General features: G+C 34.4%; 2 pseudogenes across 1 annotated transcript; one reads left to right on the plus strand and one right to left on the minus strand.

Moving 5' to 3' along the window:
• Positions 1-5715: 5715 nt before the first annotated feature.
• On the minus strand, positions 5716-33612 carry LOC113915884 (annotated as a pseudogene).
• A 35023-nt stretch (positions 33613-68635) lies between these two features.
• Positions 68636-70220, plus strand: LOC113918104 (annotated as a pseudogene). Its single transcript, XR_003518444.1, has one exon. The product of XR_003518444.1 is annotated as an SNW domain-containing protein 1-like (transcript).
• Positions 70221-72089: the final 1869 nt, after the last annotated feature.

Here is a 72089-nt window from a genome sequence, read left to right on the forward strand (position 1 = left end):
ACTGCTATCAATGAGATCCAATCTAATCTAGATAATCTAACAGCCAGGGTAAATGAGGCAGAAGAACGAATTAGTGATCTAGAAGACAAATTATTAGAAAAGAAGGAAAAAGAGGAGGCCTGGGTGAAATAGCTTAAAATCCATGATAACAGAATTAGAGAAACAAGTGTTGCCATGAAACGCTCCAATGTCAGAATTATTGGGAACTCTGAGGGATGGACAGAGAGACAAAGAGAGGACTAGAAGATATATTTGAGCAAATCATACCCGAGAACTTCCCTAATTTGGGGAATGAAACAAACATTCGTGTCCTAGAGGCAGAAAGGACCCTTCCCAAGATCAAGGATAAGAGACCAATGCCCCGGCATGGAATAGTAAAACTCACAAATCTTAGAACCAAGGAAACCATGTTAAGGGCAGTTAGGGGGAAGAGATTCCTTATGTACAGAGGGAGGAACATCAGAATAATGTCAGAACTATCCACAGAGACCTGGCAAGCCAAAGGCTGGCAAGACATATTCAGGGTACTAAATGAGAAGAACACATAGCCAAGAATACTTTATCCAGCAAGGTTGTCATTTACAATGGATGGAGAGATGCAGAGCTCCCAAGACTGGCAGAAAATGAAAGAATATATGACCATTAAGCCAACCGTGCAAGAAATATTAAGGGGGTTCTATAAAAGGAGAAAGACTCCAAGAGTGATATAGAACAGAAATTTACAGAGACAATCTATAGAAACAAGGACTTCACAGGCAACATGATGACAATAACTTCATATTTTCAATAACCACTCTCAATGTGAACAGCCTAAATGCTTCCGTAAAATGGCACAGGGTTGCAGAATGGATAAAAAGACAGGACCTATCCATATGCTATCTACAAGAGACTCATTTTGAACCTAAAGACACATCCAGACTGAAACTGAAGGGATGGAAATCCATTTTCCATGCCAATGGACTTTAAAAGAAAGCTGGGGTAGCAATTCTTACATCAGACAAATTAGATTTTAAGCTAAAAACTATAGTTAGAGACACAGAAGGACACTATGTCATTCTTAAAGGGTCTACCCAACAAGAAGATCTAACAATTTTAAATATCTATGCTCCCAACACGGGAGCAGCCAACTACATAAGCCAACTGTTAACCAAAATAAAGAGACATAGTGATAATAATACATTAATTGTAGGAGACCTCAGTACTCCACTCTCAGCAATAGACAGACCATCTAAGTGGAAAATCAACAAAGAAACGAGCTTTGAATGACACACTGGACCAGATGGACCTCATACATATATATAGAACATTCCACCCTAAAACAACAGAATACTCATTCTTCTCAAGCGCACATGGTACTTTCTCTAGAATAGACCACATACTGGATCACAAATCAGGTCTCAACCAATATCAAAAGATTGAGATTATTCCCTGCATATTCTCAGACCATAATGTTTTAAAACTGGAACTCAATCACAAGAAAAAATTTGGAAGAAATTAAAACACTTAGAAGCTAAAGATCACTCTGCTCAAGAATGTTCGGGTCAACCAGGAAATCAAAGAAGAACTTAAACAATTCATGGAAACCAATGAGAATGAAAACACATCGGTCCAAAACCTATGGGATACTGCAAAGGTGGTCCTAAGGGGGAAATACATAGCCATCCAAGCCTCATTAAAAAAAAAAAAAAGAAAAATCCCAAATTTACCAACTAAATTTACACCTTAAAGAACTGGAGAAAAAGCAACAAACAATGCCTAAGCCATGCATTAGAAGAGAAATAATTAAGATTAGAGCAGATATCAATGAATTAGAAACCAAAAACACAGTAGATCAGATCAACGAATCTAGAAGTTGGTTCTTTGAAAGAATTAATAAGATCTATAAACCACTGGCCAGACTTATCCAAAGGCAAAGAGAAAGGACCCAAATTAATAAAATTATGAATGAAAGGGGAGAGACCACGACTAACACCAAGAATATAGAAACAATTATTAGAAATTATTATCAACAACAATATGCCAGTAAATTAAGCAACCTGGAAGAAATGTACGCCTTCTTGGAAACCTATAAACTACCAAGACTGAAACAGGACAAAATTGCCCACCTGAATAGGCCAATAACCAATAACAAGATTGAAGCAGTGATCAAAAACCTCCCAAAAAACAAGAGTCCAGGGCCTGATGGATTCCCTGGGGAATTCTACCAAACATTCAAAGAAGAAATAATACCTATTTTCCTGAAGCTGTTTCAAAAAAATAGAAACAGAAGATTTCATTCTATGAGGTCAGTATTACCTTAATCCCCAAGCCAGGCAAAGACCCCATCAAAAAGGAGAATTTCAGACCAATATCCCTGATGAATACAGATTCCAAAATTCTCAACAAAATCCTAGCTAATAGGATCCAATCATACATTAAAAGTATCCACCATGACCAAGTGGCATTTTCCCTGGGATGCCAGGGTGGTTCAACATTCACAAATCAATCAATGTGATAAAACACATTAATAAGAGGAGAGAGCAGAACCATATGATCCTCTCAGTTAATGCAGAAAAAGCATTTGACAAAATATAGTATCCCTTCCTGATCAAAACTCTTCAGAGTAAAGGGATAGAGGGAATATTCCTCAAGTTCATAAAATCTATCTATGAAAAACCCACAGTGAATATCATCCTTAGTGGGGAAAAATGAGAGACTTTCACTTAAGATCAGGTACACGTCAAGGATGCTCACTCTTGCCACTATTGTTCACGATAGTACTAGAAGTCCTAGCCACAGCAATCAGACAACAAAAAGAAATAAAAGGTATTCAAATTGGCAAAGAAGAAGTCAAAGTCTCTCTCTTTGCAGATGACATGTTACTTTATGTGGAAAATCCAAAGGGCTCCACCCCTAAATTACTAGAACTCATACAGGAATTCAGTAATGTGGCAGGATACAAAATCAATGCACAGAAATCAGTTGCTTTCTTATATACTAACAATGCAACTGCAGAAAGAGAAATTAGAGAATCGATTCCATTTACAATAGCACCAAAAACCATAAGATACCTTGGAATAAATCTAACCAAAGAGGTAAAGGATCTATACTCTAGGAACTACAGAACATTCATGAAAGAAATTGAAGAAGACACAAAAAGATGGAAAACATTCCATGCTCATGGACTGGAAGAATAAACATTGTTAAAATGTCTATGCTGCCCAGAGCAATCTATACCTTCAATGCTATCCCGATTAAAATTCCAATGACGTTTTTCAAAGTGCTGGAACAAACAATCCTAAAATTTGTATGGAATCAGAAAAGACCCCGAATTGCCAAGGAAATGTTGAAAATGAAAAACAAATCTGGGGGCATCGTGTTGCCTTATTTCAAGCTATATTACAAAGCCATGATCACCAAGACAGCATGGTACTGGCACAAAAACAGACATATAGATCAATGGAACAGAATAGCGAGCCCAGATATGGACCCTCAACTCTATGGTCAAATAATCTTTGACAAAGCAGGAAAAAAGACAGTCTCTTCAATAAATGGTGCTGGGAAAATTGGACAGTTATATACAGAAGAATGAAACTCAACCATTCTCTAACACCATACACAAAGATAAACTCAAAATGGATGAAAGACCTCAATGTGAGACAGAAGCCCATCAAAATCCTAGAGGAGAACATAGGCAGTAACCTCTTCGACATCAGCCACAGGAACTTCTTTCAAGATTCGTCATGAAAGGCAAGGGAAACAAAAGCAAAAATGAATTTTGGGGACTTCATCAAGATAAAAAGCTGCTGCACGGCAAAGGAAACAGTCAAAAAAACAGACAACTCACGAATTGGGAGAAGATATTTGCAAATGACACTACAGACAAATGGCTGTTATCCAAGATCTATAAAGAACTTCTCAAACTCAACACCCAAAAAATAAATAATCAGGTCAAAAAATGGGCAGAAGACATGAACAGACACTTCTCAAAAAGAGACTTACAAATGGCTAACAGACACAGGAAAAAATGTTCATCTTCATTAGCCATCAGGGAAATTCAAATCAAAACCACATTGTGATACCACCTTACACCAGTTAGAATGGCAAAAATTGACAAGACAAGAAACAACAAATGTTGGAGAGGTTGTGGAGAAAGGGGAACCCTCTTACACTGTTGGTAGGAATGCAAGTTGGTACAGCCACTTTGGAAAACAGTGTGGATGTTCCTCAAAAAATTAAAAATAGAGCTACCCTATGACCCATCAATTGCACTACAGGACATTTACCCCAAAGACACAGATGTAGTGAAAAGAAGGGCTGTATGCACCCCAATGTTCATAGCAGCAATGTCCGCAATAGCCAAACTGTGCAAAGAGCCGAGATGCCCTTCAAGAGATGAATGGACAAAGAAGATGTGGTCCATACATACAATGGAATATTACTCAGCCATCAGAAAGGATGAATATCCAACTTTTACATCAACATGGTTGGTACTGGAGGAGTTTATGCTAAGTCAAATAAGTCAAGCCAAGAATATCATGTGGTTTCATTTATTGGTGGAACATAGGGAATAGCATGGAGGACATTAGAAGGAAGGGAAAAATGAAGGGGGGGGATTGGAGGGAGAAGCGAACCATGAGAGACTATGGACTCTGGGAAACAAAATGAGGGTTTTAGAGGGGAGGAGACTCAGGGGATGGGTTTTCCCGGGGATGGGTATTAAGGAGGGCATGTATTGCCTGGAGCACCGGGTGTTATAAGAAAACAATGACTCATGGAAAACTATATCAAAAACTAACGATGTATTGTATGGTGACTAACATAACATAATAAAATAAAATTTAAAAAAATCAAGTTTGAGCTTATTTTCTTCCTAGATTCTGTATCATCTGTCCCCCTCATGAATACTCATCTTGTCTTCAAATAAATGTATATGCTTTCCCTGTGCCTTTGTAAAAATTATCCTCACAAACCCCAGAGATGACTCACAAACCAGATTTACCTTTCTTGTTCTTATTTTCTTTAAAATGTAGATCAAAACTCATCCATTTGAAAGTATTTCTTAACAGAATAGTGGTCTCACAAAATCTGTATTCACTCGGTTAATTAATGTTAGAGGACGGCATTGTGTGGTGGTTAAGAATTGGTTCTGAAAAAAATGCTCAGATTTAAATTTTGACGCTACTACTGACTACCAGAATCAAATGCTTAGAAAAACTTATAACGTATAATAAGTGCTCAATAAATGTTAACAGTAACTTGTGCTTATACATGGTAATTCATCCAGCCATGCACAGAAATCTGGGCTATAGACAAGACTCATATGGGTCTATTTGTTTCCAATCAATACAGTATTTATGAAGCAGTTACCATTTATTAAACACTGTGTCTATTGCTGGGGGTAAAACATACACACACACACACACAACACACACACACACACACACACACACACACACACACACACACACACACACACACACCCCACTACCACCACCACCACCAAGAATAAGTGAATTCAGCAAATCTTTGTCATAGACTTTTTGGGTTTTGTTTACATGCCCATAGGTGTATTGCATGGATGGAGGTTTCTGTGATTTGTCCTGCATAACTGACCACCAGACCAGCACATACACAGGCAAGTTAGAGAATGTTGTTTGTGAGACCTGTGCTGCATAAGTGATTTCGGGAGCCTGGTTAGTTGACGTTAGTTGGCCTCCAGGTCAGAACTGGCCCTTATGGTCTAGACACCAAGAGCTGTAAATTTTGCTTTGCATCCCCTCCTGCTCCAGGCTGGCCGGGCCCGCCGCCCCCCCACATTGGAATCCAGGAGGGGAGGCAAGCACGCCTAGCCCAGGCTCCTTGAAGATGTAAAGACATGTTAACATAGAAAGGCAGCTTCCTCCAAACTGCATAAAGGCAAACAAATGTTTAACTTCAGACCCCATCAATTTGCCCTCTAAATATGGCTTTTATGGGGATGGTCAGTTGGAAGTCTCCCTGAGAGGAGGCGTTTCACCCAGACCTCTCAATCAGGACTCCAGCCTGGCAGTCTCCACCTGGCTTCCCCAGCTAATGAGGTTGGATCTTTTAAGTACCCGATTTGATGTAACTCTGTCTTATTCTCCTTTAGTGCTTACTTTTGTCCTCATCTCTGTGTAGATTTCCCTTTTCTTCTCTCTGTTTCTATTAGATATTTTATAATATCAATAAAGTGTTTTTTCCCCCTTTGAAACCGAGACTATGGCTTCCGAGAATCTTTTCTTCAGAACAAAAGGGGAAAAATTATTTGTTTCCTTTTAATAACCCACATCAGGCTTTCTTTACAATGTCTAAAAGAAAGAAACAGACAAATATCCCAGCATTCATACAAAGATAAGTTAACTGTATAGGTAGATAAAATTTAGGACAATAAGAGAATATCAGAGACAGAATGAAAGGAAAACATACAAAAAATACACTGTTACATTATTAAATAATAATAGACATTCACATGGTATTTCATAACATATATAGTATGTTCTTAATTCTCAGCTGGTCTTCTCACAGTTAAAAATATAATATATAATTATAATATTAATATATTAATATTTTCTTTGAAAGCAAATGGAGGATAAAAATTATATATTAATATTATGCATACATATATCAAATTTGTGGGTGATAGGACTTGGACTAAAACCCAGGACCATAACATAATGGTCTTTCCAGCAAATATCTGGAGAATTTTGAATAAACAAAGAAATCCAAGGCTCATTTTTGTCATTTTTTACATTTAGCTAAATGACTGTAGTAAAGAAGTAATATGATAACAGTGTGCTGGTTAAGTTTACTTTAAAGTAATTATTATAGTTATTAATGTTTGTAACTGAAATTTGCCTGACTCCTTAATAGAACAATATGTCAAATAACTAAATAAATGAAATTTTTAAATTGTCGAAAAATATGCATTTAAAATATTATGTTAAATACCTTCCATATCTATTGGTGATAATAATTTTTTTTTATTTTTCCATAACATATAATGACTGGCAGCATAGTGATTCACAACATGTGTAAATGTCTTATAATAAGTGAAGAACATATATTTACATAAATGTATTATTTCTTAATCTAAATTTATAGGGGAGGACAGAGATATACTTATATTTAGCATAACTAGTATCAAAGCATAAATGAAGCTCCCTAATTGGTGATTATGTTTAGAGTAAGGTTTAGTTGCTTAATGCTCATTGAAAATGTCAATAGAAAGCAACTGTGGGTAGGAGGCCATCCAAAATGGTAGCATAAGAAAACCCTGAACTCACACCCTCCACAGACACACCAAATATATACACACATATAGAGGAATTTCTTCTGAAGAGCTGAGGCTGACTGAACAGCTTTTGCATAACCAACAACAGAGGGTACACATAGAAAAGGATAGTAGAGATGAAGACATGGTAGTGTTGGCACACCTACCCCCAATGCTATGACCTGCAGTAGGGAGAGAGATCACTGTGCACAGACTTGCCCACACTCAGGATGAGCAAAAAATAAGTGGTTTAAAGGGCATCTGGACCATAAATAAAGGAAATCATTTTACTAATCCTAGCGGTCACTCAAACAGGTAGGGAACAGCTGGAACTCTCTTCAGGGTCAGAGGCTCCAGCAAGCATCATTTTGTATGTTTCCCTTCCACTTTAATAGTGTAAACAGGAGCAGGGTCCAGGTACTCTAGCCAGGCTTTTAGGGCTCCCCCAGCAAGCCCTGGACTCCTGGTCCACACTAGGTAGAGCCATCTTGCCAATGTGACCTTGGCACAGCATACTCTGGAGACCTCTCAACAGCAGATTGGATGATAAAAATATGATCATCTCATTAGGTGCAGGAAAAACATTTGACAAGATTCATCATGCTTTTATGATAAAAACCATCAACAAAGGGGGTAGAGAAGGAACACACCTCAATATAATAAAGGCCATAAATGAGAAACCCAGAAAGCATCATATTTAATGGTAAAAAGCTAAAAGCTTTTCCTCTAAGATCATGAAGAGGCCAAGGATGCCCAGTCTTGCCACTTGTATTCAACACAAGATGGGAAGTCCTAGCCACAGCAAACAGACAGGAAAAATGTAAAAGACACCCAAATTAGAAAGGAGGAAATAAAACTGTCACTATGTGGAGATAACCTTGTATTATATATATAAAACCCTAAAGATTCTATCAAAAAACTATTAGAACTAATAATTGAATTTATTAAAATTGCAGCATACAAAATTAACATGTAGAAATTGGTTGCATTTCTATATACTATTAATGAACTATCAGCAAGAAAAATTATGAAAACAATCCCATTTATAATTGTATCAAAAAGAATTCAATACCTTGGGATAAATGTAACCAAGGAGGTGGGACACCTGTACAGATATACCTCAGAGACACTGAGGGTTTGATTCCAGACCACTGCAATAAAGTGAATATTGCAATAAAGTGAATCAAATTAATTGTTTGGTTTCCCACTGCATGAAAAAGTTACACTATGCTGTAATCTATGAAGTGTGCAATAACATTATGTCTAAAAAAACAATGTATATACCTTAATTAAAAATACCTTATTGCTCAAAAATGCTAACCATCATTTGACCTTCCAGGGAGTGGTAATTACTGATCACAGATCACCATAACAAATATAATAATATTTAAAAATTTTGATAAATTGTGAGAATTACCAAAATATGACAGAGACACAAAGTGAGCAAATACTGCTGGAAAAATGGCACCAATGGGCCTGCTCAATGCAGGATTGCCACAAACCTTCAATTGTACTAAAGACAGCATCTCTGAAGTGCAATAAAGAAAAGTGCAATAATATGAGGTAAGCCTGTATGCCGAAAACTGGATGATCTTGATGGGAGATATTGATTACACAAATAAATGAAAAGATACACTGTGCTCATGCATTGGAAGAAATAATATTATTAAAATGTGTATACTACCAAAAACAATCTACAGACTCAATACAGTTCTCATCAAAATATCAATGGTATTTTTCACAGAACAAAGAAAAAGAATCCTGAAATATGTATGGAACCAGAAAAGATCCCAGATAGCTAAGCAATTTTGAGAAGAAAACAAAGCTAAAAATATAGTGCTCTCTAATTTGAAGCTGTATTTCAAAGCTACAGTAATCAAAGCAGTGGGGGACTGGCACAAAAACAGACACATAGACCAATGGAAAAGAATAAAGAGCCTGGAAATAAACCCACACATACATGACCAATTAATCTATGACAAAGGATGAAAGAATATTTAGTAGGGTAAAGATAGTCTCTTCTATAAATGGTACTGGGAAAACTGGATAGCTATGTGCAAAAGAATCAAACTGGACCACTATTTTATAACTTTAAAAAATAAATTCAAAATGGATTAAAGACTTGAATGTAAGATCTGAAACCATAAAACTCCTAGAAGAAAACATAGGCAGGAAACTTTTTAACATCTGTGTGAGCACTACTTTTTGGACCTACTCAGGCAAGGGCAGCAAAAGTTAAAATAAAAAAAAAAATGGTATTACATCAAACTAAAAAGCTTTTGCACAGAGAAGGAAACGATAAAATTAAAAGGCAAACTACTGAATGGGAGAAGATATTTGCAAATCATACATCCAATAAAGGGTTAATATCCAAACTACATAAAGAACTTGCACAACTTAATACCAAAAAACAAACAACCTGATTAAAAAATGGGGGGAGGACTTGAATAGATACTTTTTCAAAGAAACCATACAGATGGCCAATAAGCACATGAAAAAATTCTCAACAGCACTAATAATCAAGGAAATGCAAATCAAAATCAGAGTGAGATACCACCTCTTCCCTCTTGGATTGACTATTATCAAAAAGACAAAAAGTAACAAGTGCTGGCAAGAATGTGGGGAAAAGAAAAACCTCATATGCCATTTGTAGCAATGTACATTGATTCATCTACTATGGAAAACAGTATGGAAGTTCCTCAAAAAATTAAAAATCAATCCAGCAATTCTGCTTCTGAGCATTTATACAAAGGAAATAAAAACACCAATCCAAAAATCTGTGTATGCACCCTTGTGTTTATGGCAGTATTATTTACAATAGCTAAGACATGGAAGCAACCTAAATGTACATCAATAGACCAATGAATAGGGAAGATGTGTGTGTGTGTGTGTGTGTGTGTGTGTGTGTGTGTGTGTAGAATAGAATATTAGCTATAAGAAAAAGGAAGAGATTCCGCCATTTGAGAAAACATGGATAGACCTAGAAGGTATTTATGCTAAGTGAAATAAGATAGATAGAGAAAGACAAATACTGTATGATTTCAGTTGTATTGGGTAAAGAGGATTGAGAGGTACAAACGTCCAGTTTTAAAATAAATAAATCATGGGGATATAATATGTAGCATAGGGAATATAGTCAATGATAGTGTAATAACTGGGGGGTGATAGGTGGTAACTAGACTTACGGAGATCATTTCATCATGGATAAAAATACTGACTTACGATGATGTACTATTGATATAAACTAATAGGATATTATATGTCATTCTACTTCAGTAAAATATAGAAAGTGACTGTAAATGATGATCTCTATCCCTCATTCTGGGCAGATGAAAACTGATGTGGTTTTCTTTTTAAAATACATTTTGTAGGGGCACCTGGGTGGTACAGTTGGTGAAAATTCTGACTCTTGGTTTTGGCTCAGGTCATGATCTCAGTGTTGTGAGATGAAACCCCACATGGGGCTCCATGCTCAGCACAAAGTCTGTTTAGGATTCTCTCTCCCTCTCCCTCTGCCCCTCCTGCTCATGCTCACTCGTTCTCAGTCTCTCCCTCTCTCAAAGAGATAAATAAATCTTTAAAAAAATAAAATAGATTTTGCAAACACACACTCATGAAAATGAAAAGAAAGAAAAGGACCAAAATCCATCAGGTTGTTCTAAGATTATTTATAATGCATGCAATAGATAAACTTCAACCAATACTGTTTTTTGATGCCAAACATGTTGTTTTCTTTTAATTTATAAAATGTATTAAAAAGTTTTCTGTTTATATTGATAAGTATAGCCTATGTAATGAAATAAACATAATTCTTTTTTTTTTTTGCCTCAAAAAGTGACTCTTTGAATGAGTATTCAAAGAAAAAGAAAAAAAAATGAGAAGAGTCCATCCCTTGGCTCTCTTCCCTCCCCTTTCCTACTCCTCTTCAGCCCTCCACAGACTGAACCCTGGGTAGGGCTAGGTACCAAGACAGCCCCAAATGAGGTCAGTAACTTCAGAGGCATCTCCTCGATGAAGGTGTTGTAGAAGGTTTCAACATCTTGAAGAATCCTCTTTTCTTCTTCTGTCACCATGTTAACAGCCACACCCTTATAGCCATACCTGTCCACCAAAACATGGATATAGTTTTCCTGTTGGTGGGAAGGTCATAGTTGATGACTAAAAACACCTGCTGTCCATCAGTGACTCTGGCCAGCCAGTCTGTGGTAATCAATATTCTGCCAGAGCCAGAGCAGAACTCCCTCATGATTACATCTTGTTCCGTTTGGTCCATATCTCTGTGCATGGTGGACATGGTGAAGTCTCAGGTGTGCATCTTCTCGGTGAGCCAATGAACTTTCCCTCAAGTGTTGATAAATATGACTGCCTAAGTGATGGTCAGGGTTTCATACAAGTCACAATCTCCAGGTTCTATTCTTCTCATTCCACATTGATGTAGAACTGGCAGATACCCTCCCCAGGGTCAGCTCCTCTTTTTTGACCAGAATCTGAATGGGGTCCCTCATGAACTTTTTAGTCACCTCAAGCAATCAGAAGACATTGTAGCTGACAGCAAAACCACCTGGCTGTTGCTGTTGAGCTTTTGGAATATTTCATAGATCTGGTCCTTGAATCCATGGCTTAACATTTTATCAGCTTCATCCAGTACAAACATCTTGATATATTTGGGAAACAGATATCTCCAGTTAAGCATATCAAGCACATGATCTGGGGTACACATGATGATATGGGGAGCTTCCATCTACAGCTTCTGACCTCAGCATGTACATTGGTCCCCCCAAGGCAGGCATGGCAAGAGGCAACCATGTAATCCTCCAAGGTCATGACTACCTTTTTTGTATCTGCTGAGCCAACTCTCTCTTGGGCACCAGGACCAAGGCCTGTCTAGTCTTTAGATCCAATTCAATCTGTTGCAGAATCAGCATGGCAAAAGTGGCTGTTTTCCCAGTCCCAGATTGGGCTTGAGTGATCACATCATAACCCTTGATACAAAGAAAATGGTTCAATGCTGGATGGCAGAAGGTTTCTTGGAACCATAGGCATAGATGCCACAGAGAAGGGACTCAAGAGAAGTTCATGTCACCAAAGCTGTCAATCTCATTTCAGTTACTCTCAATGACCCCTTCAGGCTCCATCCCACTGGGGCCATTGTCTCTGGATCAGAAATCCTGATCCAAAGACGTGATCCTCAGAAACTCAAATCAACATAATTTTTTAAAAAGATTTTATTTACTTAGTTGACAGAGAAAGAGAGCACAAGAAGGGGTGAGTGGGAGAGGGAGTAGCAGGCTCCCTGCTAAGCAGGGAGCCTGATGTGGGACTCAATCCCAGGACCCTGTGATCATGACCTGAGCTGAAGGCAGACACTTAAGTGACTGAGCCACCCAGGTGCCCCTCAAATCAACATAATTCTTAATATTGAATTGAAGGAAAATAAAACAGAAGAAATACATTTCTTATGATAAAGGGCAGAGTATCGTTAAACATATTCTTAGTTGGAACTCACATAAGTTTGCTAAAACTCTATGCCAATGACTACACTGTCTCATACCAACTGAAGGTTGACATATGTATAGCCATTAAGCACCAACTTTCACCTCAGTAACATTTTTCTCATATTCTCCATCAGATTATTTTTAAATGTTTTACAAAAATTAGAGATGACAAAATTATAGGCAAATCACATTTCACTGATTGTGAAGATTCAACTCTTCTTATTTTAAGGACATATATTTTTCTTTATCAATTAATTAATTTTTTAAATAACTTTTGCCCAGATGCCCATGTGGCATATAACCATTGACTTGTAAGAACTTCTTTTAAAATTGTCACTTTATGGTAGACATTTTGAATATGTTTTCTTTACATATTACATTTAAACATGGCAAAATTTCAACATTACAAATGTATATGTAATACATTGTACCAGTTCCCATCAATAAAGGCAAATATGTTTATAAAATAATGGTGCCTATTTTCAGAAGATAAGTATGTTTATGTATATATACCTACCTATTTATCTACTGAGGTATCTCTCTAGACATAACTATTGATAGAGGTTGAATAAAATGGTATCCTAAAATAGATATCTTCATATAAATTAATTTTTTCAACTTACAATATATTTTGAGTATTTTAAATATATGATGATGTGGATAAATCACTTCACTATTAATGACAATAAAATATTCCATTCTTGGGATGTTTGGGTGGTTCAGTCAGTTAAATGTCATGGGACTCTGGATTTTGGCTCAGGTCATGATCTCGGGGTCGTGGATCCAGCCTCACATCAGGGTCCACTCTCAGCAGGAAGTCTGCTTGAGATTTTCTCTCTCTCCCTCTACCCTGTCTAAAATAAATAAATAAATCTTTAAAAAATATTCCATTCTTGATATGCTCTATTTCTATAAATTATTTAATAAGCTTACTGGCATTTGAATAATACTATTCAAGAATTTACTACCACAAATATGTCTTGCAATATATCTAAATTAGTAATTGTTTTACAAAAGTGTTTTGGTTAAAAGTTAAACTACAACCTAGATGAAAACAATAACAAGGTTTTGTGTTATGGTGTGTGTATGTGTGTATGTCTGTGTGTCTATAGGAAAAGAGGATAAAAAAAAGGAGATAAAATTAAATAGGTACTAATGTCCTTGCAGAGAGTAAAACTGGTCATATAAAACTTCAGCTTTTATTAGAAAATTTAAGTTTAATGTGATCTGTCAAATATGTACATAAAATTAATAAGAAAATTTTGAAATAGAATATGTAGGTTTAAATATTTTAACAGAATGAAGCAATGAAAACTAAAATCACCAAAATGTAGGAAATGGCACATATAAAACAAGCAAATAAAATGACAAATAAGACAACATAAAACAAAAATAAGAAATATATTTAAACTCATCAAAAATCAGTATGCATACGAATGGTTTAAGCCTACTGATTAAAACACACTAGCTTCCTATTGGAATCTTACTGTCTCCTCTCTAAAGCTATATATTTTTGCACAATAGGATTTTAAAACAAAATGATACAAAAAGTTTAAAAATAAACAGAATGGAAAGATCAACTAAGTATATATGCTAAAATTAAAGTGGATATCATATTATTCATGCTGGAAGAACTAATCAAGTATTTAAGATGTATAGCATTGAAAAAACAAAACATTTATATATATATTATAAACATGTAAGATATAAACATATATATGCATATGAATATATATATAACTTTCCACACAAATTGCCAACCCCATTCCTGTGTCCTTTTGATATGAATACATTCATATTTGATCAGTTCCTTGTGTGCATTTTTCATTTTCTCTATTTTCCCTGTTCTCAGACTTGGAAATAGCTATTTCTTCAAGTCTCACCTCTTCATTATATTGGAGAATGGTTTTTAGAATCAAGATCCGGGTGCTACATGTACATATTACTCCTGGGAGGTCACTGTTTCTAGGTTGTTTCAGTAGCAAAAAACCAGGGAATATATACACTTTAAATTACAACTTACATTCTTATTTCTAACTCAAATTTAACAAGGTTTTTATTTATTTTATTTAGACTTTTATGCTATAAAAACTATTTTATTTAATACTCTTATACTATTAAAACTAGTTCCAAATAACCTCAGTATATTTACATACTTTTTTATAACATACATTATGGAATAATTTTAAATTCATTTATACATTTACTGTAGTTTTAAAGAATGTACTTTAATGTAGCTTAAAATTACATTGTCAACATTATTACTAACAATAAACCTATTGTGCATTTTTACTGAAAATGTACCAAAAGTTTATTTATAGTTCATTTTGTTTACATATATATATATTCAAATCCATATAGAGAATTGTGTTAAAGTTACTTGAAATATTATTTATGCCTTACAGCTGTATTATCAATTTAATGTAGAGTTGGAGATACTTTCTAATGTTTGTGTTTAATTTTGCATTTATTTTTCCTATTTTCCTAAAATTTATTTATTTATTTGAGAGAGAGAGAGAGAGCACATGAGCACTGCTGGGGGAGAGAGAATCCCAAACAGATTCCCCACTGAGCAGGGAGCCTGACACAGGGCTGTATCTCACAACCCTGAGATCAGGACACAAGCTGAAACCAAGAGTTGGTCACTCAACCAACTATGCCACCCAGGCACCCCTATTTTTCCTACTTTTTAAGGTATTTTCCTATTTTTGTGGGTGAATTTCATTTTTGTAAATGTAAAAGAAATATGGTTCAAAGTCAAAATCATATAAATGTAACTGCTTCTCTGTACTCCCCTTTTTCTAAGTTTTATATAAAATTAATTAGTTCATATTTCATTCTTGTTTCTCTTGAGAAATTAAATATGTATGTTAATCTTATTTAGCTCCATATAGTAAAGAGCAAGAGCATACTATATTAGCTTTTCCTCCCACCTCCACCCCCCAAAGTTACTCAGTCTGACTTCATCAAGTTCTTCCTTATTCTTTCTCACAATAAAGTGATAGGTTTTTTGTAGATGACAGTAACACAGTTTAGACTCTAATGACAGGTTCTTTCTTTCACGCCCAATCTCCCTACAAAAATAAACAGAATAATTAGGTCTTGTTAGTTACCGTTTAAACACACAAACACACACACACACACGTATACCAAAAGATTCACACATGTAGAATACGGGTCTGAATCATTATACACGTACTTATATGGAAAAATTCTAAAGGATTTTATGGGTTCCAAACCAGTTTTCAGTATTTCCTTCCTTAAAAAATAGTGATAAAAAGCTTGTCTATGTCAAGAACATTTCTTCTGGTCTACTCTTGATCTGTGGTGTTTCACTGTGTGATAAGAGAGACTATCATTCTTACGACATTCTCATTTCTTTTTGCTTATACCTTGGCAAAAAGCATATTCTTTTAGATTTTTTCTGTGCTCAAGGGGAATGGCCAAAGTTTGTCTCTTTATTCTTACATAATCAGCTGTATTTTCTTGTCATAGTGATCAGTGTTGTTTCTACAGTGTTCTCTGCATACACTAAAGGAGCAGGACAGAGTGAAAGAATAATCTCATGGCCTGTGATCTATAACTAAAAATCAGTCTTCATTTTCCTGTTACATAGTGGTATATATGATGGGGTATTTACAAGAACTCATTCTAAAGATGTTTACAAGAATGTATTCAAGTGCCAGGTTTTGCCCTTATTGGCTGTGTTGTCTCAACCATTTTATTTTACTCCTCTAATCTTTGGCTTCATTGTCTACAACATAGAGAAAACGTAATAACATAATGGTTATTGTATTTACATAATTATTTGTATATTACTTAATTTATATAATATATAATACTATGACTAGATGGTTGTTAGAATTAAATGGGATTATATACATCATATAGGAAATAGTCTGACCCATAAGAAATGGTCAGTGTTAGAGCTTATTTGTACAGCTGCTTTATTAGTTGTAATTAAAGCACTCTATGAACACTGTTAGTAATAGCCAGAAAGCTATATGGTAACTTCATGCTAGAATTTGGTTAGCTAGTTATGTTACTATCATTAACATGAAAATATTTATGACATAAGTTTTACTGAAATATAAGAAGATGCAAATTTGCATATAGTGTTCAATGTAAAAATAAAAGAATATTAAAGGAACATAAAATATTACTAAACAACAAAGAAAGGTTTGTGATATTCCTCATGTGAATACTTTAACATAGGAATATATTTTAGTTAAGCAATAGGTATTAATATTATAATAAAATAGTAAATAAATTAAAAAAAAAAAACTTACCCAGAAAATCATATCATGTTTTTAAATAGTGGGCTTAGGAAATGATTCATCCTTTTTTCTCCAAAACACAAATATGTTTTTAAAAACTTAAACTGTTACTTATTAAGAACATGAAAGTGATCTGCAGATTTTACATAACAACGCATGCAGACCACCATACTTTGAAGGAGCATCTAAAGCCTTCTCTAATGAAATGTCAAGGTTAACTGTCTAAGCCATCTAGGCCATCCCCTCCTTGCCGACTGCACAATATTTATCGTGACAGATGTCAGCTTTATAACGCTTGTGAGAAGTTTGTGGCTTTCATTACCTGGATTTACAATAGTGTGCAACAGAGGCTTAAATTGCAGTATGAGCCATGACAGCTGGCAAAAACATGCCAGAGGACAGCTTTGTCAAACCTAGAAAGCTCAAGAGAAGTTCAGTGGAGTCAATGAAAAACTTAAAAGTTGCAGAGCCTAGAGACAAAAAAGAAGAAGACAGCTAAGTCTCCAAGCGCCTGCATTGGTGTCACATGTGTCTGTGGACAGAGTAGTGTTAGCTGCAATCATGCAGAATATGTGCAGAGTGTGTATATTAGTTACATGTATGTTCAGTGGATTTATGTCTATATTTTATCCTCCTGTATTTTATGCCTATATTTTATAAATTGATTTGATTTGCTTCAATTTGTGAATTTGCCAATAAAAAAAAGAGAAAGAAAAAGAAACTTCTGTCTCAAGTAATTCCCATGAAAATAAAATAGGTGAATGCAAACTTTCAGTTAGTCTTTGCCTCTTAGAAATTTAAAGAAAGATGAAGATCATTTAGAGGAAACTGTAGTTCTAAGAAACAAAGGATATTCTCTGAAGTAGAGAGGCAAAAGTAAATTATGAAGTACAGTTTCTACCCCTAATTGGAAGACAATCAGAATATCCTACTGTGGTTGTCATTGAAATAGTCTCATTAAAAATAAACTGGCAGTAAAAGTAAACCTACCTATATTGACTTCCGGTACAAAACAACAGTATATTTAAAATAGATATGGCATTGTTCTCTCTTTAAACTGAATTGAAAACAATCTAAAATATTATGACATGATACTAATCATGATAAACAGAGCTGTAATACATCTTTTAAGCACACTCATGAACAGATACAGGACAAACATTTCATTTAGTTTTTGGTTCTTTTGAGAGTCATTAGAAACAACTACTATTGGTATTACTTCATTTTTCTTTCCTAACACACATACTCAGACACATGCTTTTTGAGGTTTATTAATGTATCGGATGCTTCATATTTATTCACAAGAGTCAGTAGCAAAATAAAAAGCAAAAGGATTTTTTTTTACATATATTGGCATTATACTTGTGTAGTTAAAAAATGGAGTAAACACAGATATAAAAGTGGTATTATATACTATCTCAGCTGTAGGGAATTTTATGCTTTAATTTGTGATAGAAACTCTATGTAAATAAAATAATTGGACATTAATAAAACAGCATATAAGAATCACTAGCAAAGGAGATGAAACATGAACATATGCATATAGCTAAGGAAAACGAGGAGAGCCTTTGAAATAGTCAGGGTTCTCCAAACAAAACAGGTTGTGTGTATACATATAGAAAGAGAGAAGAGAGTGTGGGGGGAGAAGTTAAGGGAACTGACTCACAGAATTGTGGAAGCTGACAAGTGCAAAATCTGCAGTGTTATGTCAGCAGCCCAGAGACCCAGAGAAGAGTTGATGTTGCGGTTTCAATCTGAAGACAGGCTGGAGGCAGGATTCCCTCTTTCTCAGGTGACGTTAGTCTTTTTTTGTTAAGAACTTCAAATAACTGGATAAGGCCCACCTACACTGTGGAGAGTAATTTACTTTACTCAAAGTAAAGGGAACTAAATGTTAATCTCCGCTAGGAAATACCGTCACAACAACGTCTGAGTGATATTCAAATACCTGGGTTCTTTGGCCAATTTGACAAATAAAATTAACCATCACACTCTCTCTTGGGTTGCTTTTTCTGTTCAGTGGTTAGTTGATTTTTTTAACTAGTTTTTGAAAGATGTTGCAAGTACAAGTAACCGGGTAGACAGCTTTCAGATTTAGGTCACTACTCACTATTTCTTACCTATCTGTAGTATATACTCAGTAACCTATTTTGTAAAGTTGAGCTCTTCATGATTCTTTTTTTTTTCAAAGATTTTATTTATTTGACACAGAGAGAGAGAGATAGCCAGAGAGGGAACACAAGCAGGGGGAGCGGGAGAGGGAGAAGCAGGCTTCCCGCTGAGCAGGGAGCCTGATGCGGGGCTCGATCCCAGGACCCTGGGATCATGACCTGAGCTGAAGACAGAAGATTAACAACTGAGCCACCCAGGCGCCCCAAGCTCTTCATGATTATTTCACCTTGAGACAGAACTAACGAAATCAAGGACACAGTACTAATTTTCACAAATACACTTAGTGTTGTGATCTTTAGAACACTACATTAATGAGAAAGGACATAGACATTATTCTGAAAGTTTTCTTTCTTTTTTTCAGTAATGACTTTATACCATAAGCCTAATATTATTATTAGGAAAATACCATAAAAATATACCATTCTCTTTTTGCTGTTGATAAAAGTATACTATTCTTTTTTCCCCATTGAAAATTGTCATTAATTATGAAGGGGATTTTCCAAGGATGTCTATATATAAAAAATATTGCTCAAAAACTATGAAAACCTGTCCAGTTAATCAAAACAATTGGTTGAAAAACTCACTTTAAAAATTTAAGGACATCCAATCGATAAATGTATGGATTAAGAAGATGGGTGTGTGTGTATGTGTGTGTATATACATATATATTTATAAATATAAATACATATAATGGAATATTTCTCAGCCAATAAAAAAAGAATGAGATCTTGTCATTTGCAATAACATACCTAGAGGATATTATGCTAAGTGAGACAAAGATAAATACTATATGATTTCACTTATATGTGGAATCTTAAAATAATAAAACAAACAAAAAGCAGAAACAGACCCATAAATACAAAGAAAACTTGCTGGTTGCCAGAGGGGAGGGTGGGAGGGATGAGCAGAATGGAGGATGGGGAGTGGAAGATACAGCGTTTCAGTCAGGAAATGAATAAATTATGGGGATAAATGGTACAGCATAGGGAATATAGCCAATGGTATTGTAATAGCAATGTATGGTGACAGATGGTAGCTACACTTGTGGTGAGCATAACTATACAGATTTGTCAAATCAATATGTTATATACCTGACACACACATAACATTGTGTGTCAGCTCTACTTCAGCTAAAAAATAAAAACTCATAAAAAAAGAGAATAAATAGGGATATCCACATATGATTAAAATGGCAAAACTATTAGCAACTAGCCGCTCCTAATAACTATGATAACTATTTTCAAATAATGCATGATAAGCAAAGCAACACTGTTATCACTGAAAGAAGGAAAAACTGGCAGATGGCTCTGTAACCTCAGTTTTATGCCTAGAGACCTTTCTGGAGTGCTGCAAGTCCAAATAGAGCAGAAAATCACACTGAGTTGAAACTAAAGAGATCAATGTTATGTTATTGAGGCTATTGGCTTTATGGGGCAAAAACTGAAGAAGAAATTATACAATGAAGGGAATCCAGGAATATGCACAGGGGTTGTCTTCTGTTTAGCTAAATATTAAGCTGAGAGTTATACGAGGAGATTCTGCAAGGCTAACCACTCCACAACCAAAGGAAAAAAAGAAAAAGAAAGGGGAGGAAAAAGGAAAGAAAAAAACAAAACAAAATAAATCTACCAAAGAAGAGCTACTGCAGAGACGTGAGCTGAACAATTGTTTGGGTTCGAACACAGCTGCTAGATGTTCAAATTCCCATGAGCTAGAGTGGAGAGATCTAATTTATACTCCAGGCATTCAGTAAACTCCCAGAAAGGCAATGCATTAAAAATAAGACATATAGCCCTAGAGAAAGCAACCCCAGACTTATCTCAGAAAAATCTAAAAAGATCAAAACAATCAAGCTCATCTGCAAATTAATCAACTACCTGACAGAATAAACCTTCACCTGCTCTTAAGAGAACAAAATCCATTCATAGCCTAACACACGCAATGTTAGTATAAAATAGCAAATTACTGATTTTAAAAAGAGGAGAAAAGCCAATCAAAGGACAAAAACTCAGAAATGATAAGCATGATGGATTTTGCTGACACAGATTTAAAAATACTTTTTACAATTATGTTTAAGAATTTAAAGGCAAGGGGAATTAAAGGAGAAAATAAAGGACTTCAATACAATACAATCAATCAAATATATGAGAAAGAGAACCACATATAAATTACTGGGCTGCAAACATTCATATAGGGTTAAACAATAAATTCTCTTGAAAAAATGACCTTTAGATAAGCTATTTCAAACAAATACAAACTGAACTTGAAACCACTTAAAATAAAAACTATCTAAATAAAATAGGAGAAAAAAGACAAAAAAAAATCAAACAAGGTATCATTGAATTTAGCCAATAGCAATAACTCTATCGTATATGTATTAACATTCCCACATGAACAGAGAGAAATATTAGGGCAGAAAAAAAGGCATTTAAAGAAATAGTGGACATTTTTTTTCAAACTTAGTGAAATCTATAACCCTAATGATTTGAGAGCAGCTCAACAAACTCTAATCAGGATAAACACAAAACAAAAACACATTGGAAGATCATAATCAAATGACTAAAAAATGATAATAGAATAGATTAAACACAGTCCAAATAAAAATGAGACATTATATACCAGGAACAAAAATAAGGAATATCACTAACTTCTTAAAAGAAACAATGCAAGCCAGAAGATAATGTTTTAAGGTCCAAAGGAAGTAAGAGAGGACTGTCAAAATAAATTTCCTTATTCAGTAATAAATATGCTTCAGAAATGAAAAGAGTATAAACATCTTATAGAGAAAAAAACAAAACTGACAAAATTTGTAACTAGGAAACCTGGAAGAGAAAACACTTCATTTTTTAAAAAAGATTTATTTATTTATTTTAGAGAGAGAGAGAATGGGAGCAGGGGGAGGGGCAGAGGGAAAGGAAGAGAGAGAATTATAAAGCCGACTCCCCACTGAGCATGGAGCCAGGCATGGGGCTCAATCCCCAGACACTGAGATCATGTCCTGAGCCAAAATCAAGAGTTGGACACTCAACTGACTGAGCCACCTTGACACCCTGAGAAAATACTTTAAAGAGAGTTTTTAATGTAGAAGAAAAAATACCATATAGAGATTTGGATGTAGAAAAACTATGAACACTATTTATTGACATCTTAAAAATAATAGCAATATACTGTGGGATTTAATATATGTATAGATAAAATGTATGAAATCTACAAAGGAAGAAAGGGGCAAATGAATGTATGTTCTTGAAAGGTTTTTATATTATATGTGAAGGAATGTAATATTAATTTTATGTAGACTGTGATAAGTTGTGATTGAAAACTGTAATTCCTAGAGCCAACACCTACACAAAGTGATAGAACCAGTATGATATTAAGTAGAACATTTAAAATAAATTAATCCTAAAGGAAGCAGAAATAGAAAAAGATAAGACAAATATAAATCAAAGTTGGTAACGTTAAATATATCAATAATTATTTTAAATTTAAATGAACTGTATACTTCAATAAAATGTAGAAGTGTTTCATTTGTATCCAAAAGCAAGACTAACCTATATGCTAATTATAATACTTGCATTTTAAATATAAAAACAGGGGGGCCTGGGTGGCTCAGTCGTTAAGTGTCTGCCTTCAGCTCAGGTCATGATCCCAGAGTCCTGGGATCAAGCCCCGCATCGGGCTCCCTGCTCGGCGTGAAGCCTGCTTCTCCCTCTCCCCCTCCCTCTGCTTGTGTTCCCTCTCTCGCTGTGTCTCTCTCTGTCAAATAAAAAAAAAAAAAATCTTTAAATATAAAAACAGGACAAAAAAAAAAAGGACAGGAAGACAAAAATCAGCAAGTACTAATAGAAAGTTACCAGGAATATATTGTTGATTGTATTATTATCAGACAAGAGAAACTGGGCAATACCAAGAAAAGTTGCCATAGATCGGTGAGTCTCTTAATAAGGAAAGGATCATCAAGGAGATATAACAATTCTGAAAACCTAATAATAGAGCTTTAAGATAGATCAGTCTAAACTGACAACTCTAAGCTGAAAATAGACAAACTAACGTTATTATTGGAGATTTCAACATCTCATCTATCAATAATTGTTAGAAAAACATAAAAAGGGGCCCCTGGGTGGCTCAGTCATTAAGCGTCTGCCTTCGGCTCAGGTCATGATCCTGGGATCCTGGGATCAAGCCCCACATCCAGCTCTCTACTCAGTGGGAAGCCTGCTTCTCCCTCTCCCACTCCCTCTGCTGGTGTTCCCTGTCTCATTGTCTCTCTCTCTCTCTCTGTCAAATTAAAAAAATGTATATAAAATAAAAAAAAGAAAGGAAAACATAAAAAATCAGTAAGAATATGGAATATCTGAACAATTTTCTAACCAAATTGTCATTTATGTACTCCCAAAACAGCAGAATACATTTGCCATTGAAAGATACACCATAGATAGTGTGCATAGTGGTAAAGATCAATATATAGATCAATAAAAAAGAATAGAGAGTGAAGAAATAATCACAGATTTATATTCTATAAAATGCCATGTTAGTTAAATGGAAAAAAAAGATAGTTTTTCCAATAAATGATACTTAAACAACCGAATACCTCTATGGACAAAAAACAAAAACACTTCCTCAAAGAAAAAAAAAAAAAAAAAAGATGGGCAAACAATTTTGAATAGACCATTCACAAAAGAAGATTGATGAATGGCCAATAGGCACATGAAAATGTGCTCAAAATTAGTCACTCAGAAATTCAAATTCAAACCATAATGAGATAACACTTCCAAATTACTAGATTTGCTAGAATCAAAATGCTTGACAATACCTAGTGTTGACAAGGGTGTGGAGCAAAAAGAACTCTTAGAGATTTCTGATTGAAATGCTCAATGATACAGCCATCATCAACTTGTAAACAAACACATTGTGATATCCTAATTTTACAGAATATTACTCCGTAGCAAAAATAAACATATTTAAACATTGAAAAACATGGAAGAATTTCAAAAATCATGTTACATCAAAAAAAAAATCAAACACAAACAAGCATTATCATATCATTTATACAAAATTATAGAAAAGGTAAAATTATAGGGAGAAAAAGGTGATGACTGGTTCCCAACAGTGAGGAAGGAAAGCCAGAGGAGACATGGACTGCAAAGGAGCCCAAGGTTATATTTTAGTTGGTTGGAAATGCATTGTATCATGATTGATGAGATAATGACTATATGTAATTGCCAAAATTCATCAAAGGCACACTTAAAGGGTGAAATTTATTCTAGTTTATTTTTATACTGACTTTTTTTCAGCTAAAATAAAGTTCATATAATTCAGAAGCTGAGATTATACCTCTTCTTTTGTAAAAATTGAAACTCACTTTGTCCATGCATATATTTTCTGTTTCCTTATCACTTTCATGTACAGTGGCTACTGATGTGCTTCTACTCCTAATAGCAATTGCATCTTCTTATCAAAGGACCTGCCCTTAAGCCTGCCTGATCATATTCTACCCGTTTTAACAGGTGGGTAAGCCAGCATCCCCTCAGCCTTTTGTAACCCAGAGATTGACAAATGTGTCCGCTCCTCTCTTTCTGGTCAGAACCACTCTGAATTGCTACTTACATTATTCCAAGAGATCTCTGCACAATGAAACTAAAATTTTCCTACAAAGGACTTTGTCTTTACTGAACCTTGCCCCAGTTGAGCAATTTCCTTACTCTCCTTCTGATTTTTACTAGAAACCTCTTAATTACTTACACATAAATGTTTATCCTTGGATCTTCATTGATTTAACCCAACCTAAGTAAAAGAAGACATTCTTTGGTACTATTCACAAGTCTCCCAGTTGAAAGAAGAAAATCCAATTAGACTCAGATAAAGTTTAAAATAAAAAAGAATTGTGTTGGCAGAAGTGCCTGGACTGTCAAGACTCTCATGATCTTTTATAAGTCTTTCTTTTTCTTTGTATCAACCTAAATTTTCTTCTATTACATAGAGTTACCACTACACAATTTATGGGGAGATGAGGAAGGAGAAGCAAATATATCACCACCAGAGAATATCTGAAACCAACTCTGCAAGATCTAAAGTGACAGTGAAGGGATTCATTGTTAAGCTGCTATATCTTAGGGAGGTAAAGTAAATGTTTCTGTGTTTGTTTTAAATATTGTTTTCTCTTTCTAATGTGTTTCTATAGAAAAATACATATTGAGATATACTTGAGATACTGGCTTTACTGAAGGACAGGGAACATACTGCATTGTATATGGCAGGCATTTATTAAATATTTGTTAATTTCTTGTTGAATCATAGTAAAAAAGTGGTCTAAAAGAAAAAAAAAAGATGAAAATCTTCTGGTAGAAATCTGTTAAGCAAAAAAAATATTCACAGTGTTTATTACTTTAAAAAAACAAATGCATTTTACATGATTCTTAGGTTGTAGAATCCAAGTTTTTCTTGCCAATGTGCAGGCACTGATCTTCATGAAATGAGAGGGGAATAGCAATAAAGCAACAAAGTTGAGTTTTACTTGGTTGTTTGATTTCATTTTGTACTAAAATAGTGTTTTTGAGTGTGTTTACTTCAACTGATTATGGGGCAGACTATACATATGGAATATTGTAGGGATTTTTGGGGTCAAAAAGCATGAAACATCTGCATTATATAAAATGTATTGTTTTGAAATTTTTGTCTATTGCATTTGTATTTTTCATGATCAAATGTTTCACAAGTTGTCTAAATAATTATATTCTATTAAGATGATAATCAACTGAGTAAGGGAAAAATGGAGAATGTTAAAATACCTCTGCTTAGGAAAAGGAAATTACAAACAGTACAGCTACCTCTTTAAAGTAATACTAACTACAGGGGCGCCTGGGTGGCTCAGTCAGGTAAGCGTCTGCCTTCGGCTCAGGTCGTGATCCCAGTATCCTGGGATCGAGCCCCACGTCGGGCTCCCTGCTCTGTGGGAAGCCTGCTTCTCCCTCCCCCACTCCCCCTGCTTGTGTTCCCTCTCTCACTGTGTCTCTCTCTGTCAAAATAAATAAATAAAATCTTTAAAAAAGATAATACTAACTACAAATTTACCTTCTCCACTACTGGGATTATGTTTAGAAATATATACCAGATGCCCATCAGGTTTTCTGTTATGGCATCAAAATCCATAACCACAAAAAATAAGAAATATTAACATTGTGAAATGATCCCTGAATGGCCTAATGTGATATTGAAGTATGTGTTGTTTTGGAGGTAAATAATTATGAAGATACTGATAATAACAATAATGATAGTAGCCAACGAGGGAGAAAGTAGGAAAGGAAAATGTAGCATTGAAGGAGAATGAAGTTAGGAGGGAAAATAGGTGGGGATGAGGAGAAAATGTAGGAAATGTAGAGAAAGGGGATGTAGGAAAGGTGTCAGGGAAGCAAAGACAAAAATGATTATTTTATTAATTTTATTAAAATTAGTTGAACACTTTAGTAATTACTTTATTGGTCCTTAAGAATTTGGAAAATTCTTAGATAATTAGAAAATTACCTTTAATTTCACTCAGTACTTCTTTTGATTTCTTTGTATATGAGGGGTTTTTTTAAGTGAGGAACAAGACAATGTATTTAATAATTGAGATTCTAGTTTTAAAATGTCAGTGTCATGTGATAAATATCAACATATGTATATCTGTATCCATATATATAATACACATACATTCAGATAGACATATATTCTTATCTATATGTATAAGTATGTGCATATAGACATTGAACTAAACAATTTTCTTTCTAGAATAAACCACATTTTCCTTCATTATAATTCAAAAATTTCACATAAATTTGCACAATTTTGAAAGAATTTCTTATATACCTGCCATAAAAACTGAATTTGGTAACTCTTCTCTCATTATTCTCATATATAGAGACAGTGTAGGACTTCGCCCTTAGCATTCTCTGTATAATGCTTTTTATTGTTTTTGGCTTGATAATTGGCAGTTTAATTTCTTGGGAGTATTGACAATATGTGCCAATATAACACTCAGGGAATAAATGACATATCCTGGGGTGGCCTTACAGGCAAAGTACTTATAAATTAAGTCAAACTTAGAATAAGTGGTACCAGGAAAGTAATGCAAATTGAAAAGTGATAAAAATCCTAGTAAATGGCTACTTTGCAAAATAAATGCACAACTAAGTTAGCATGAGATACAAATATGCATTAGAAGAAAACAAAATTTCCCATGAAATATGCAAAATGTCTGTGACTTTTTAGGTTGGCTTTTAAGAGTTAATTTATATTCAGAGAGACCTGCATAGTTCTATTCTCCCTGCATAGTTCAATGACATAAACGCTATTAAAAGTAAGGGACAAGGAACGCTGGGTATATGGACAATAACTTTTTAAAAAATGCAGTCAGTGTTCAACACTCTAAGCTTCCAAGCTAAATACAAAGTTTAAAGATTCTCAGAACCTGGGGATTCTTCCTCAGCAAAACTTTTGCATTACTCCTCAGGTGAAGAAAAAAAAGTAATTCAAACCACTGAGGTATTGATTAATGTATGTACTAGGCCAAAAACAGCTGCAGTTGGGCCTACACTGAAGATTGTTCTATTCTTACTAGGAAAGTTAACAGGTTTGTGTGGAGTCTCAAAATATCTGAATAAGCAAAATGCATGTTCCTGTTCACTTCTTCCAAGTCCTTTCTATCAGATTCAGGTTATATTTTCAGTCACCTGCTTATTCCCAAGTCTTTGATCTCAAGGATGATATTCTTATCTCATTGAACAAATGTAAAACTTTAGAAATTAAAACACACATTTAATCAGATTATGTCACAAAGTACAGATTTAATTGTACCATTTAAGACAAACCATTTTTAGTCTATAAATCTTTTTTTTTAAAGATTTTATTTATTTATTCATGAGAGACAGAGGGGGGAAGAGAGAGAGAGAGAGAGAGAGAGAGAGAGACAGAGAGAGAGAGAGAAAAGGAGAGGGAGAAGCAGGCTCCCAAGGAGCAGGGAGCCGGATGCGGGACTCGATCCCGAGACTCTGGGATCATGACCTGAGCTGAAGGCAGACGCTTAACCATCTGAGCCACCCAGGCACCCTAGTCTATAAATCTTGAATGTTAATATAGACTTGCTTTTTGCTAAGGAAGATAGTAATACTTGTATGTAGCTCATCTTCTTGTTTTCCTTATATATTAAGCCAAAATATACTGAATATCTATTTCTAAATGTCATAATAAATTAAAATTCTATCAATTGTTTTTTTTTTCCTCCTAGAAGATAAAAATATTATTCTACTTGTAGTTTAGAAGAAATTTTGTGCCTTCTAAATCCAACTCCAGGGGCAGAAAAGTACTCAGAAAGTTTAACAACTAGTCTCAAAAATGGCATCGAACCAAAAATTATACAAAAATAAAGGACTAATGTGTAGAAAGAATGTGCTTATTTGAAAAAATATAAAACTATAAAGACTCTATAAATTAGCAAAGGCTCCTACATGCAAAAATTAAAATTATAAACTGTGATAGTGATTAGACACTAAATCTCTTATAAAACTGAATTTTTTTTAAAAAGGGAGGAAGATGATTTTCCCAAAATATGTAATAAACCTGTATATGCACAGGTACACACGCATGCACATGCGCGCACGCGCACACACACACACACACATACACACACAGAAATATTCACACAATATTATTTTCTCTTTCTATGGCCATACTTTCTAGAGTAGTATCAGTGTCTTCATTTTTCCTTTCAGTAGAACTACTTCTAAGCACCTGAACAGACTGAATATTTGAGGTATGTTTGAAAAAATTCTTTTGAAGAAAAAATGTTTGCAAAATAATATTAATAATCAGTATGCACCTATAGTGTCTCTCACTAAATATCTAAAAACGTTGTCTATTTTGATAAACAGAAATACTTGTTTTTAAAATCTAAAACATCATATGTCATAGTTATCAAACATCCTTGATTTAAAATTTCATGTTGTAGGGAGGCTTAGAACAGAGGGAGAGAGTATTGTTAGACTTTGACTAACTTTGAGTAGAGTTACTTAGTGTCCATAGTTGTCACAATACAGTAAAAGTTATTATTGAGCTACTAGCTAGACAGTGTGGGGAAGAATTACAAATAATGTGGGAAGAAAATTGTTTTAAAGAGGAAATTAAGGAATGGATGAATAAACAAGATTAGAAAAGTCAGGGAAAGATTTGGGTTTCAGAACGTAGCTTCAGAAAGTTCCAAAACATTGACTAAATAAAGCCAATATTTTAGATTTATATTTTTTAAGAATTGTGATCAAATATATAAAAAATATGTATCCAAATAACATAATTTTAAAGGAGTTTTAATTCATTTATTTATCTGAGCCCAATCATCTTGATATTTGAGATTCTTTGCAATATTTTAAATTTTGTATTGAAGGCTTTTGGAAGTCCTATTTCTATAACTTTACTAAAGCCAAATGTGCTCATGAGACTAATAGGGGGAAAAAGGAAAACTTTGGGTGTGCCTTGTTTTAATGATAACACATTCTGGATAATTGAAATATTTAATTTGGAAGAAAAAGTTGACAGGCAGCAACATTTATGCAGCACTCACAACTGCATGCATAATAGATGCCAAGCAGTAAAACAACTTCAGTAATTATCATGCACAGCATTTTGAATACTGTGATGTTCAGTAAAAGAGAAAAGAAATGTAGAAAACCTATGTTTTTAAATATACACTCATAATGAAAATATTGAGATCCTTTTAAACTAACTTTGTCACTTACTGAATTCCATTTTTATGCATCATCTATTTAAATGGCCTATATACAATTTGCTCTCAAAATTTTATGAGTTTATTATCAGAATGTAATTTATTCATTTATTATTTGCATAAAGCATGCAAGTTGTGCTTATGACCTGTATTAACACAGCTAAGGTTAAATAGCTGGTTGCATGATAGCTGTAGTGCTATTAAAATGTGTTGATACACATTTAATGAATAAAGAAAATATTCATTAAATTTTCTAATGTTTGTGTAAATTAAGTCTATTATATGAGTTATACAAAGACAAAATACCGTATCTCTAAGTTATTTCACCAAATTTCTGAGGTAGCATTGCAAAGCAGCTTTGGTACTTAGAAAATTGAACATAAATGCTCTCCTTATGCCTTTTGTAATCAAAGAAACAGAATAGCAGATAGGTGGAAGACTGAGTCTACAAAATATTTTCTAGAAATAATAAAAAGTGCAAGAGTCACAATGATTTGAACACTTACACCATACAGTACATTTTGTGCTTTTGTGCTATGTCCTTAATAGAGTTATCTTCCTGAAACATAAAGATTTTGTATGCTGTCAAATATGTGGTAACATTAAATGCTTTAAAATATCATATAAAATAATGATTGTTCCTACATTTTGCCAAACACGTGGCTAAAAATTTTAAAAGTACAGTTAATTATGCAACTGTTATTAAGCAGGTGGCAATTTGGCATCATGCAGATAAACTATCTGGTTGATTGACTAAAATTTCAAACTTTTCATAGGTCTCCATAGCATATAAATGTATCAGAGATTTTCAACATTAAAAAAAAAAACAGCTTTGCTGTCGTGTTTTAAAATACAGTGATGCACAAAGTATAAATGCACTCTATAAAAGCTTTTTAAAATAGTTAATAAATATTTACCAGGTTTCATTGAGATTTTTCTCTTGTTATTTTGCACATATGATTTCTCAGAAATTTTGACAGTTTACTTTCTGTAATTGTATTCTATGTATATTTAATCCCTCTTCACTTTCTGCTTTGGACTTGACCTATATGCATTGGTGGCCACCTTGATGTCAAAAGTGTTACAAGGTTTCAGTGACTGACTACTATCCCACTAAACAGAGATTTAACATCCTTCTATATTCTGGAAAAGATCTTTTATTTCTACTACTTAATATGTTTAATTATAAAATAATATATATTATATATACATTTTTATATATGTAACGTGTTGTATGTATATAATATGTATATAATACATGTCATATATAACATATTTCATATAACGTTACATGTATAATATATAGTTTCATATATGGCATATATATTTTTATATTTAATATATTTTATATGCCATATATTATATATAATAAATAAAATATATGTTATATATATGCCATATATTATATATGTATTATGTATTATATACAATATACATGTATGTAAAATCCCTACCAAAATATATAATATTATAAAAGAAAATCAGGGAATATAAGCTAGCAATAACACATATGGAAAATAACCACAATTAACTTTCTGGAAATATACATTCAATTAACTTTCTGGAAATATACAAACAAGGTTTTGTTTGCACATGTATGCACATGTACACACGTAAACATGCAGGTATTTCAATTTTGAACCAAATTAGGCTAATAAAATATAGAGTTTCAGAATGTATTTTTTCCAGGTTTTTATTTAAATTCCAGTTAGTTAACTTATAGTGTAACATTTGTTTCAGCAGAATGTACTGTTTTACTTAAAATTTTAAGATTTTGGAGTAATAATTCCTATGGAAACATGTTTTTTCCACCCTTAAAGGGAAATATACAACTTACTATTTATAGGTAGCCATAGAACATTTAAGAATATTTTTGAGTACTTTGCATATTCTTTTACAGGGTTAATGGAGGCAGAACTTATAATGTCAAAGTAAAAAGTTTTTCGCACAATACACGTTTCAATTTAGAAAACACTTTTCTCCTCCTACTAATTATCTGCGTATTTTAAATATGTGCCATTCTCCTCCAATAAAGTATATATTCCTTCACATGAGAAATGAGTTATATCTCATTCATCTTTGCACTCCTTTGTGAGGTGTATATTAGTTGATGAAGTTTTTATTGAATTAAAAAGTACCACTCTGATCTAGTCATTGGATTTATGTGTACAGATGAGGATCAGATACATTCTATTCCTTTTATTATTCCAAGTATAATCCACGAGTCCCTGTTTTTGGCACCGCACCTGTTTGTTTTTATCGTGGAACTAACAGAATTGTCTCTGTTTATACTATTTTGCTAATCCTACTGTGTCTGGTTTTAAACAGTGAATAGTTGTTATTTTTAACAATTACTGTTTTTAAACAGGATATTTACTGTTTAGTTAGTATTGATAAAAATCAAAGGACACTAACATACTGAAACTAAGATAGCATTAGAAGTCAAGGAAAATGTCAGAGTCAGAGGATCCTGAGCTCACTTCCTCCCACAGACATACTGAGGTTACAACGACATATAATGTAACTCACTCTGAAAATAACGTGAACACTAACAGAACAGCACTTCCACAGCTAAAGATATAAAGAGAAAGCCACAGTGAGAAGGGTAGGAGGGGCAGAGACATGATTGGGACCCAAACCCCCTGTGCAGTGACCCACAAGCAGGAGAGATATCACAAGCATGGAGATTCTCCCTGAGGAGCAAGAAAATCAAGCCCTACATCAGGCACACCCTACCCTGGGGAATCTGTATGGGTGATATTATGGGGAATCTGTATGGGATTCATTATGGGGAATCCCATAATGTCTGGCTTTGAAAATCAATGGGGCTTAACTCCATGAAACCAAAGGTTTATAGGAAATTCAGACTCTGCTCTTAACGGGCCAGTACACTATATCACTTAATCTGAGAACCAGCACAGAGGCAGTGATTTCAAAAGAGCTTGGGTTATAAGTGAAGGCCATCTGTTGACTAATTTTAAGATGTGCTGGATGGGCAGGGAACTGTAGGAACTTTCTCCAGGAATGGAAGTGCTCTTGGGCACGTCATATAATATGTTACATGTATAATATATAATATATATAATACATTTTTATATGTGGCATATATATTTTTATATATATGTATTTTATATATGTCATATATTATATATAATATATATTTTATACATATGCCATATATTATATATTATATATTATATACAATATACATGTATGTAAAATCCCTACCAAAAAATATGATAATAAAAAGAAAATTAGGGAATATAAGCTAGCAGTAACACATAAGTTGCCTTCCTTTCAGCCTAATTGGCCTGATGATGGTGGAAGCCCATTCTGACACTTCCCATTTAATTTGCTGATGCTGCACCCACCCTAGTGTTGCCATGCAAACCCAGCCCACATACAAACCTACGTTTGCAAAGTGCATACCCTCCTGCCACACCCAGTGGGCAGCAACAGTCAGGACCAGCATCCCCCCACAGTGTCTACCACACCCAGTGGATAGTCTCAGCCAGAACCAGTGCCACTACAAAGCATATTCTGCATCAGGAAGGTTGTTACATTCTGCCAACCTGCACACCTACCAACAGTTATAGCCAGAACTCTCAGTGAGCTGTACCAAGAGATAATCCTACCTACCAGCATGCCTGCACCAGCTACAGGTGGGCCGCTAGCCGGCTATGCTGGGGGCCAACCCTGCACATCAGCATGCCTGCTGCAGTTACAGCTGGGCATCTTAGCCAGCTGTGCCAAAGGCCATCCCTGCCAACTGGTGTGCCTACAGTAGTCACAACTAATCATTGCATCCAACTAGGCTGGGCCCAGTCCCACACACCAGCATACACATGTAGCAGTCACAGCCCAGTCACAACAGGAAGGCATGCAAGCCTAACAGAAAGCATTCCTGGAGCACCTGATTCTGGTAACTAGGGAGGATTGTACCACTGGACCCCACAGGATGCCTTATACATAAGGGCACTACCTTCAAGACCAGGAGAAAACAGCTGACCTATTTAATACATAGAAACAAACATAGAGAGACAAAATACAGAGACAGAGAAATATGTTTCAACCAAAAGAACAGGAAAAAAATCTCAGGAAAAGAACTAGAGATAATCCAATTACCTGATAAAGAGTTCAAAGTAAGTGTCATAAAAATGCTCACTGAACTTGAAAGAAGAGTGGATAAACTCAGTGTGAACTTCAACAAAGAGAACAAAAATATAAAAAAAAGAACTAATCAGAGTTGGAAGATATAATAACTAAAATAATACACTAGAGGGATTCAACACTAGATTAGAGGATGCAGAAAAATGGGTTAGCGATTCTAGAAGATATGGTAATGGAAAGCAACCGAATTGAACAGCAAAAATAAAACAGAATTTAAAAAATGAAGGTAGATTAAGAGACTTCTAGGACAACATCAGCATACTAACATTTACATTTAAGGCATCCTAGAAGGTAAAAAACTTATTTGAAGAAAAGAATAGCTGAAAACTTCCCTAACTTGGGGAAGGAAACAGGTATTTAATAGTAGCACAGTGAACTCAAAATGAGATATATGCAAGGAGGTCCACACCAAGATACACAATAGTTAAAATGTCAAAGTTTAAGATTAAAAAAAAGAATTTTAAAAGCAGTAAGAGAAAAAGTGATGTGTTATACATAAGGGAAACTCCAAAAGGCTATCAGCTGATTTTTCATCAGAAATTTTTCAGGCCAGTAGAGGGTGGCATGATACATTCTAAGTACTGAAAGGAAAAAAAAACAAAAAACAAAAACAAAACTAAACCAAAAATACTCTACCTGGCAAGGTTATCATTCAGAATTGAATGAGAGATAAAGGGTTTCCCAGACAAAAGTTAAAGATATTTATCACTGCTAAATCAGCCATACAAAATGTTAAAGGGACTTCTTTAAATAGAAAAAAAAAGCCATAACTAGAAGAAAATTATGAAAGGAAAATATTTCACTGATAAAAGCAAATATATAATAAAGGGAGTAGATCAATCACTTATAAAACTAGTATGAAACTTAAAAAATGTAGTAAAATCAATTATACCTATAATAATTAGCTAAAGGATACAAAAATAAAGATGAAAAATGTGACTTATATACACAAAATGTGGAGGGGGAATTAAAAATATAGTGCTTTTAGAATGTATTCAAACTTAAGCAAACCATCAACTTAATATAGTCTTCTATATATATTTTATATAGAAGTCTTCTATATATATATATTATGTATGTGTATATATATATATGACAAAGAAGGGCATTAGATAATGATAAAGGGACCAATCCAGTAAGAGGATATAACAATTATAAATAACTATGCTTCCAAAATAGAGCATCTAAATATATAAAACAAATATTAACAATGGGAGAAATAGCAATATAATAATAGTAGGGACTTTTTTTAAAGATTTTATTTATTTATTTGAGAGAGAGCATGCACATGAGCAGGGGCAGAGGGAGAAGAAGAAGCAGACTCCCTGCAGAGCAGGAAGCCCAACACAGAGCTCAATCCTGAGACCCCAGATCATGACCTGAGCTGAAGGCAGACACTTAACCGACTGAGCCACCCAGGCACACCATAGTAGGGGACTTTAACACCCCACTTAACATCAATGGATAGGTGAACCTAAAGAAAATCAGTATGGAAACTGGCTTTGAATGACACAAATGGACTCAGCAGTTATATATAGAACACTCCATTCAAAAACAACAGGATACACATTCTTTTTGAGTATATATAAAACATTCTCCAGGACAGATCATATTTTAGGGCACAAAATAAGTCAATAAATTTAAGAAGACTGAAATCATATCAAGCATCTTTTTCGACCACAATGGTATGAAACTAGAAATTAATTACAAAAAGTAAACTAGAAAAATACAATCACATGGAAGCTAAACAAAACGCTAGTAACAAGCAATGGCTCAACGAAGAAATTAAAGAGGAAATTAAAAAAGAAAAAGTACGTTGAGATAAACAAAAATGGAAACATAATGCTCCAAAACCGATGGGATGCAGCATAAATAGTTCTAAGATGAAAGTATACAGTGAGAGAGGTCTACCTCAATAAACAGGAAGAACATCAAATAAACCCAGTAAACTTATACCTAAAACAATTAGAAAAAAAAAAAAGCAAATCCCAAAGTTAGTAGAAGTAGGAAAATAAAGATCAGACTGAAAAATTAAATAGACATAAAAAAACAGAAAAGATTAATGAGACCAAGAGCTGGTTCTTTGAAAAGATTAACAAAACTTTAAAACTTTAGGCAGACTCACAAAGAAAAAAAAAAAAAGGACTCAAAATCAAATTAAGAGTAACAACGGATTCTACAAAAAACACAAAGAATTATAAGAGACTACTATGAAAAATTATATGCCAACAAATTAGACAACCTAGAAAAGTGGACAAATTCCTAGAAACACAATCTTCCAAGACTGGATTGGAAAGAAAGAGAAAATTTGAACAGACCAATCACTAGTAACAATACTGAGTCAGTAATCAAATAACTCCCAAAAAGCAAATGTCCATTACCAGATGGCTTCACAGATGAATTCTACCAAACATTTAAAGAAGAATATCTATCCTTCTCAAACTATTCCCCAAAAATAGAAATGAATGCTTCCAAAATCATTCTATGAGACCAGTATTACCCTGATATCAAAGCAAGACAAAGACACTACAAAAAAAAAGAAGAAAAAAAAAATTATAGACCAATATCCTTCCTAATGAACATAGATGTAAAAGCCCAACAAAATATTGGCAAACTATTAGTATATTAGCAAATGTAACAATACATCAGAAGAATCATTCACCATGATCTAGTGGGATTTCTTTCATGGATGCAAAGATAGTTCAATATCCACAAATCAATCAATGCAATACATCACATTAACAAAATGAATAATAAAAATCAAATGATCATTTCAATAGATGAAGAAAAACATTTGACAAAACTCAACCTACGTTCATGATAAAGACTCAACAAAGTGGGTTTCGAGAAAATATACCTCAACATAATAAAGACCATATATTTATTGAAATCTGGGATTGTAATACCTCTGTCTTTGTTAACCTACAGCTAACATCATAGTCAATGGTGAAAAGCTGAAAGCTTTCCCTTTAAGGTCAATAAGAAGACAAGAATATCCACAACATCCACTTTTATTCAACACAGTACTGGGTATCCTAGCCACAGCAACCAGACAAGGAAAAGAAATAAAGGCATCCAAATTGGTAAGGAAGAAGTGAACTCTTTGCTATTTGCAGACAACATGTTACATATATAAAATACCTTAAAGACTCCACAAAAAAATTCTATTAGAATTAATAAAAGAATTCAGTAAAGTTGAGGGATGCAAAATTAAAACACAAATCTGTTTCATTTCTCTATACTAATAACAAACTAGTCCAAAATGAAATAAAGAAAAGCAATCTCATTTACAACTGTACCAAAAAGAATAAAATATCTAGGAAAAAATTTAACCAAAAAGATGAAAACATACTCTTAAAACTCTATGACATTGATGAAAAAAATCAAAGACCTCACAAATAAATGGAAAAATACACCATGTGCATGTATTGGAAGAATTAACCTTATTAAAATACATATACTACCTAAAACAACTTTCAGATTCAACACAATTCTTATCAAAATATTGGTGGCATTTTTCACAGAACTAGAAAAAAATACTTCTAAAACTTGTATGAACCACAAAAGACCCACAAAGGACTTCAAATACCCAAAGCAATCTTGAGAAAGAACAAAGGAGGAGATATCACAATCCCAGATTTCAAACTATTCTTTTTTTAAAATTTTATTTTATTGTTATGTTAGTGACCATACATTACATCATTAATTTTTGATGTAGGGTTCCATGATTCATTGTTTGCATATAACACCCAGTGCTCCATGCAGTACGTGCCCTCCTTAATACCCATCACCAGGCTAACCCATCCCCCCACCCCTCCCCTCTAAAACCCTCAGTTTGTTTCTCAGAGTCCATAGTCTCTCATGGTTCGTCTCCCCCTCTGATTTCCCCCCGCTTCATTTTTCCCTTCCTACTATCTTCTTCTTCTTCTTTTTTTTTTTAACATATAATGTATTATTTGTTTCATAGGCACAGGTCTGTGATTCATCAGTCTTAAACAATTCACAGTGCCCACCATAGCACATACCCTCCCCAATGTCCATCACCCAGTCATTCTACAAAGCCAAAGTATGGTACCAGCACCAAAACAAACTCACAGACCAATGGAACAGAATAGAGAGCCCAGAAATAACCACACTTATATGGTTAATTAAAGGAAGCAAAAAAAAAAAAATGGGGGAAAAATCAATTTCTTCAATAAATAGTTGAGAAAACTGGATAGCTACCTTCAAAAGAATGATACTGGACCATTTCTTCTACTTCATATAAAGTAAAAATGGATTAAAAACCTAACATAACATGTGATACCATAAAACACCTAGAATAAAACTTAGGCATTAATGTTTTGGGAATTGGTCTTAGCAATATTTTTTTGGATATGTCTACTCAGGCTAGTGAAAAATAAATAAATAACAAATGGGACTATATCAAACTAAAATGTTTCTGCACAGTGAAAGAAATCATTAACAAAATGAAAAAGCAACCTATTGAATGGGAGGAGATATTTGCAAATGATATATCAAACAAGGGGTTAATATCCAGAATATAAAAAGAACTTACACAACTCAATATCTAAAAAAATAATAATAAAAATTTAAAAAAATTAAAAATAATTCAATTAAAAATTGGGCAGAGGGCCTGATAGACATTTTTCCCCCAAGAAGATGTACAGCTGGCTAACAGGTACATGAAATGATGCTCAACATTACTTATCCTCAGAGAAATTCAAATCAAAACCATAATGAGGTATCCCCTCAAAATAAAAAGTCAAGAAAAAAAGTGTTGGTCAGTATGTAAAGAAAAGGGAACGCTTGTGCACCTTTGGTGGGACAGTAATTTGGTGCAATCACTATGGAAAATAATATGAAGTTTCTTCAAAAAAATAAAATTAGGAATACCATGTAATCCAGTAATTCCTCTGCTGGGTTATTTATATTTACCCAAAGAAAACAAAAACACTATCCAAACAAAAACAAAAACAAACAAAAAAACCCCACTAATCTAAAAAGATATTTATATCCCTATGTTTATTGAAGCATTACTTACAATAGCCAAGATATGGAAACAACCTGTGTCCATCCATAGATGAATGGATAAAAAAGATGTGAGATATATATATGTGTGTGTGTGTGTGTGTGTGTGTGTTACACACACACACACACACACACACACACACACACACCAATGGAGTAATAGCCATAAAAAAGAATGAGATCTTGCCATTTGTGACAACATGGATGGAGCCAGAGGGTATTATGTTAAGTGAAATAAATGAGAAGAGAAAAACAAATTTCATGTATATGTGGAATCTAAAAAACAAAAACAAAAACAAAAAAACAAAAAACCCAAGCAAACAAAACAGAAATAGATGGTAAATACAGAGAAAAATTGGGGGTTTCCTATTGGAAAGCTACATGAAATAGGTGAAGGGGATTAAGAGATAAATTTCAAGTTATAAAGTAAATAAGTTAGAGGAATATAAACTACGGTATAGAGGATATAGTCAACAGTATAACAACTTTATATCATGACGGCTGGTAACTATACTTACATGATGAGCATTTCATAATGTACATAACTGTTGTACACCTGAAACTAATATAATATTGTATGTCAACTATACTTCAATTAAAAAAATGGCATCTACTTTTTATAAATATTGCATGTTTTATGTAATGCCTAATAGTCTCCCTGTTTTGTTTGATCATTATTTAAAATGATCAAAATTTTCATATATATTCATATGTAATATATATATTTCTCCTGTGAAATAACTTCATCAATGTGATTTAACCACATATAATAATGAGTCATCTTAATGATTAATTTCATGACATTTTTCTTTTGATATTTTATAAAATGTAGTCTTTATACCATATTCCTTAGAATCAAATGAAGTGGGGTTTGTGTTTGTTTTTTACAAATAAAAATATGATGTAGTTAAATTATAGTGGGAAATGCAAAAATAAGATGTAATCAATAAATTAAACAAATGGGGAGGACCAAGCGTATTTTTCATGCGAAAGAACACAGTTCAAAGGCAACAGGATATGTTTAACCTATTCACCTGACACCAAAACACCAGCACATAACAACAGCATACAACATAACATACTTTTTGTTTGTTATAGCAGTTTTGGGGTCACAGCAAAATTAAGAGGAAGGCATAGAGATTTTTTTATACACTCTATTCCTACACACATGCACAGCCTCCTGCCCCCATTATCAAACCATCTACCAGGATTGAACCTTTGTGACAACTGACAAACCTACACTGACACATCATCCTCACAAAAAGTCCATAATTTCTATTAGGGTTCATTCTTAGTGTTGTATGTCTTACGGGTTTGGGCAAATGTATAATGACATGTATCGATCATTACAGTATCAGAGTATTTTCATTGCCCTAAAAATCCCCTGTACTCTTCCTGCTCATCCTACCCCCTCCAGCCCAGTCCCACCTACCCTGGGCAACTACTAATCTTTTACTGTCTCCACAGTTTTGCCTTTCTTAGAATGACAAATAATTGGAATCATCCAGTATGTAGCCTTTTCAGATTTTCTTTCATTTAGTAATATACATTTAAGGTTCTTCCTTTTCTTTTTTTTTTATGGCTTCATAGCTCATGTTCTTACCAAATAATATCTCATTGTCTGGATATACCACAGTTTATTTACATATTCACCTACTGAAGGACATCTTTTTTTTTTAAATTTTATTTATTTATTTGAGAGAGAGAATGAGAGAGAGAGAGTACATGAGAGGGGGGAGGGTCAGAGGGAGAAGCAGACTCCCCGCTGAGCAGGGAGCCCGATGCGGGACTCGATCCCAGGACTCCAGGATCATGACCTGAGCCAAAGGCAGTCGCTTAACCAACTGAGCCACCCAAGCGCCCTACTGAAGGACATCTTGAATGTTCCCAAGTTTTGCAATTATAAATGAAGTTGGTATAAACATTCATGTGCAGGTTTTTGTGTGAACTTAAGTTTCAACTCCTTTGAGTAAATACCAAGGAGTACAATCAGTGATTATATATGATAAAATGTTTAGCTTTGTAAGAAACTGCCAACCTGTCTTCCAAAGTGGCTGTACTATTTTGCATTCCCACCAGCAATGAATGAAAGTTCCTGTTGTTCCACATCTTTTTCAGCATTTGGTGTTGTCAATGTTCCAGAGTTTGGCCTTTTTTTTTTTAATTTTTTATTGTTATGTTAATCGCCATACATTACATCATTAGTTTTTGATGTAGGGTTCCATGATTCATTGTTTGTGCATAACACCCAGTGCTCCGTGCAGAATGTACCCTCTTTAATACCCATCACCAGGCTAACCCATCCCCCCACCCTCTTCCCCTCTAGAAGCCTCAGTTTGTTTTTTAGAGTCCATCATCTCTCATGGTTTGTCTCCCCCTCCGACTTACTCCCCTTCATTCTTCCCCTCCTGCTATCTTCTTCTTTTTCTTCTTTCTTAACATAGTTGCATTATTTGTTTCAGAGGTACAGATCTGTGATTCAACAGTCTTGCACAATTCACAGCGCTCACCATAGCACATACCCACCCCAGTGTCTATCACCCAGCCACCCCATCCCTCGCACCCCCCCCACCACTCCAGCAACCTTCAGTTTGTTTCCTGAGATTAAGAATTCCTCATATCAGTGAGGTCATCAGAGTTTGGCCTTTTTAACAGTTATATAGTGATATCTCATTTCTGTTTTGATTTGCATTTTCTTGATAACACATAATGTGGAGCATCTTTTTATGTGCATATTTGCCAGTTGTGTATTTATTGGTAAAGTGTTAAGGTTTTTGGCCCATTTAAGGGCTGTTTTCTTATTTCTTATTTCTGAGTTTTAAGAGTTCTTTGTGTGTTTTGGATAACAGTTCTTTACTGGATATGTCTTTTACAAATATTTTTCCCCAAGTCTGTGGTTTATCTTCTAATTCTCTTGATATAATCTTTTGCAAAGTGGACATTTTTAATTTTAATGAAGTCTAGTTCATCAATGATTTCTTTCATGGATCATACTTTTGGTGTTGAATCTAGTTATCACCATACCCAAAGTCATCTAAGTTCTCTTATGTTATCTTCTATGAGTTTCTTAGTCTTGTGTTTCAGATTTAAGTCTATATGATCCATTTTGAGTTCATTCTTATCAATGATGTAAGTCCTGTGTCTAGATTGTTTTTTTATATGGATGTCCAGTTGTTTGAGCATTTGTTGAAAAGACTATTTTTGTTCCATTGTATTGCCTTTGATCCTTTGTCAAACGTCAATTGAGTATGTATTTGGGAATCTATTTCCACGTTCTCTATTCTGTTCCATTAATCTATCATCTACTCTTTCACCAAAACCACTGTTTGGTAACTGTATCTTTATGGTAAGTCTTGAGAAAATCAGGTACGGTCAGTCTTACAACTTTGTTCTTTTTCCTTCAACATTTTGTTGGCTATTCTAGGTCTTTTGCCTCTTAATATATACTTTAGAATCGGTTTATTGATTATCATAACATAACTTGCTGAAATTTTAATTGGGATTGCACGGAATTTATAAAGTTAGGAAGAACTGGCATTTGACAATATTGAGACTTCTTGTCTATGAACATTGAATATCTCTCCATTAATTTAGTTCTTTAGTTTGTTCATCAGAATTTTGTGGTTTTCCTCATATAGATCTTTGTACATATTTTGTTAGATTTATACTTATGGTATTTCTTTTGGGGAGTTTTTAATATAAATAGCATTGTGTTTTTAATTTTAAATTTCACTTACTCATTGCTGAAATAGAAAAGCAATTAAGTATATTAATCTTATATCCTGCAATTTCATAATAATCACTTATGGGTTCCAGGAGGTTTTTGAGGAATTTTTCATATTTTTACAAAATGATTAGGTTATCTATGAACAAGGTTTTATTTTCCCAGCCTGTACACCATTTATTTCTTTATCTTTTTGTGTTAGTTAGAATTTCCAGTACCATGTTGAATAAGACTGGTGGGAGAAGACATCATTGCCTGGTTCCTGATCTCGGGAATGCTTTGAGTGTCTCACCATTAAGTATGATGTTATTTATAGTTTGTTTTTGTCAATATTCCTTATCAAATTAAAGAAGTTCTTCTCTATCCCTTCTTTGCTGAGTTTTATCTTGAATAGGTGTTGGTTTTGTCAATTGCTTTTTCTGTATCTATTGATATGATCATATGATTTTTTTAACCTAACTGACTTTTGAATATTGAACCAGTCTTGTATGCCTAGAATAAATCTCAGCATAGTATACTTTTAAATAGGTATTTACTATAAATTTTCATACGATTTGGAATATAAATGGAACAAAAAAAAGAGCTATTATTTGTACATTTACTATGACCCAGGCATTATGCTATTAAACATGATACATCCATATCTTAATAAATTATTATTAGCCTGCTATTAGTATTCTCAAATTTATATAGAATAAAACTGAAAGAAATTTATTTGAAAAGTGTTAAATTAAGAAATTTAATGTGCAGATGATATTTAAAGCCCAGTTTTATCTTATCACACAATATTTTCTAGTCTGTGTTAAATTAAAAATATTGATTAAATTAGTCTGGTATCATATTTGCACTTAACTGGTATGTCTTTTTTTATTTTACATGTTAAATCACATAAATACATGTGCATATATATGAGGTTTCATATAAACTGAATTAAATACAATACACAAAGAATAATTTTAAACACAATTCTTAGACATTATTTTAGTGGACCATGTTCAAGCAAACATTTGCTCCTGTGTTACTAGGGTCTTTGTTATTGTTGTTGGTGTGTTACTATTACTATGAGTGCAATAAAAGTAAATCCTGATTCCATTTGTGGTTTAAACTAATGATCTTTTTTTTATTATTATGTTACGTTAATCACCATTATTAGTTTTTGATGTAGTGTTCCATGATTCATTGTTTGCGTGTAACACCCAGTGCTCCATGCAGAACGTGACCTCCTTAATACCCATCACCAGGCTAACCCATTCCCCCACCCCCTTTCCCTCTAGAACCCTCAGTTGATCTTTAAGGTACCTCCTCCCATTCTGATTTTCTCTTGTTTAGTAAAGACATGTAAATAATGTCACATCTCTTCACTAGGAAAGATGTCTTACTGTTGCCGCCCCCGCCCCGGACAACCAAAAGATATGTACTACAAAATGCATCTCTTCTATGTTTAGAAATTGGGATATTTATTTTAAGGAAAAGTAATTGCTTCTTCATACTGTACACTGTAATAGAATTTTCAGTCCAAAAGCAATTTAAGTCAGCAACATATTGAACTGTAATTAAAGATTTATGATTCCATTAAAAGGTAATGTTATAATTAATCCCTAATAACAAAATACTTCATAAAAGTTCAGTGTTATACACAATTCAGAATACGAATGTCAAGTTCTCCCAAATATTTACTGGGTTTGTGATTCCATAGAAAATGTTCACACTTGAATTTCAATAATATATTGCACTGGCTTTAGATTTAATTGTGGGATTATGGCTATCTCTCTTTAAATATTTGTGCAGAATCTATATTCTGGGATAGGATATATTTATGTAGATAACTGGATACTCTGAAAAATATTGTGATGCTTTACTTCTTTTCTATGTATTTTTATTCTTAAAATAATGATGAATTTCTGGGCAAGATGACACAGTATGTTCAAATTACAATGTCCTTTCTTAACTTTAAATACAAATAAACCATTATAAATAAAGGTAATTGAAAAGGGGTAGGCAGGGAGAAAAAAGAGAAATGGACAGAATGCATACAGTGTTGAAGTCATGGGTCCTTGACCATGACAAGTGATACCCAAGTGATGCCCAAGGATTTGGCTCTGGCATGATAAAGGGATACATGCACCATATGATATGGGAACAAGGGTCAGGCTCCCTACTTGAATGTAAGCATTATTTGTCAAGATCCCTATCTTCAGCAAATGAGTCTAGCCATACCACCAAAGGACCACCTTTCAAATAAGATTGCCACATTTAGCAAATAGAAATACCAAATAAAATGGGCACACTTCTATAAAAATATTATGCAGTTTGCTTTAAATTCAAATTTAACTGGGCAGCCTGTATTTTATCTGGGAACTGTACTCCTAAAGCTACAGATTAAAGAAACATGAACAACTTCAAAATGGAAAAAAATTGTGGAAACTTCATGTTTAAATTTTCTCCCCAATACCACCATACACTCAAAAGCCCAATATTTTATTAATTTTATAAGGCTGCAAAATTTCACCATCAGCCTTAAGTCCAAAGGACTAGTGGATCAGGGAATACACACTAGCAAACTGTTGTTTAGGAGATAGCAAAAGAAAATCAAAACAAAGAAAAAAATATGAATATGTTAAAAAGAAAACTCCTTTTCCAAAATGATACAACATATCAAATTCTAATAAAAGACAAAATAATGGTAATGAATAAAAACAAATTAACCACTGGTAAATAAATTAAATAGATTAAATATAATTTTATAAAGTGGTTTAATGAAGAGATCAAATTCAGCATGTTTGTGATGCTCAAATAGTTATATGAAAAAATAAAATTAAAATTAGTATTAGTAAATAAAAGAATAAAATAAGAATTTATGACTATGGAAAAAATTAAAAATTTTGGAAATACTAAAAATATTCTATATTGTCCTTAAGATAGAAACACAATAGGTAGGGGGCACCTGGGTTGCTCAGTCCTTAAGCATTTGCCTTCGGCTCAGGTCATGATCCCAGGGTCCTGGGATCGAGCCCCACATCAGGCTCCTGGCTCATCAGGGAGCCTGCTTTTCTCTCTCTCTCTCTCTCTCTCTCTCTCTGTATCTCTGTGTCTCAAATGAATAAATAAAATCTTTAAAAAATAAATAAATAAAATAGCAGATTGTTTTTAACCAGCTATAAAGAATATCCGAAAAAATATTAAGGAAAAGTAATTAACAACCTAGAATGTTATCTACACTGTAATTCAAAAGAGGGTAATATTAAGACTTTATTTTGAGCTATGCAATGACCAACGTAACTACCTAACAACCATCACTAAACATAATACAAAACAAAACTAATATATAGGATCTTCTTTATCTGGAATAAAGAAGGACAGAAATACTGAACAATTTAAAAAAATCTTGTATGGAATTCAAGAGTAGAACTATAACCTAAAAATTTCAAGGGGCATGTGCCTTTCTTATTGTCTTTTCAGAAATCCTTCAAAATCAAGAAGGATAAATAAGATGAAATGCAATCTCTATTTGCGATAATAATGGAAAATTTATGTATCCTTGTACTACATTATGTAAGGTAAGTCTGTTTAATGGAGGTAAATGGGAGGTAATGGCTTGGAATGATGTCAAGAGAAGATGCCCATGGTTGAAAATGGTATACTACTAATTGAGGCAAATTCTCCAAATTAAGTGATACCGCTTAAGATTCAAAGACAAAATTTGAACAGGGGATGTATATTACGGCTAGTGGCAGAAGTTTCCTCTTTCCAGGCTCATTTGGCACAAAGAAGAATCTGGAAGGTAGCTATGTTTGAGGAATTATGCAGAGACCCTATCTCCAGAAAGTAGGTTTTTCAGGGAAATGGGCCGGTAAAGGAGAACCATGCTGCACTGTGAGTAGACAATAAGCAACTGATCGTTGTTTGGCAGAAATATAGACTAAGAGACCATACTCAAATAAACGCAAGAAATGCTTTGCTATACTTATAATATGATGCTGGTGTTCCTGATAAAAATCAAATTCAGGAAGTAATTAGAACATTCAAATCTAAGTAAAGTATAAAATATCAAGCATAGAATCTACAAAATGTAAGGAGAAAAGAAAAAAAGAGAAACCAGATGGGTAACACTTCTCAGTTTTTTTTGTTGGTTTGTTTTTTTACCAGAGTAACCTCTATCCCTGTGCTTTATTTGCAGAAGATATGTTCCAAGAACCCCAGGGCATGCCTGAAACCACAGATAGTACCAAACTCTATGTATACATTTTTCCCCTTTACATACTTACCTAAGATAAAGTTTAATTTATAAGTTAGGCACAGTAAGAAGTTAATAATAACTAATAATAGAACAATTATCCTGTAATAAAAGTTATGTAAATGTCATCTTTTTCAAAATATCTCATTGTACTAACTCACCTGTCTACTTGTAATGATGTGAGATTATAAAATGCCTACATGATGAGATAAAGTGAGTGAGTGATGTAGGCATTGTGATGTAGCATTAACTTACTACTGACCTGACAATACATCAGGAGTATTATCTGCTTCCAGACTATGGTGAGTGCATGAGGGATTACTGTACAGAGAAATGTAAACACTGACCAAAAATGTTGTCATTGCATTTTTAAAAAATATATGATAAATCAATATGTCATTTTACTTTTGTGCAATTAGAGTATACAAAATTTCAGGAACAACATATCAAACTATAGAAATAAAATAGGTACTGGTTTTCTGAAAGGAATTTTAAGAGAAAAATGAACTATCTTAGAGGAAAAAATTACTTTGAGGTAGAACAAAGGATGGGAGACAGAACAAGAATGAGAGAACTATAAATCTACAAAATAAAAACATTTTAAAGGAGGTGAAACAATGAAATTCAAGAAAAACTAATGAAAATGTAGTAAAATTACCAAATTAAAGGATATACTGGATATTAGGAAAAAAAAAAAAACAACAGTGATCAGTTTAGAAATATTTTAATAAAGTTAATTGAGACATCAAGAGTAAATTCTGAATGTACTGTAGCAATGCCTGCAAATCCCCCAAATAAAGAAAATATAAACCAATAATTCAATGAGCATACAAATTATTAAAGACAAAAGTAACAAATCAATATTGTCAAGTATTCGCTGGCTAAAAGAAAGCCTTACTCATGATCCTTGAAGAAACTATTAAAAGATAAACTTCCAACAAACAATAGTGAAATGATTGCAAAAATATTTACAGTGGTAATGAATATTGTTATGTGTTATGATAGGCAGAATACCAACACCCCCCCCCCCACCATGCTCCATACCCACGTTTAATACTCTTGAGTGTGACAGACCTGAAACTTGCTTCTACCCAGTAAAATATAGCACATTTTAGGAATATTACTCTGGGCTTCTATTCAGTTCCATGGCAAAAGTGAAGGAACTTTGCAGATGAAATTAAGCCTATAATCAGTTGAGTTGAGGTTAACCAAAGAAGTCTATCTTGTGTGAGCCTGATCAAATCAGGTGAGCCACTAAAAGAAGCCTTTGGGGTAAGAGACAGAAGTCAGAGACTCTTTTTTTTTTGAGGCAAACTTTATCTAACTAATAGAAAATGAATCTTGCCAACAATAAAGTTAGAAGAGGATGCCAAATTCTTTGGTTAACATTGAAACAATTCTCTCCTCTTTAATTGTGTGTGTTTGCAATAATTTATAATTATAGTAGAATGCTGAAAACATGGTTTTCTATCATATTTATCTTCTAGTATAGTTTCTTGTACATCAATTCATATTCCTTATTATTCTCTCTCTTCCTTTATTTTTGTGTTTGTTTTGATCAGGCTCTTCAATCTATGAGTTATGTATTCCTTTTTTTTAAAGATTTTATTTATTTATTTGACAGAGAGAGAGAGACAGCGAGAGAGGGAACACAAGCAGGGGGAGTGGGAGAGAGAGAAGCAGGCTTCCTGCCTAGCAGGGAGCCCAACGTGGGGCTCGATCCCAGGACCCTGGGATCACGACCTGAGCCAAAGGCAGACGCTTAACGACTGAGCCACCCAGGCATCCCTGTATTCCTTTTTTGCAAAAATAAATTGGTCTAACAGTTTGGGACTTGAATAACCATATGAAATATTAACAAGTTACAAAAGAATTTCTTAAATTCATAATTTGTAATTTAGATTTTCATGATTTGCATCACTTTATGACAATGTTTTATGTCAGAAACACTGAGGCATGAAGAATTGATCTACTGAATAGGAAAATGTGCTGGATACTTTTAGATCTGTATGCTCAAATTTTAGTTTTTGAATGTCACATGTATAGGATGGATGATGTCTTTGATGTTCCTAAAAGGTTCAAAGACAATAAATACCTAATAGAAGAAAATGGGCACTCTGTTGACACACTGCTGATACTATGTAAATATCTTCATACAGTATCTCATTAAGATTTCAAATGTTTCTATAGCCATAGTCATTATTTGTTATCCTTCAGAGGAATATGGGATTTTAAATTGTGTCAGAACAGCTGTTCAAAGAAGCCACTTGAGTAGTAAGGGTTATTACTGACAGTCTCAGCATGATGATTGCATTACCGTGTGCTGGAATATGATTTTGAAAAATGAGGAATACTCCATTTAGGCAAAGAGGAATGACTCGCTCGCTGTTTGTTTCTGAATAATTCAGTCTGCTGAATGTTAGGTTGGAATAGATACATAAATCTTATAAAGATTACTGATATCTTGGTAGAAAGTCTCATTAAAGCAAACTGTAGGATATCTGAGGTTTTATATGTATTTATCAAACAACTGATAGAAAAATTGCTTTTTAAAAATGAAAAGATGAGGTTTAAGGGCATAAAATCCTCACACCTGGTTGTTACCAATGGTACTTTATTATCATTATTAATCATATTTTATTTCTAGAATGAATATAGTTCCAGTGACAGCCTACCTTGTAGCTATGTTTCAAGAGTTGTGTGAAAATTTTATTTTGATCATTCAAATTTTATTTTAAATACTCCATGAAAATACAGAACATAAACTACTACTGCTGTTATTGTGAAAGTAAATTTATTTTTTTCATGGAAATAAATACTGCTTGGTGTAATAATATTATACATCCATAGTTATATAATATTTATAATGGTATTATTAACCTATCCTTTTTCACATACAACTTCCATCAAAATAGTCAAGCAGTTAACTACTAAATGTTTTAAAGTTATTATATATACTGTTATAGGCTAATTTTACAATCATTCAAGCAGTTTACTAAACGGAAGGAATAGCTAAATTCTATGTTTTGCCATATTCAAAAGAAATCAAGGCTTATCTGTATCTTTTTTATATATAAAAATATTTATACACAAATAAATTTTTTATATATGAAAGGTTTATATACATCTTTTCATCTATATCAAAATACATCTATATCTTTCCCAAGGGAAGAAGTGATGTATAATAGCACTTCAGGGTAACAATTTAGAATGACACTAAAGGTTGAATACTTTCATATGTCTGTATATGTATATGTTTATACTTATATTTATTTCATATATTTACATGTAATTATAATACTAATTAGATCTGTAAATACATAATAATATATATTATACTTAAATAAATATATGTGATATTTATTTTTTCAGTGCATCTATTAACTCTTGATCCCTAAGTTCATCAAACAGGCTAACAGCCTTATTTAGGGCAGAGTTGAGAGAATAGATCCACTATAGTTGTTTCAAGCAGAAAAGAGCCTAATTTGGGAAGAAGTTGCCTTTAGTATGGTTAGAAGGGCTGGGAAGGTGGAACCCCAGGAGTGCCTTGTAGATTTTGAAACCAAGCCGCTGCACTTGCCACTCAGAGCCTAAGAAGTGTCTAGGGCCTATTGCTAACCTCTAGCTATCCCAGAGCCTCAAAGCACCAAAAGGTGGAAGACAGAATCTGGCCACTGCAAACTCAGGTCAGCTAAACTTTACATAGGAGCCACCCTAAATTCAAGAAGAAAACTTCTGCCCCTCTTCCTCTTCCCAAGGCTCTTCTGAGAGCATCTCACCAGAAAGACCTGAAGCACATCCAGAAACCTGGTGACAGGGAGTCTGGCAAATGTGTTTCCCAGCAGAGCACAGAAGAGATAAGTAGTCAATGAGAAATAGAAAAATATGTAAAGAAATAATAATAAAAGGACTGATTACTTCTCCTTAATTGTAAGAGTTTAGAAAAACAACCAACAGTGGGATTAATTTGTGCTTTTTCTTAAGGGATAAGAATTTATTAGGGGAGGCATTTGGAAAGATCACTACAAGCAGAGGAGAATGAATGTTCAGAACTACAGAGGCACAAAAAAGCCAGATAATGTGTAGTTAGGTTAGTGTAATTGGAGTGTAAGCTGCATGTCAGGAGCAAGGAAAAGATTAACAGTAGTAACTAATGTTGGAAAATCCTCAGGAAGGCTAACAGGGGATATGACAAATTGCAAAGGTTTAACTTTATCTCCACGGTGAGTGAGGCCATTAGACAGAGGGGCATGATTGGTTTTGTGCACTACCAAGGGTGGACAGAGGGGGCAGAAACTGGGATGTAAAGAACGAAGAAGAAATCTACTTCTAATATATATACAAACGTTCCCCTATGTTCATAGATGACAATTTCTACATAGACAAAAATAAGAGTTTTGTATACTAATTAATTCACTTGACTATTTCTTATTTAGATCTACTGAGGATTTAAAGGCAAAGCAGATTCCTACTCCAGGGTGGTAAGCCTGAAAATTGGCCAAATCTGAAATAAGCTAACATATCAGATGATATGGACTTTATAGTTTTCATGGGTCTTTTAAAATTATGGAACATTTGGTAAATATTCATTTTCTGTGAAAAATATAATGTCCATTAAAAGAGGACTATGAGCCTTTTTCCTCTTCTAGGAATGGTGTCCACAGGCATTCAGAATGATCCAGCATTTGACATATTTTGTAGGCTGTCCTACAATATATTCTCTAACAAAACCAGGCTGTCCCAAACCCCTGGTAATAGAGTTGTTTACCTTTGTACCAAGAAGCACCAAAATCTGAATGTGGCCTGTGCCCAGGCCAACTTTGAGGAGTTTGTGCTGTGAGACCTAAAGTTTGTATGAGGTTTTCTAAAACAAAAAACGTATCAGCAGGGCCTAAGGTGGTTTCACGTGTGCTAAGTGTGCTCCTGACAGGATCAAGTGTGCTTTTCTTATTGACGAGCAGAAAACCTTTGAGAAAATGTTGAAGGCAGAAGCACAGAGTCAGAAAAGCTAAAAAAAAAATGAAGGTTTTTTTTTTTAAGTAATAAAAAGTAAAAATAAATTAAATAAATAAATAAATAAATGGACTGTGATCCTCAAAATCATTAAAATGATCATTCAGCTAAAGAACTTTCAACACAGTCAAACTAAAGAATATGATATTATATACTACCTCAAATTCCTTAGTAACACAAGGTTAACATAAAATGACGAGTGTTGAGATAAAAAGAGCTCAGTCTGTAACTCTTCCTCCCATTGATCTTCCACTAGTCCCCTTCCCCTCACCTTCATCTCCTGCCCTCTGCCCTTCTCCCTGTTTCCCACGCAGACACACTCCTTTTCCCAGCTGTTCAGACTGTTGGCAACAATGCTTGTCTGCTGAATCCCTTTTAAGGAATTACTCCAACCCAGTAACTAGTGGATGTTGCCCCATCCCAGCCATGGTCTGATAACTGGACTCCAAGAGCTTTCTGGAGGATCAAGTGAGGTGTATTTCACAATGACATCTCAATTCAAATTAGTTTTTCTCTCTCCAATCTCGACATTCCCTGATAAATTTCCTCACACATATCTCCCTCTTGAAGTCTTTTTTCCAGGAAATTTAACCAATGGCTCAGAACATACAAACATGCACACATATAGGTATATACCCACTTCTTAAACACACGCACACACATGCGCGCGCGCGTGCGCGCGCGCACACACACACACACACACACACAAACCTATTTTGTTGCTTGCCTTTCTCCTATGAGTATTTTTTTAATGTTTTATTTATTTATTCATGAGAGTCAGAGAGAGAGAGAGAGAGAGAGGCAGAGGCAGAGGGAGAAGCAGGCTCCCTGCCTAGCAGGGAGCCCGATGTGGGACTCGATCCCAGGACCCCGAGATCATGACCTGAGCCAAAGGCAGACACTTAACCATCTGAGCCACCCAGGTGCCCCTCTCCTATGAGTATTTTTATTTATGCTGAGGGTATGTTTGGGAATGAAGAACAGTACTCCCTACCCTAGACCCTTTCTCTTACAAGACATGTCTTCATGATTGGACACTCTCTAATTAGTAATTAATCCAGTGCCTGGAAAATAGTGAGCAATCAATAAATATTGATATTGAATGATAGGCTGAATTAAGGAATAAAACCTGATTTAAATCAAGCCATCCTTTCTGTTTTCTGTCTTGAAGAATCCTTTTTTTTTTTTTTTTTTAAGGTTTGGAATAGACTGCTGTCCAATATGGTAGTTACATATAGCTACATGGATTTAAATTTATATTAATTAAAATTAAATGAAATTTAAAACATTAATTTTTTTCAGACTCACTAGCCACATTTCAAGTTTACAAAAGCCACATGTGGCTAGTAGCTACCGTACTGGGTGCTGAGATTACAGAATATCCCTCCATTGCAGAAAATTCTATTGGAAGGCAATTGTTTAGAGATCAAATGCCAGGGAATGCTATCCTACAGACATAATTTACCTTTAATGGAGCTTTACAATATTTGAGTGACTTAAGATGTTGGGATCTCAAAGTAAGATGCTTAGCAGAAGCATGGTTTGTGACAGTGTTAAAAATACGCTGAGTTCCTAAAATAGTAATTTTTTAAAAAGAAATGCTACCATTGGAGAATCTTAAAAAGAAAAAAATACAAAATAAACAAACATTTGTAAAAGACATCCAAATTTTGTGGTAGATAGTCTTTTTTCAAAGATATGTATCCTTTAAAATTAAATAAGTACACGAAAAACTAAAAAATCACTCAATGTTCCCATGATATTTCTATTAAATTCCAGTTACTAGGTGGAATAGCACTGCTGTTATATGTTTAATCCACCATGGCTCTGGGCCCATTGTAAAGAATGCTGTTGCACAATGATCCAATCAAACAGGTTATACGCAAATAATGAATCATGGAACACTACATCAGAAACTAATGATGTAATGTATGGTGATTAACATAACATAATAAAAAAAATAATTTCAAAAAAAAAATCATGTGGCCAATAGAACTTCAGTATTGTATATTTTTAGAAGATATCTATGTCTGGATACACTAAGTGGAGGCAAAATCTTTTTTGTCCCAGAATGGTATATTATGTACATATATACATATGCATACACATATTTATTGTATATACAGATATTAGACATACAGTATGCGTGTATATGCAACTATATACGTAAATATAATGTATATGTAGTAGATATGTAAATCATGGGCCACAAGAAAGGCAGGACTTGTGTGTAGGCATTAACACATTAAAGAAGTATTCATAAACCAAAATATTCAGGTACAGGTCTATATATGGAAGCAAAAGTTCTCACAGCATAAAAATATTCACCAAAGAAACAGCCACTCAGCAGTCCTCTTTCAAACATCCTTCCCCATTTTACACAAAGGCACATCTCCGTCACTTAACTTTACATCCCAACAAGCTCCATCATGACAATGGTTTTATTTTCCATCTACCTCTTAAATACTTTTTAAAATTTGTTCCTGTAAGACAATATAATAGAAATTAACTTCAACATGAGACTGCAAATATTTGAAATTTCATGAAAATTCTAAGCAGCTCCTAGTTTGAGAACATTGCAAGTCCTTTGTAAATGGGAAGCAGTCAAAGAAATTGATTTATATAAAAATAAATAGGCATGAAGAATAATGAATTCAATTAACTAATTTGTTGGTTAACTAATTGGTTTGGTTAACAAATGCTAAACCAGTTTCCATTATTTCCCATATTCTAGTTTCTGAGACTAAAACTGGAACAAAACACACAAATTCCTGTTGTCACTGGATCTGACATCCAGTAGGGAGAGGAAGATTCTCTTTCCCTCAGCACAGAGACATCTCTGTCCCAGGCAGATGTTTGGGAGGACAGAACTAGGAAATTGACATAATATGCCTACAGCAAAAATAATTTGTTCAGTGATCATGCTACAAAAATCTAATATGAAGTGAAGAATGGCTTCTAGAACTCCCAAATATTTGCCAAGAAAATTTGGAAAATAAAATAGGAGAGTAAAACAAGAGGTACAAAAAACTCCTGAATTGTACAAATTATAATGCAATATTGACTTAAACTTTATTAAATAAGGTTATAAACATGTTTTTATAATTTAATATTTTCAAAATAGCAAATAAAATCAGTGCACCATTGCAGTTATGACATGTGCTTGTTAACCTAAAGATAAAAAAACTAATTTATTTCCATTTTAAATTCCTACTTCCAATTTAATTTCATCTTGAAGATCAAAATCTCAAATATATATTTTCCCTATTAACAATTAAATTAAGTCTTCATGTTTCTAAAGTTGATAGACTTTAGTTGGTCTATTCTTACAAAAATTGTATCCACAGTGTAAGTAATTCTATATTACTGTATTGTACAAATGTAAGTAACACAATAAAAATTTCATCTCTTATATAAACAAAATATGTATCTCGCCATAGGCAAATTTCTTCATTACTATTTTTGACCTTATACCCTAGTGGGTTTTAAAACATATCACGTGGTTCATTGTTATATGTCCACTCTGCTCATTTTACACCTTAAAAACATGTCTATACCAATCATTGTTTAAACTTCTTGGTTCTCCTTCCCATCTATTAGTCCTTATTTTGTAAAATAACCAACTATTTTAATTTCATGTGATATTTTTGTTCTTTCCTAACCAATTTCCATTTGCAGAGTGTAAATCAACAGAGGTATGTGAGATGAATGAGTGATAAATAGCTGGATGCTAGCTACATGAATGATGTACACCTGGTGGATTCATAATCTAATATACATACGTGCCTATAGGCACGTATGTATATTTATAAGCTTTTATATGTATGTATGGGCATACCTTATTTTACTGCACTTTGTTGTGTTTCACGGTGTATTGTATGGATGGAGGTTTCAGTGATTTGTCCTGCATAACTGAACACCCCAACCTGCACATTCGCAGGCAGGCTAAAGAATGTTGTGAGACTTATGCTGCATTAAGTGACCTCGGGAACCTGGTTAGTTGACATTAGCTGGCCTCCAGGTCAGAATTGGCCCTTCTGGTTTGGACGCCTAGAGCTATAAATTTTGCCCTTACATCCCCTGGGGCTCCAGGCTGAGCTTCCCTTCTCCCCCAGTGGAATCTGGGAGGGGAGGCAAGCACACCTAGCCCAGATTCCTTGAATATGTAAAGACATGATAAAATAGAAAGGCAGCCCCCTCCTAACTGCACATAGGCAAATAAATGTTTAACTTCAGACCCCATCATTTGCCCTATAAAAATGGCCTTATGGGGATGGTCAGTTGGAAATCTCACCTAAGGGGAGGATGCTCTGCCCAGGTCTCTCAATCAGGACTCCAGCCTGGCTGTCTCCCCAGGGCTTCCCCAGCTAATGAGGTTGGATGTTGTAAGTACCCGATTTGATGTAACTCTGTCTTATTCTCCTTTACTGCTTACTAGTGCCCTCATTTATGTGTAGATTTCCCTTCTCTTCTTTCTTTTTCTATTAGATTTTCAGAATATCAATAAAGTGTTTTTTCCCCTTTGAAACTGAGAGTATGGCTTCTGTGAATCTTTTCTTCAGAACACATAATACTGTGTTTTTCACAGGTTGAAGACTTGTGGCAACCCTTCAACAAGCAAGTGTACAGGCACCATTTTTCTAACATTTGCTCACTTTGTGTCCCTGTGTAACATTTTGGTAATTACCACAATATTTCATTTTTTTCATTATATTTTTATGGTGATCTATGGTCAGTCATCTTTGATGTTACCATTGTAATTATTTGGGGGGCACCACAAATGGTGCCCACACAAGACAGCAAACTTAACTGACAAATGTGTGTGTTCTGATTGCAGATGTGGTGGACTTAGCCAAGAGAGCTAGAATTAGCAGTAATTTCTAAAGATGTGACTGAATTGCTGCTATCTAACAATAAAACTTTAACAGATGAGAAATTGCTTTTTATGGATGAGCAAAGGAAGTGGTTGAGAATCTACCCTTAGTAAAGATGATATAAAGATTATTGAAATGACATCAAAGGATTTAGAATATTCCATAAACTTAGTTCATACAGCAGTGGTAGGATTTGAGAGGATTTACAACAATTTTGAAAGAAGTTCTGCTCTAGGTAAAATGCTATCAAACAGCATTACATGATACAGAGAAATCATTCATGAAAGGAATTGATGCAGCAAACATGGTCTCATTTTAATAAATTGCCACAGCCACCCCAACCCTCAGCAACTACCAACCTGATTAATTAGCAAGCATCAACATCAAAGCAACAAAAAGATTATGACTTGTGGGAATCTCAGATGATGGTTATCATTCTTTAGCAATGAAGTATTTTTAATTAAGGTATACATATATTGTTTTTTAAATATAATTCTATTGCACACTTAATAGACTACAGTGTGGTGTTCATAACTTTTATATGTGCTAAGAAACCAAAAATAAATTATTTGACTCACTTTATTGCAACATTTACTTCATTATAGTGATCTAGAAACAAACCCACAGTATCTCTGAAGTATGCCTGTATATGTATAAGACATCTATGTGTGTGTATATGTGTCTGTGTGTGAAGAGAGAGAATACATAAATATGGTCTTTTTTCTCTCTTTAACTCAACTTGAAGCCAGTTATCATTCTTTTTTGCTTAATTCCAAGAGGTTTGAAAAAATTATGCTTGTATATTCTCTCCTTCACTGAGCATAATTTAACATATTTTAACATAAGAGCACAAAATAAAGTGAGCAAATGGAAGAGGGAAGATGAGAAGAAAAAAAAAGTACAGATTAAGATCATTCATTTTTTTAATGAAATGTAGATGCTATTTTCATCTCCTACACTAATCTTCTGATCTTCTATCCTGATTTCATGAAGAATGAGACTGATGTAAGATGAAGAATATAAGACAGTTCACTCAAGCTAGTTATGAGTTTTTTTGTTTTCTACCATGTGTTTTACACTTCTCTTCTGGGGTAGGAAAAGACTCTATCTTTTCCTCACCATAAAAATATTCTTACTTTTCAAGACACAACTGTGATATTTATGACATGATTCAAGAAGGATCAGAATATCCTCAAGAATGATATCCTCTGAGATTATTATGAATAAATAAATATGAAATTTAAGAATAATCAGGACAGTATAACATATTTATGATTTTATATATATATATATCTCCTCTGAGATTATTATGTGTGTGTGTATATATATATATTCATATTATTATAAATAAATAAATATGTAATTCAAGAACAATCAGGACAGTATAATGTATTTATAATTTTAAAACCAAACATTACAAATTGATTTCAGGACTGGAAACAATTAGGCTGGGAAAGCATATGTGAAGACCTTATTGCAGGAAGAAAATTAGAACTGAGGAAAAGCTAGAGAGCAAGGACAAACATGGTAAGAAACATTTGGGCATTGTTATGCTAAAAGCTAAGGGAATCTACTTATATTAGAATTCTCCAGAAAAACAGAACCAGTAGAAGATAGATAGATAACAGATGGTAAATAGAGATTTATTATGAAGGATTGGCTCACACAGTTACGAAGCCTAAGTCCCACAAACTGCTATATGCAAGCTGAAGCCCCAAGAAAGCCAATGTTAGAGTTCTAGTCCAATCCCAAAGGCCTGATAACTAGGAAAGCCAATAATCCTGTGCTGGGTCCTAAAGCCCGAGAACCAGGGGTGCCAATATGTGAGAGCAGGAGAAGATGGATGTCCTCAAGCAAAGACAGTGAATTCCCCTTCCTCTGTGCTTTGTAATATTTAGACCCTCAACAGACTAGATAATGCCTACTCACCTGTTGAGGATAATCTTCTTTAATTAGTCTAATGATTAAAATACTAATCTCTTATGATACATGTCTTTCTCTGATTGATTTATTTCACTCAACATAATGATCTCACTGATATGAGGAATTCTTAATCTCAGGAAACAAACTGAGGGTTGCTGGAGTGGTAGGGGGTGGGAGGGATGGGGTGGCTGGGTGATAGACATTGGGGAGGGTATGTGCTATGGTGAGTGCTGTGAATTGCATAAGACTGTTGAATCATAGACCTGTACCTCTGAAACAAATAATACATTATATGTTAAAAAAAAAAAGAAGATAGTAGGAAGGGAGAAATGAAGGGGGGAATCGGAGGGGGAGACAAACCATGAGAGACTATGGACTCTCAGAAACAAACTGAGGGTTCTAGAGGGCAGGAGGGTGGGGGGATGGGTTAGCCCGGTGATGGTGATAAAGAGGGCACGTATTGAATGGAACACTGGGTGTTATATGTAAACAATGAATCATGGAACACTACATCAAAAACTAATGAGGTAATGTATGGTGATTAACATAACATAATTAAATAAATAAATAAATAAATAAATAAATAAATAAATAAATAAAATAAAATAAAATAAAATAAAATAAAATACGAATCTCTTCTGGAAACACCCTGACAGACACACCCAGAAGTAGTGTTTTACAAGGTATCTAGGCATTCCTTAGCTCAGTCAGATTGACACATAAAATTACCCCTCAAACCACTGAATGTTTTTCTAAGTAACATGATTGGCTTTTGATTTGAACCCTATGGAATTGATAAGGGATAGAAGTAGGAAAATGTTCACCTTTAGCCCAGAAGGCTGACATATAGCCTGCATAGTTCTGATAAAGATCAAATATGTGCTGGTTGCTACATTATTAGAGGGTCTTATGAATGCCTGTACATCTCACTGATAGTTAATATTAAACTTAAGGAGGGCACATGTTGGGATGAGCATTGGGCATTATATGCAACTCATGAATCATTGAACACTACATCAAAAACTAATGATGTATTATATGCTGGCTAACTGAATATAATAATAAAAAAAAATATTAAACTAAATGATAGGCACCAAAGAAATCTTGTGAAAGTAGTTGCATGAGTAGAAATTCGAAGAAAACATTTATGATTTAATACTCTCTGCATGTGCCCTCCCCTTGAGCACTAAGTATATAACCACCAGCTTCATACAGCAAAAAGTACAGCTTTCTGCCCATGGTTCCTGTCTCCATGCTACTCAAACAATCTTACAATGTTGTACCATAAAAAGTCTTAAGAATTCTTGACTATTGTGCTCAACAATCCTGCAAAAGAATCAGTTGGAATTCATGTTTAGTTTCTTAACATTTTTCAATTTGGCAGTCTAAAAAATTTATCTAAGTGGACAGCTTACTTTCTAATCTCTGGAGTAATAAGAGTATCAGTAGTTTCAATAATATTTAGTCTTATAATAAAATTCCTTCTCAGATTTTCATCATGACTTTACCAAGTTTTAATCAGAGTCATGGGTCTGGTGTTTAACCAACCAATAATATACATGGGATAGTAGCTAAAGTATCAGAAATTATGATTGAATTTATTAAATTCGTAGATGCAGATATAGAATTAAATGGCCATTTCTTCAATAAATATTGTGTTGGTATGGTATTTTAAGACTACATCAAGTGCTAGAGAAACAAATAAGGAAAGGGTACGTGACTACAAAGACATCACAGTCTAATGACTGAGAAAGTTCAGAGTAAGTAGCATAATAAAACAAGAGAAGGAGATCAATGCAGGGGTTACAGGGCCTATGAGAGGGGCACAAATTCTAGGTTATTGGCTTGGTAAAAAAAAAGGTTCTCTAGAAAAGGCAATTTTTGAAATCAATTTATTCAGTTAGCTAGGATTGATATGGTAAAGAAAGAAGAAAAGAAAATTGAGACACTATGATAAGAATGTTTAAAAGGAAAAAATGTGGTATCTTTTGAAAAGAGCAGGTAATTCCACATTTATGCTATAAATTGAAAGAGAAACAAGATTATTTCTCTGCTGAGTAGGAAAAACCACCTAACTAGATAAGACAAACAATAGAATATACTATTTCCTTCAGATTGTTTTTGTAGGATTTCTTCTCCGGTGCCCACAATTCTTGGTCACACTGCTTCGAAGAATGAAGAGGTAGACCAGATGAAGAGTCGTGGGTAGCAAAGCAAAGTTTATTGAGTGATAGTGAAAAAGCTTCTGATGAAGGAGGAGACCTGAGAGGGTTGCCACTAGTTTCCAAATCTAGGGGTTTTATGGGCTTGTTGGCAGGCTGTTTTAATCCGATTAACCCTCCATGTGCCTGTCACCCAGTCAGGTTTTTGTCATTTACCTATCACATGGGAAAGGGTGGAGGGCTCCTTCCAGGGTGGTGTAAAATGATTTTAAGGGCATTTTCCCCTGGGGGGAGACAGGGAGCTACAGGATAGGAAAACAAATGCTACAATTAGAAGAATGACCACAAACTTCATAGTCAAGTTAATCATTTTTTAAATTTCATAGGAACAGTCTGTTTTGCTTTATATCCAAACTATGTAAATATATTTATAAATTATTAAATAAATTTATTATAACAACTTTTAAAAATGATTTTAAGATCTCATTCCTTTTTATGGCTGCATAATATTCCATTGTGTATAAACTACGTGGCTGGAACTGGAGGGTGTTATGCTGAGTGAAATAAGTCAATCAGAGAAAGACATGTATCATATGACCTCACTGATATGAGGAATTTTTAATCTCAGGAAACAAACTGAGGGCTGCTGGAGTGGTGGGGGGTGGGAGGGATGGGGTGGCTGGGTGATAGACATTGGGGAGGGTATGTGCTATGGTGAGTGCTGTGAATTGTGCAAGACTGTTGAATCACAGACCTGTACCTCTGAAACAAATAATGCAATATATGTTAAGAAAAGAAAAAGAAGAAGAAGAAGATAGCAGGAGGGGAAGAATGAAGGGGAGTAAGTCGGAGGGGGAGACAAACCATGAGAGACGATGGACTCTGAAAAACAAACTGAGGGTTCTAGAGGGGAGGGGGGTGGGCGGATGGGTTAGCCTGGTGATGGGTATTAAAGAGGGCACATTCTGCATGGAGCACTGGGTGTTATACACAAACAATGAATCATGGAACACTACATCAAAAACTAATGATGTAATGTATGGTGATTAACATAACAATAAAAAATTTTTAAAAAATGATTTTAAAATGGTATGCTCTATAAAAAGTTCTGAATGGTAGGTGGTCAGAACATTATTTGTTTGTTTGTATATATAATTCATTTGTCTCTTACCATATGTAGTTCAAAACCCTATGAGCTCTAGGAATGTAAAATGGTTCATTTAAAGTGGTTAAAGTTGAAATATATTTGTAGAACTATTATATCTATTTTTAAATAAAATCAGTATTAAGAACTTCTCAACAGAATCATGAGTAGAAATCTGGATTGTCTTTCATTCTGTGAAAAGATGAAAAAAGAAAAAATGCATAGCAAACATTTTCTAACATATACATAAATAGAAATTTCATCTAACCAGAGGGATTTCCCTTAGGGAATTGTGATAATTCTATTTAATGTTCTGAAAGCAAGCTTTGCATGATGTTCTCTATGCTCTTGGATGCAAAAAATATTTTCCCCACACTCTCACTATTTTGATGCCTCATGACCAATTCCCAAACTTTATTTTTTTCTTTCACTGTAGTACTAAAATTCTGGTTCTTCAAACTTCTGATTGATAGGGGTGGGTCATGTGACACAGTTCTGAAAAATAAAGTATAATAATCTTTCTGGGGATTTTTCATGGTTAAAAAAAGGTATGGAATGTATTATTGTTTTGTTTTGTTTTTCCTGCTTTCAATCTGAGTATGATGCAGCAATGTGCACAAAGAAATAAAACTATTTCTAAAAGAAATCCTACCATTTCATAACTATTGGAATGCATAAGAATTATAGTTTCTTACCATTTTACAAACACTTGGTATTTTCAATATTTTTAAAATTTTCTATTTTAGTTATTCTATTGGATATTTGATAGTAACTCACAGTGGTTTAATTTTTAATCCCCTAATGAGTAATAATTTAGAGCATCTTTTTATCTGCTTATTAGTCTTTCATGTGTTTTTAATTCTTTTACCCACTTTGAGCTGTTTGAATTATTACTGAGTTGTAAATGTTATTTATGCATTTTACTATGAACATTCTTGTGTGAGACTTGATATATCTTTTTGAAGAAATACCTAGAATTGGAATTTCTGGGTCATAGAGTAAATATAAGAAACTGACAACTAGTTTCCAAAGTGCTATTCAAGATATTTCTTTATGAGTTTCTATATTTCTATATTTCTTTCTAGCAAAGAAACTGACAGTATTTGTTCCAGACCATTTTTCCATTTTTTCTGTGTATACACATGCACACATGCACATATATATATATATATATAGAGAGAGAGAGAGAGAGAGAGAGAGAGAACAGACTTAGAGTTCACTCTCCCTCCAGATTCATTAAGTATCCAATGCGAAAATATGTCTTCCTAAAAGACAGAGGTCAGGCAGGTTTAGTGCACATTATAAAATAAGTAAATTCCTGAAGTTTGTGATTCCTCAGTTATGATGTGACCCACTGAACCCATCTTTTGGGATCACTCTGCATTGCTTTTATGGGACTTGGAGGGCAGAGGAAACATGCAAACATGAAGCCTATTTGCTTACTGTGCCATGAGTAATAAAGTCATTTATATATGACCAGAAATCTTGAACTTTCTGCTAGCATGCAGGAAATAGTAAAAGATTAAAATGTTTGTTTGCAAGTTACAGTAAATCTCAGATAATTCACAGTTATTGATAAGTGACAATACAATTTACATTTATCAACAATATATAATGCTATTGAATATTCCATATTCCTCCACAAATTTGATATTGTTCAATGTATTTTTAAAATATTTATGCTTGATAAAGAATTTTAAGTTGATTTTTTTTCATTAAGACCTTAATTTTTTTTTCCTTTTTATGGCTTCCATTGTTTCTGATAAAAAGACCAATCATTTTATTATTATTCTCTTTTATGTAGTATTTCTATCAGATTCCTTTGTGATTTATTTCTCTATTGTTTCCAAAAGCTAATTATGTACCATCCAATTTTATATGTGCTTTTCCTAAGAGTTTAAGACTTTTATAAGTTTTATCAAATTGGGAAATTGTTAAACATTTCCTTAAATGTATTTTTAGCCTACCTGAGGTCAATACAAATTGAATATATATTTGACTGCTTTATTTTGATTCACAGTTCACTGAAATGCTGTTCATTTTTTTCCTTTGCCTGCATTTTTCTCTTTGAGTTTCTGCTAGTTATTTTTGATCACCATGTCATTAAGTTCACTAATGTTTTCTTCAACAGGATCTAATCAGTTGTTATTCTCATTCAGTAACTTTTAGATTTCCTATAGTATAGTTTTCTGCTTAAGAATTTTCTTTGCTTCCTTTTTATATCTTCTATTTCTGCCCACATAGTCTTTTTCTTTAAATATTTGAGCAAGTTGATAACAATTTTTTTTGAAAGCAAGTGATGGAGGGTGTGCATGCACACAAGCAGTGGGGGATGGGGCAGAGGGAGAGGAAGAGAGAGAATACCAAGCTGGGCATGGAGCCCAATGCAGGATTTGATCTCACGACACTGAGATCATGTGACGTGAGCAGAAATCAAGAGTTGGTCGCTTAACCGACTGAGCCACCTGGGTGTCCCTAGGTTGATAATACTTATAATAGGTGTTTCAAAATCATGTTTGCAATCCACCATATCTATCATTTCTGTGTCTATTTGTAATGACTGATTTTTCTCTTGTCACATTTTCCCATTTCTTCATAATGTATTAGGTTTGTTTGTTTGTTTGTTTTTAAACTTCAGACCAACAATGAATGTTACATTGTTTTATAGAACAGAATTTTGTTTCTTTTTATTTAATGACAGTTGATATTTGTTTTGTCAGGCATTTGGTTATTTATAAATCAAAGTGATCTTGTTAAGACTTTGTAAGCTTTGTTAAGTATGTGTTTAAATGATTCTAATATTATGTTAACCTTACTACTAAGAAATGCCCTAGCTCGTTACTGAATTCCCAAGTATTCAATGAAGACATTTACACTCTGTGTGAGCATTGGGAAATGTTTATCTTATAGTATTCCTGACATTTGCTGTCTGGCCTCATATAACACTTTACCCTATGCATGAATGCATTAGTATTCAAGCAATAGATTCAAAGATACCTGCTATGGACAATATTTGTTTCATTCATATATTGAAGCCTTATTCCTAATGAAATGGTATTTGGAGGTGGGAACTTTGGGAGGTAATTAGGTCATGAGGATAGAGCACTTGTGAATGAGATTAGTATCTTCATAAGAAGAAACATGGGAAAGATGATCTTCCTTTCCAACTTATGGAGATACAGCAAGAAGGCATCTGTCTGCAATCATGAAGATTACCCTTATGAGGAACTAAACAGTCTGGCCCCTTGATCTTGGACTTCCTAGCCTCCACTATTGCAAGAAATTAAGGTCTATTGTTCTAGCCACTCAATCTATGGTATTTTTGTTATAGCAGACCAAACTAATAATGACAATACTTTCATGCAGATTTCTGGAGCTCTTTTTCTGTGCAGTCCATTCTTTCTATAGTACGCCCATTCCTGTCCACAATTTTCATCCAGAAGACTTCCTGAATTCTAATCTCCAGCTCTTCAACTCAGCTAGACTGCTATACTTTGCACCAACTTCCTAGATACATTACTGCCAGGGAAATCACCTCAGAAATCAGCCGGGGAAATTACAGGACTCTCATATGTTTCCCCTTTCTCAGAATCAGAGTTCCTGTGGTCCAATGCATGAAAGTACTTGTTTTGTTTTATATTTTGCCCAATTTTTTAGTAGCTTACGAAAAAGGGCCAAACTTTAGTACTAGTTATTTTAATAAAATGAAAACAGTCTCTGACACTTGTATTTAAATCAAAAATCAAAATTACAGTTGGGAATGGACCAAGATAGCAATATAAGAGGCTCCTGAACTAGCCTTCAACCATAGGTATATTGAATGTACAGCTCTACATGAAGCAATTACCACTGAACAAAATCCAAAGAGTAGTTGAACAACCCCTAAACACTGGGTAAGTGAGAATACAGTCACATCGAAGTGGGTAGGAAAAGCTGAGGCACTCCCACCATAAACAACACCTCCAGCACAGTGACATACAATTGGGAGAGAACCCCCTTTCCCCAACTCCCAGCTTCTCTCTAAGCAGCAAAGGGTTTGGATCACACATCTAGTGCCCCAACCTTTAAGACTTCCACCTAAGGGATGTGTCCCCCAATACACCCAGCTCTGAAAACTAATGAGGCTTACATCCAGGAGACCCACATGATTACAGCAAACATACAGCAGTTGCTAACAAGCACATGAGCACTTGTAGCAGCTATTCCCCCAGGCCTCAGTGTATAGGGAACAAAGCCTGATCATCTCCCAGTTTTTGTCTGAAAGGAGTCCAGCTACATACTTTAAAAGCTATGGATTGAGGGCCAGACTTCTAATTTAGCACATATTTAGGGACTATTTTCCCGAGAGACTGGGAAAAATGGTAGACATCTCCAGTTTCTCCCTCTGCTTCACACCAAGATACCAATAACTCCCTGGAAGAGCTTGCATACATTTATGGTTTTCAGCTTTTATGGCTCCTGTCTGAGGATCCCAGAGAGCCTGGCTCTAATAACCAGTGGGGCTTGCATTCATAAATCACACAGGACTGTAACAGATAAAGAAGCAGTTCTTAATGGGCACAAGAGCACCCAAAGAAATTCCAGGATCACATGGTTATGCTGGTAAAATTACACTAAATATTTAAAGAAAAACTAATATAAATTTTTTGCACACTATAATAAAAAAAAGGAAGGGATATTCCAAACTTATTTTATAAAGTCAGCATTACCCTGTTGATACCAAAGCCAGACAAGGACACTACACTAAAAGAGAACTGGAGGAGGAAGAACACCACTCAACTTAAATGTCAGCATCAAAGGCTCACCAAAACTGGTTCTAGCTCTGGGGGAAGAAGGTGGAATAGGAGGACTATGAGTGCCCCATGGCCTATATTTACAAATTTAAACTATTCACATCCAAGTCAATAAACTGGAGAATGATCTGAAGACTGGCAGAACATACACATAGAAAGGAACTAATTGATAATAATACAATAATAGTAAGGGATTTTAACACCCCATTTACATCAATGGACAGATCATCCAAACAGAAAATCAACAAGGAAAAATAACTTTGAATGATGCACTGGAAAAGATGGGTTTAACAGATGTATTCAGAACATTCCATCCTAAAACAGCAGAATACACATTCTTTTCAAGTGCACATGGAACATTCTCCAGAAAAGATCACATATTAGCCCATTGGACAAGCCTCAACAAATTCAAAAAGAGTGAAATCATACCATGCATCTTTTCTGATCATAATACTATGAAATTAGAAGTTAACCACAAGAAAAAAATCTGGAAAGGCCACAAATACATGGAGGTTAAATAAATGCTACTAAACAATTTATGGGTCAATGATGAAATAAAGGAAGAAATCAAAAACTACATGGAAACAAATGAAAATGAAAATGCAATGGTCCAAAAACCTCTGGGATGCAGCAAAAGCGGTTGTAGGAGGGAAGTTTATAGCAATATAGGTTTATCTCAAGAAGCAAAAAAACCCTCAAACAACCTCACCTGACACCTAAAAGAGCTGGAAAAAGAACAAATGAAGCCTAAAGCCAGCAGAAGAAAGGAAATAATAAAGATTAAAGCAGAAATAAATCATATAGAAACTAAACAAACAATAGATCAATGAAACCAGGAGCTGGTTTGTTGAAAAAAAATTAATAAAATTGATAAACTCTAGCCAGAATTATCAAAAAGAGAAAAACCCAAATAAAATCACAAATGAGAGGATGAATAACGACACCACAGAAACACAAACAAGTATAAGAGAATATTATGTAAAATTATATGCCAACAAATTGGACAACCTAGAAGAAATGGATAAATTCCTAGAAACATATAAACTGCCAAAATTGATCAGAAGAAATAGAAAATTTGAACAGATTGATAACCAGTGAGTAAATTGAATCCATAATCAAAAAGCAAAAGTCCCAACAAACAAAAGCCCAGGACCAGATGGCTTCACAGGCAAATTCTACCAAACATTTAAAGAAGACTTAATATTCATTCTTCTCAAACTATTTCAAAAAATAGAAAAGGAAGGAAAACTTCCAAATTCATTCTATGAAGCCAGCATTACCCTGATGCCAAAACCAGACAAAGACACCACTAAAAAAGAGAACCATAAGCCAATATCCCTGATGAACAGAGATGCAAAAAATCCTCAAAAAATACTAGTAAACCAAATCCAACAATACACTAAAAAAATTCATTCACCACAACCAAATGGGATTTATTCCTGGGTTGCAAGGGTGGTTCTATATTCACAAATCAATCAATGTTACACATCACATCAATAAGAAAAATGATAAGAAACATATGATTATTTAAGTAGATGTAGAAAAAGCATTTGACAGAGCAACATCCTTTCAAGATAAAAACCATCGGAAGAAGCAGAAGATGGCGCTCACCAGCTTTTTACCTGCACCTACTCAGCTATCTCAGGACCAGCGTGAGGCTGAAGAAAAGGCAAGATCCCAGAGATCATGACAGACCTCACTGGTCTCCTCCCGAAGAGAACCTCCCCCATACGGGTACTGGAAATGCTGGATACCTCAGTTATTAGAGGATTTTGGAGGTGGAGGTGCTTTTCCAGAGATCCATGTGGCCCAGTATCCACTGGATATGGGGTGAAAGAAAAAAAATGTCAAATGCACTGGCCATTCCGGTGGTTGCTGAAGGAAAAATTAAGTATGATGCAATTGCTCAGCAAGGACAGTCAAAAGACAAGGTCATTTATAGCAAGTATACTGACCTGGTTCCCAAGGAAGTCAAGAATGCAGATGACCCAGACCTGCAAAGACCTGATAAAGAAGCCATTAAAGAGATAACGGAAAAGACAAGGGTAGCCTTAGAAAAATCTGTATCACAGAAGGTTGCCGCAGCCATGCCAGTTCAAGCTGCTGATAAACTGGCTCCTGCCCAACATATTCGACACACACCATCTCAACAAGCAGTGGTTTTCAACTCTGGAGCTAAACAGAGAGTTATTCAGATGGTGGAAATGCAGAAAGAGCCAATGGAGCCTCCAAGGTTCAAGATTAATAAGAAAATTCCCCGAGGACCACCTTCCCCTCCTCACCTGTCATGCATTCTCCTAGCCAAAAGATGACCATGAAGGAGCAACAAGAGTGGAAGATCCTTCCTTGTATTTCAAACTGGAAAAATGCAAAGGGGTATACAATTCCATTAAAGAGGTCTGCAGACAGTTCATATCAATGAGAACTTTGCCAAGCTGGCTGAAGCCCTCTATATTGCTGATCAGAAGGCTCATGAAGTTGTAGAAACACGTGCTCAAGTAGAGAAAGATGGCTCAAAAAAGAAAAGGAGAAACATGAAGAGAAACTTAAAGAAATGGCCCAGAAAGCCAGGGAGAGAAGAGCTGGGATCAAAACCCATGTGGAAAAACAGGAAGGGGAGGCACGTGAGAGGGATGAAATCCGGCAACAGGCGAAAAGAGAGACTGCACGACGGGAATCTTTCCAGGGCATCTCCTGAGAAGAGGTAGAAACCACAGGGAAATGGAAATCGAGATATCAGTGAAATCATTGCTCTTGGTGTGCCCAATCCTCGAATGTCCAATGAAGTTCAGTATGACCAAAGGCTTTTCAACCAGTCCAAGGGTATGGACAGTGGTTTTGCAGGTGGAGAAGACGAAATTTACAACATTTATGATCAAGCCTGGAGAGATGGTAAAGATATGGCCCAGAGTATTTACAGGCCCAGTAAAAATCTGGACAAGGACATGTATGGTGATGACCTAGAAGCCAGAATAAAGACCAACAGATTTGTTCCCGTTAAGGAGTTTTCTGGTTCAGACCGTAGGCAAAGAGGCCGAGAAGGACCAGTTCAGTTTGAGGAAGATCCTTTTGGTTTGGACAAGTTTTTGGAAGAAACCAAACAGCATGGTGGCTCTAAAAGACCCTCAGACAGCAGCCACCCCAAGGAACATGAGCATGAAGGCAAGAAGAGGAGGAAGGAGTAGATACACCTCTCTTCAAAGTGAATGAACTTTTATCCATAACCCTAATGATGCAAGTCAGACGGGCAAACACTTTGCAAATGGCCAGGATAAAAACCATTTCTGAGTGTCAGACCCCAGCCCTACTTTTTATGATGGGAGCAAGGCGGGGGGGGGGGGGATGGAAAATTCTTTGAACTATTTAGTTTTTTTTTTTTTTAAGTGTAGGTTGTGTTTGTGCTTCTCCTACCTTTTGGCATTTATAGAACATACTGCCCCACACATGAAATAAGATCACTTTCTTTTATGTGACATTAGTACTTTGGGGTTAATATTTTGTGTAAGACTGACTGCTGATGAATAAAGTTGCCCCAACCACAGGGAGTAGAAGGATGTTCACATACTGGAACTGTCCTGCCAAATGACGTTTGCCCCTGTTAGGCTCCGTTTTAATTTGGAGTGGGGAAAGTAAGCTCTTGCTTGGTGCAACTATTTGTTTCAAATAAAAACATTTAGACAAAAAAAAAAAGATAAAAACCCTCAACAAAGCAGGTTTATAGAGAACATATCTCAATATAATAAAGGCCATATATGAAAAATGTACAAGTAACATCATCCTCAGTGGGAAAAAAACTGAGAGCTTCCCCCCAAGGTCAGGAAAAAGACAAGGATAGCCACTCTTACCACTTTTATTCTACATAGTACTGGAAGTCCTAGTCACAGAAATCAGACAATAAAAAGAAATTAAAGGCATCCAAATTGGTAAGGAAGAAGTAAAACTTTCACTATTTGCAGATGACATGATATTATATCTAGAAAACCTAAAAGACTTCACCAAAAAAACTACTAGAACTGATAAACAAATTCAGTAAAGTCTCAGGATACAAAATCAATGTACAGAAATCTGTTGCATTTCTATACACCAATAATAAAGGAGCAGAAAGAGAAACTAATAAAACAATCCCATTTACAATTTCACCAAAAATAATAAGGTACTCAGGAATAAATCTAACCAAAGAGATGAAAGACCTGTCCTCTAAAACCATAAAACATTGATGAAAGAAATGGAAGATGACACAGAAATGGAAAGAAACTCTATGTTCATGGATTGAAAAAATATTGTTAAAATGTCTATACTACCCAAGCAATCTACACATTTCATGCAATCCCATCAAAATACCAACAGAATTTTTCACAGAACCAGAACAAACAATTCCAAAATTTGTTTGATACCAGAAAAGACCCTGAATAGCCAAAGCAATCTTGAAAAAGAAAAGCAAAGCTGGAGGCATCACAATTCCAGACTTCAAGTTATAGTACAAAGCTGTAGTACTCTAAACAGTATGGTACTGGCACAAAAATAGATACATAGATCAATAGAACAGAATATAAAACCCAGAAATAAATCCACAATTATATGGTCAATGAATTGTTCACAAAGCAGGAAAGATTATCCAATGGGAAAGGGACAGTCTCTTCAACAAATGGTATTGAGAAAACTGAACAGCAACATGCAAAAGAAAAAAAAAAAAAACTGGACCACTTTCTTACACCATACACAAAAGTAAATTCAAAAGTATTAGAGACCTAAATGTGAGACTTGAAACCATAAAAATCCTAGAAGAGGACACAGTTAGTAACCTCTTATTGCCCATAGCAACTTTTTTCTAGATATGTCTTCTGAGGTAAGGGGAACAAAACCAAAAATAAACTATTGGGACAATATCCAAAGAAAAAGCTTCTGCACAGCAAAGGAAACAATCAACAAAACTAAAAGGCAACCTATGGAATGGGAGAAGATATTTGCAAATGACATATCCAAGAAAGTCTTAGTCTCCAAATTATATAAAGAACTTATTATACAGCTCAACACCCAAAAAACAAAAAATCTAA

This window comes from Zalophus californianus, chromosome 1 (genome assembly GCF_009762305.2).
Source record: "Zalophus californianus isolate mZalCal1 chromosome 1, mZalCal1.pri.v2, whole genome shotgun sequence".
In the NCBI taxonomy this organism is placed as follows: Eukaryota; Metazoa; Chordata; class Mammalia; order Carnivora; family Otariidae; genus Zalophus; species Zalophus californianus.